This window comes from Aplidium turbinatum, chromosome 4 (assembly GCF_918807975.1).
Source record: "Aplidium turbinatum chromosome 4, kaAplTurb1.1, whole genome shotgun sequence".
Lineage (NCBI taxonomy): Eukaryota > Metazoa > Chordata > Ascidiacea > Aplousobranchia > Polyclinidae > Aplidium > Aplidium turbinatum.
Genome location: NC_137475.1, coordinates 16,708,398 through 16,780,486, shown reverse-complemented (window position 1 = coordinate 16,780,486; position 72,089 = coordinate 16,708,398). Strand labels below are relative to the sequence as shown.

At 38.2% G+C, this 72,089-nt stretch overlaps 2 long non-coding RNA genes and 1 other non-coding gene across 4 annotated transcripts; all 3 read left to right on the top strand.

The window, feature by feature from the left end:
* The first annotated feature begins 20,518 nt into the window (after nucleotides 1-20,518).
* LOC145769430 (uncharacterized) lies at nucleotides 20,519-37,860 on the top strand. 2 transcript variants are annotated; one of them, XR_014289010.1, is made up of 5 exons: nucleotides 20,519-20,649; nucleotides 35,477-35,592; nucleotides 35,783-35,872; nucleotides 36,121-36,210; nucleotides 36,554-37,860. It is a non-coding gene; the product is annotated as an uncharacterized LOC145769430 (long non-coding RNA). The 2 variants fall into 2 exon arrangements; XR_014289009.1 differs by lacking the exon at nucleotides 20,519-20,649 and having other exon boundaries at nucleotides 35,389-35,592.
* Nucleotides 37,861-42,267: 4,407 nt separating this feature from the next.
* On the top strand, nucleotides 42,268-42,370 carry LOC145769774 (U6 spliceosomal RNA). The gene has a single exon (XR_014289087.1). It is a non-coding gene; the product is annotated as a U6 spliceosomal RNA (small nuclear RNA).
* A 9,276-nt stretch (nucleotides 42,371-51,646) lies between these two features.
* LOC145769573 (uncharacterized) lies at nucleotides 51,647-55,214 on the top strand. The gene is made up of 4 exons (XR_014289019.1): nucleotides 51,647-51,735; nucleotides 52,217-52,296; nucleotides 53,625-53,714; nucleotides 54,835-55,214. It is a non-coding gene; the product is annotated as an uncharacterized LOC145769573 (long non-coding RNA).
* Nucleotides 55,215-72,089: the final 16,875 nt, after the last annotated feature.

Sequence of the window (72,089 nt, the reverse complement as noted above, 5' to 3'; positions counted from 1 at the left end):
GGATAATATTACGTTAGTTTTCAATTTTCTTGGCGTGGGTCGGCAGATTTGTTTTCGTTATTCCCTATTGCCTTTGGTAGGCAATATTAGTTTTGATTTTTCTTGCCGTGGGTCAGCAGTATTCGTTCTTGGTTTTTATTGCCTGTGGTTTTTCAGGCAACATTAGATTAGTTTTCTATTTCTTTGCCGTGGGTCCACAAATTAGTTTTCTTTAATTCTTGTTGCCTGTGTTAGGCAATAATTAGTTTCTCGTGCCCTAAAGTCGGCACACTAGTTTTCGGGTTTCTTTTGCCTATTGGTAGGCAAATTATTTCTAGTGTCTTTGCTGACAATCTGTCCACTGTTTTGCAAATTGCATATCAAGAAACTGTCCCTGGATAGGTGATTTTTAGGCTTCCCATTCCTTTGTTGCTTTTATCTTTTGTGGACTTTCATCAATATTTGTGGATCATTTCTTACCTTTTTTACATTGAAACTTTCAGCAGTAAGCAAAGATGTCTCAAACAACAGAAACTCCAATTGAGCAGGAAAATCCATCTTCTGAGGAAACCCAGAACCTTCCATCGGTTTCAGCGTCAGGTTCGCCGGAAACTCATGTCGAGGAATTCTCTCTGGACAAAGCGACGCGAGAAGACAAAAGGTTAGCTTCTTGGTTTGTTTTGTGCCAGAAAGCTGCGAAAGCTAAGAGTCTCGTAGAATTTAAAAACGATGAAGAGTCGTTTCAGCGAGTTTATGACCGGCTGTTACCAATGATGGAGGCTCACTTAAAAACTTTTAAATACGCAAATGATGAGTTTTGCGAACTAGAGGCGATGAAGCAGGCTTGGATTCAAAGGAAATTAGACATTAGCGTAGCTCAAGCAGAACTAAGCGCCGAACCCGAGCCGCATGTCGAACGTTCAGCTTTGCGAGAAACGCCAGCGGCTAGTGTGGTGTATAGTCGCCGATCAAAGAGGTCTAGCCGTTCTCGCTCTTCGTGTAGCACATCTGCCAGTGAAAGGCAGAGAACGGAGGCGGCACTAGCCAAGAAGCTGGCCGAACTTAAGTTGAAAGGTATAGAAGAAGACCAAAGATTGCGGGCCCAAGAATCTCAAATGCGAGCCGATAGGGAACGATTCGAAGCCAAATTGGCTGTCGAGACAGCAAAAGCGCAGTTAGAAGTTTTGGACCAGTCTGAAGAATGCAGAAGATCCACGTCTCTAGCCAGCTTATGCGAGGACCAAGTGGATTCTGGCACGCCGAAGGTGCCGGACTGCCAGCCTGGTCTTGTGCTACCTGGTAGAGCGGGTGCCAGCACGCATGTAGGTCAGGTGGATCTCGGTACAGGAAAGGTGCCGGAATTCCAGCCTGACCGTGCTGTGACTGAGGTAAATAAAACTGTTAGCTTTCAGCCCTCGGACTCTGAAATTTTGCCTTGCATTGTAAAAGCTGTTGGCGAGGGCATGTGCATGCCTAAGCCAGAGCACATGACATTTTCAGGCGAGCCAATTGAGCATTGGACATTTATTCGCCATTTCGAGACCCACTTGGAGAGTCGAGCTCACACTGATGGAATGCGAATGACTCTACTATTGCAGCAGTGCCGAGGTAAAGCCAAGCACTTGATCGAGCATTGTTCGATTATCGACTCCATTGGAGGATACGCAGAAGCGAGGAAACTTCTGCACGACAATTATGGCGTGCCCCATATTGTCGCTAGGTCTTTCGTTACAAGGCTCATGGGAAGGCCTGATATAAAGAGCGAAGACGCGTTGGGCATGCGCGATTATTCTCAACTCTTACGTCAGTGTTCACTGGTGCTAGGGAAGCTCGAAAACTTGGGCGACCTTAACACAGTGGATACCATGGTAATGCTGGCTGCCAAGTTGCCGATGGAAACGCAGAGGGGCTGGAGGCGCCGCACTGCAAACATTATGCTGCAGTCAGGGAGGCAAGCTACATTTAACGACTTTGTAGGGTTTGTGGAAGAAGAATCGAGAGTATTAAACGCTTTTGGAGGTTTACTGTGCAGGTCGGTGAAACGAGATCAAAGGGTCCCAGCCAGCCCCCGATATACCCAGAAGAGCTCTTGTTCTGCCGTTGAAGCGACGGTTGCTTCATGGCCGAGGATGGCATGCTACCTTTGCAACGGACCGCATCCAATAGGTAGATGCAATGAATTTCTGAAAAAGTCAATTTCTAATCGCAGGGACTTTATCAGATACAAAGGAAGGTGTTACAACTGTTTCAGCGACAAACACGTTGTCAGGTTCTGTGATAGACCACCGGCCTGCACTGTAAAGGGTTGTGGACGTCGCCACAACACTCTGCTGCACGAAGAAATGAGACCTACTGGCTCGAGGCAGCAGATTGACCTTTCACGAGGTCCCAGTAACAATGATCAAACCATAGGAAATAGCAACAATGGCAGGCCAGCCACCATTGCTAAGTGTGAAACGCTGTCTGAGGGACGGAAGAATTTCTTTTTCTGCGTTATCCCGGTCAAGGTTTATAACGGAAATAAATGCTTGACCGTTAACGCATTTCTAGACACAGGAAGTGACACCACGTTTTGCACCACGTCACTGGTCAAGAGATTGGGTTTAAGAGGTCAGCCAGACAGAATACAATTGACAACTGTAGGTCAAATGCCGAGATCGGTCGATTGTCGAAAATTAGATTTTAGAATTCGGCCACTAGATGACACTAATGAGCTGGATATAAGAGAAGCGGTGTCGCTGGACGATTTGGCGTTCAGAAACAATCGTCTTTTAACAGATTCAGATATAGAAGCATGGCCTCACCTGAAGGGTATTCAGTTCCCTCACCTGGATACTGAAGAGGTTTCATTACTAATAGGCACTGACGTTCCATATGCTCATAGGCATCTGGATTCGAGGTATGGAGGGAGAAGAGATCCCTGTGCATTAAAGACTCCTTTAGGATGGAGCGTGATTGGACCCGGAATCAAGCGGGAAAACTCAAAGCAGGCAATGGTTAATCTAATAAGCCAATATCAGGTACAGAACTTTCCGATAATCTTCAGGGACGTAAATTTCCCTACTTCAGTGAAGGACAGAAAGGTCCGTGATAATGAACGCGCAGATGCGGCACGATACCTCCCTCATGACCCAGTGCTCGACCAAAATAAGTCAGACGCAGAACAAATTGTTTCCGATGGTGTGGCCCAACATAGAGGAATGCCATTAGACAATGTATTGATGCAAGGGCCATTGTACCAGCCTGATGTAGACGAATGGAGGGAGCGGTTCCCTCAACTCTTTGAATTGCAGAGTTCCACTTTGCAACATTGTTTAAAGCCATTGCAGTTAGGTAGGGTGAGCATAGACCGACTGCATTACTTTTCTGACACTTCCAGTCAAAATTACGGCGCGATTTCGTATCCGCACATTGTTAATGATAACTTTACAGACATCTTGAGGGTAGAAGGACGCTTGGAGAATACAGCGAGTCCTTGCAATGTCAAACATCCAATCATTCTTTCGTATTCAAGTCAATCTAAAATTTCGTTTATTTTGAAGCAGAGTCTCCATGTTGGTCATGCAGGAATAGCACACACTTGGACGTCTTTGCATGAGCGGTTTTACTTCTTCAAGGATTCCGCCGCTGTGCGGAAGATCGTTAGCAGCTATGTGACAACAGGAGAACAGAAGATGGCTGATCTACCTGCTGCTCGTCTACGCTCTGATGAACCTCCTTTCAGTTCTGTCGGAATCGACTACTTTGGACCCTTCATGGTTAAGCAGGGAAGGAGCATGGTAAAAAGGTATGGATGCATTTTCACTTGCTTAACTATGAGGGTTGTCCACTTAGAGATTGCCTATGACATGTCTACTGACACATTTCTTAATGCTTTTGGACGGTTCGCTGCCAGACGGGGAAATCCTAAAGAAGTGTTGAGTAATAATGGCACCAATTTTGTGGGTGCATATCGCGTATTAAAGGATTGTTTGAGATCTTTACAGGACCCCAGCATTGAACAATACTTTCGACGAAAAGCAATGAGGTGGAATTTCAATCCACCAGGGGCGTCTCACTTCGGAGGCGTTTGGGAACGAATGATCCGCTTGGTTCGACGGATTCTCGACTTTATGCTCTCCAAGTTCGGCACACTGACGGACGACACGCTGAACACCTTCATGATTGAAGTGGAGAACATCCTGAACTCACGACCGCTGGTTCCAGTAAACTACAATTCGACGGATCAACAACCACTGACACCAAATCATTTATTACGACACAATTAGGAGAGTGATCCTCCATTGCTTTCCGTGAAGGCAAACGAAAAAGACTGCTATGCGCGACGACAATGGCGAAGAGTTCATTTCCTAGCCGATGAGTTCTGGCGAAGGTGGAAAAAGGAGTATTTACCGACAATCGCTTTGAGACAAAAATGGCCGGACAGAAAATGCAACTTCGAGACGAATGACGTCGTCTTAATTGTTGACGATAATTTTCCACGACGACGTTGGACTATGGGAAGAATCATTCATACATATCCAGATAAGCACGGAGTAGTTCGACAAGTAGATGTTCGAGTCGGTACCAGCATCCTGAGAAGGCCGATTGCAAAGCTGTGTCTTATCTGCAAGCCAGCCGAGGCCTCAAATGATACTGCAATCAACGCAAATTCTGTATAGATCGAAGCAGTGCAAGAACTGCATTTTCATGTGCTTCTACGAAGCAATTGCCTGGATTCGAGGGCAAATAATAGACGCTTTGCTGAATTTATGAACACTCTGCTGATCCGTTGCTGCGGGGAACCCGATGTACCGGAAGTCAATTATGGATTGTATTTTATCGCGGTATCTAAGCATTGTCGTTCCTGCATGCGATGCGGAGACAACAATGCGTAGATACATAATGTTTTGTAATGTTTCGTATTTGTGTTTTATGGCTCGCTTCGGTATTGCAGCCGTAGAGTTTTTGCCTTTAACCTTTGTAATTGCGAAAATATCTTGTTTCACGTTAAAAATAGGCTTGCATAGTTTTCCTATTTTTGGAGGGAGTGTAAGATATTTATATAGAAATATATATAGAAATCCCTGTGATAGAAATTTACCGGGCTTTTTAATAAACAATACATTGTTATTGTACGGGAACCCGGAGATTCTGGACAGAATGAGAACAGCAAAAGACAGAATGGTGTGGAAACATATGTGGAGGCTATCTGCCAGCAGTGGCATGACCGGCTGATGATGATGATGTTATTGTACATTTTTAATTGTTTTGGCAGCCATCTTGGATTGCCATATTGAATTTATAGGCTATCAGATAATTTAACAATTCTGAGAATGGTTTCATTGACTTCACAAGGTATAAAAACCTAGATATAGGGGAAGACGGGGCAAAGCGGGACACTTTTCGTAAAAACGTAATTTCAGCAACAGTGATGGTTGGATTTAGTTAATTTCTTTTTTAATCGAAAGCCTTAGTTGGTCAGCATATTTGGTTCGAAGATCAAGCGGAATCTTTCTACTGTTATAGTACAAATCAAAAAAGAATTTTTTTTTAAATGTCCCGCTTTGCCCCAGCCGTGGGACAAAGCGGGACACTTCATTTTTGCATGATTTGGTACTGTTTAGCCGCTTCTCTCAAAGACAACTTCTTGCTTTTCACATCTTCTATTGCATTCTTAATATTGATAGCCTATCCATTTACCTATGTCAGTTTTTCTCTTATAGCGACGAACCATTGTCAGAATTAAATTGTGTAGGTCTACCGGTACAATATAAATGAATGCTGATAAATATTTTACAATCTTGAAGGCTAAAAGAGGTAGGCTATAAACAAAAATTCAATTTACAGAAGAACCACAGATACAATCTAGACTCTCATGTAGCCCTAATGCACTGTCCCACTTTGCCCTAATACAGCTGTCCCACTTTGCCCCAAAGTATAGCCTTTAGAAAATAACATCTCTGCTGAAACCTGTAAAGTTTTAGGTACGGTAAAAGTTGCTTTTGTTACCAACAAATACTGTCTCAATGTCTAAAATAAAAACAAAGCTACCAACAAATTCGCTTATGCTAACGAATGCGGTAGCTACTTTTCCATCTCTTTCTTATAACAAACCATGCCAAAACACATTTTACTTCCTCACGACACGCGTTGTGCTCTGTCAGTCGCCATTTTTTCACACCAAATACAGTTTATAGTTGGCTAACTAGTGCTTCCGGTTAGAGGGAACCAAAGAATACAAAACGTGAAAAATCGCGATGTCCCGCATTGCCTCGTCTTCCCCTAGACACCAAAACTACACGTTTTGGTCGTATGATAACCTAGTTATGGTCAATTTACTGTTATTTTAATATGGTTTGGCGGCCATCTTGGTTTGCCATATTGAATTTATAGGCTATCAGATAATTCAACAATTCTGAGAATAGTCTCATTGACTTCACAGGGTATAAAAACCTAGATATAGACACCAAAACTACATGTTTTGGTCATATGATGACCTAGTTATGGTCAATTTACTATGTTATTTTAATGGTTTAGCGGCCATCTTGGATTGCCATATTGAATTTATAAGCTATCAGATGATTTAACAATTCTGAGAATGGTTTCATTGACTTTACAGGGTATAAAAACCTAGATATAGACACCAAAACTACATGCTTTGGTCATAGGATGACCGAGTTATGGTCAATTTACTGTTATTTTAATGGTTTGGCGGCCATCTTGGATGGCCATATTGAATTTATAGGCTATCAGATAATTCAACAATTCTGAGGATAACCTCATTGACTTCACAGGGTATAAAAACCTAGATATAGACACCAAAACTACATGTTTTGGTCTTATGATGACCGAGTAATGGTCAATTTACTGTTTTGTTCTATGGTTTGGCGGCCATCTTGGAAGCTATCTTGAAAATAACCACTTTCCGGAAGTTGGATTCCTTAAGATATTGAATATGTTAGTACTGACACTCAATACTAATCAAATCAGTTGAAAAACCATTGGTAACTTATTGTAACCAAAAAAGTAACACCAACAACAAATAAGCGACTACAATAAGAAAAAAACAAGCAAAAAATTAATACATGACGTCATTAATAACATAATTTTGTGTCATTTTTATCTTGTGTATTTTGTAGTGGCAGTCAGTCCAAATGTAAAAAAATAACTTGCATTGCGCTAATAGCATCAGGCCTGGATAGCGGATGCTCAATTGCTCATGGTTACTCGTTAATAACTACCAGTATACTTGCTTTACACCTAGCCTACTGCAAAGGCTTTAAGAAAAACAGCTTACAGGTAACTTTTCACCTGTCTTTTCAAACAAGTATTCTTTAAATATGCTCTACGTAACATTTACTAAATGCAATTGCTGCGAGCCTTCGTATCCCTTTCTTTAGATATCCCTAAGTGATACCCAGGTCATGATTCGTCAATAAGCGACACCTTGAGTAAAATCTATTGACAGAGTAAAACAATTTTACTAAGTATATGATTTATAAATGAAAGAAAATATCAATAAAGTAGATACGATGAACTCACTTTTAAAGTTAACTATTTGGCAAACTACGCACCATTTTAAATATGCCGTTGCCAGGATGTTACAACTTAACTTTCAACTAAACTACGAAATCCATCGTTTTTACATTGATTCGGCAACTGCATACATGAAATCAATGTTAAAATGACGGATTTAGCTAGCTAGGATAGGCGTAATATCATTATACAGTTCAGTGCAGAGAATGAAACTTGGAATGATACGCGATTGATGTGTAACATCCAGATTCATATGTGATAGCTCGAGAGATGTTACAGATATTTCCCAAAGCATAAATTAACTTTGAAAATCATCAAAGCGCATACATTGAGTAATGCTGCAAATACAGAAAGCTAACACATGAAACAATTTTGTGGCAAAATTGCAAACTTTGAGAAAGACTGTGAAATTCTTGTTGTTGAAACAGTGTTGGAAAACGCAGAACGGTTATCTGCTGAACGATAATCAACTTTTTAAAGATTAGTTCAATAAACGTTGAGTTTTTTATGTAAAACGAACAAAGAACATGTATAGCCGGATAATAGCCGAGAAAGCCTTGCTTCATCTTGAAACATCAGCAAAAACACCAAGCATTTCACCATAACATGGAGTAGTAGACAGCGACACAAGCGGAGTATAGAGCTGAGAGAATGAAACGTGTTCTCGCTACTGCATAGTGCCAAACACGGGGTTGTAGCGGCAAATGCTAGGACCACGCTCGTCATAGTCCGCTTTGGTGTGGCAAACTTTGTAGAACTCGGCCTGAAATAATTTCATTAAAATATTAAAGCAATGAATGTAAAACAATTGACAATTACAAGACTGTTTTAAGCTCTTGAAGTTTGGCATCTTTACACTTTAGTTCTTAGCAGACAACTGTCCCTTCACAAAAGGCTGAGACCATAGCGACCTATGTGCAAGAGGTCGGCATTTCAACATCGGCCAGCTGCAGTACCGTTGGGTCACATAGTCGTAGAAAATTCATAATTTAATTCCGGTGTAAAACAAAACTCAGTAGCATCATTAATCAGTCATTGGATAGAATATTGATATCATGATCCTTCTTTTCTGGCATTGCGTAGGCATCAAGTTGATAGCTATGCACAATTGCACATAGTCCACCGAAAGACAAGGAAGCCTTTGCGCTATCTACACGTACATTATCATCTTACAATGACGCGACCGCGTGCTCTCGATGAGTGTCAAACTAATGACATTTCAGCCCCACAGAAGTTATAAGGAAATAATGCAAGAGATTTTAAGGCTACGAAGATGTGCAACTTTGCTTACTGCATAACGGTCCGACCAACACAATAAATTCAATAATAAACTATAATCCTGATCCCTCACTGTCGAAGCCAGCATAGATCCACCGAACCAGACCGCATATCGCTGCATGCTGTGAGACACAACTTGAACTTCCATCGGCTTGGGCTGAAATAAAAGCTCTTGGTAAATAATTAAATATGAACATTTAAATTTTTATGAGATGCTTCACATCGATGCGAGTGATCTGGACATTCTGTAAACGTTTATATTACAAGGTTTACGACTTCATAAACTATAGAGAAGCCTTATGATAGAATTTATCTGGCAAGAAGTTTCTCTCAAAAACCTTTTTATTGTGAAAAAATCTCGTTTTATACGCGCAAACTGAGTCACCAACAAGTCCGATAATAAACTAACACGACGTAAACGCAAAAAGGATTAGTCTGAGAAATCCCAACACCCACACATCGATTCAATGTTCCGGTCAATTTGTGTCAAGTGCAATCAAATACGGACAGGATTTGGTCGATTTCCACTCCAATATACACAAGCGGTGTTTGGCCCCCTCAGCGCTCTGCAAATGTGAGCTGGAAGAACAAATTACTGAACTTGTTATACTTGACTCTACCATCTACACTGCACGCACTAAATGGAGTCTAAGAATAGCAGTACTGGGCGAAGCTACACGTATTTAGCTTTTCACTACCTGTCTGAGCAGGGCCTGATTAAGGCTCACGGGGGCCCGAGGCACAGCTAAGTTTAGGGGCCCCTATTGGCAATCGCTTTCGATGCAATGCCATGTACTCTCTGCGAATAATGAAATATGGGTTAACAAATAGTTCAAGCAAAACTATAACTTCATAAATATTAATTGAGCCAATTTACCTACAACTTTCTAACAGTATGAACACTCTTATACTTGTTACAAAAATTATGGGATGAAAAATCTCTCTAACAGATTGGAAATTGAGCGCATTTCATACTGGAAACATTAGCAAAATATACACTTGAATTTGAACTAGCAGAGCTTATTAATGGTTCCTTGAAACTTATCAAAGTATTGGCTTTTTTATATAATTATGATGGAAGGTTGGCATATTAAAATTCTATAGCAAGTATAATTATGGTTGTCTGGTTTGGCACTAAACATCACTTAAATCACTAACACCAGTAGGCAGTAACACCTTGTAGTACTGTAACACAAACAAGCTAACCAATTAAAAACGAAAAGCAGTAGTCATCAAAGAAATAAAAAACAATGTTTTTCACATCACACAATAATTGTGCCAGGCCCCATTACGTAAACTGTTCAGTCATCATAACTCTTGTTGACTTCATTACTATTTACTGTTTTTGAAATGTGAGCTGGTTGACAGCAGGATTCCAGGATTGTACAAGAAAAAATACAAAGTTTTTATAAAAATATTATGGCAGGCTATTCCAGAAATTATTAATAACCTATGTAACTAAAACTAGTTCCATTTCATTGTGGTACCAGTAATAGAATGTTAAAAAACACACCTCTGTGCAACGTTTTACATGTTTTGCTTTTAACTGAATAGCCTACCATCAGTAGAAAATTGACATAGCTACTGGCACAGAAATAACTTTTGATTCAATTTTTATTTTTTATTCTCATTCCTCCTGCATGGGAAAGCGAATTGTATCGCTATATACTGAGATGTGTGAATCATACAAAACATGGCCTACCTTATGGTGCTGAAATCAAAGATCCAGAAAGAACAATACTGTACTGAATATGCGGCATATTCATTAGTGATTTATCGCTTATTGGCATAATGCCCATAAGCGATAAATCACAAACAACAGGTATAAGGACTTCTTAGGCCAATTGGTTCAGAAGCATTCAGGCTGCATGCCATGTGATGAAGAAGAAATTTCATAACAGTGAAATCATCTCAGTTGTAATCACTATCACTAAATCACTATCCGGCATGGCTGACATAGCATTGCATATGTGTGCAACTGTGCATACAGCTTTACATTAACATACAATACCATTTCTGACCATGAAATCTGCAGAGACTAGGGGAGCAAACTTAGGATGAATGTATTGCTATTATTCACGACATTAAGAAATACCAACTTCATATAAGAAATACCAACTTCAAAATATAAAAACATTTTATGCAAAATTGACCTTAACACGCAAATTTAAACATTTTATCGGGCCCCCTGAACAAAAAAAAACTGAAAATTTTGTTGTTCTAAAAAAGGACATACCCATGAGGGGGCCCAATCAAAATACAAAACTAATATAAAAAACACTATTTTATGCAAAATTGACCTGAGCACGCAAATTTAAACATTTTGTCGGGCCCCCCTAAACTCAAAAAATTGAAAATTCTGTAATTTTAAAAAAGGGCATAACCTAGGCCAGTGCTACTCAAACTTTTTTATGCCGTGTACCAGCTGAGCACTTTCCATCACTTGGCGTCCCAGGCAATTTGCGAAAAAAAGACAAGAGCAAAGTCATTATTAATTTTGCAACAAATACACAAAAAAACAAGTAAAAAAAAACACTTTTATTAATGGTCTTTCGAATTTTGATGCGAAGTATGCGCTTGCTTATTTGCAACCAGCTTATCCAATAGCGGTTCAATGGAAGACAATGCTACTCGAAGAGGAGCATGGATATCCAACGCGTTTCTGTGTTGTCCCTTTAATAGTCTGGGAGCGAAATGCCATTTTCCCCCTTAACCTTGCATTGCTGTATTAAGTTTTTTTTACTGTTGATTGTGGTAGCCAAGGGTCTCTATTTTCAGAAACTGCTTGATGACATGTTGTCACCTTTGAGCAATTTGAGAAATTCAAGATGGCGTCCAAGATGGCCGCCATTACCTATAAATGACTATAACTCCCTACCCATTCACCTTAGGAAGGTGATTTTTGTCTCTATATCTAGTTTGTAAGGGTTGAGCTATCCATTAGAACTATGAGCATTAGTATATTAGAGCATTAGTATTATGTTAATGTCGTATTACATACTGGTAATTTCCAAGATGGCCGCCATTACCTATAAATAACCATAACTCCTTGTAAATCCCATGTAAATATCATACAGTGTATTCTAATAGACGGGCGCTAATAATTCACTATTGTCTTTTCTGGTATAGACTATAGTATAGTATGACGATCACCAATAGTGAAATATGAATAGAGAACAGTGCTTTTTCGTGTCCAAATTTGGATCTTCTTCTTCGTTTGAACCTTCTTCGCCACTTCAAGGGTCGAGGGGCTCTGCCTTTTACCACCCTTGGGCAGTGGCGGCGATGCGGTCTAGATGTTTGGGCAGGTGTCGAGCAGCCATTTAGTTGATTCGTCATCCAGTTCACGCAGACCACGCACACCATTTGGCGCATGGTAGATGGCGCAGTTACAGATGGTGTAGTCTGAGGTTTGTTCCTCCATGCCACACTCACATATCGCGCATGGAGCCATCCCCCATTTGTGCATGTTGGAGTGGAGTAGTCAGACGCCGGTACGCAGGCGGTTGAGCCGCACCCAGGCCTTCCTTGGCAAATGCATTCCGGTTGGGTGGGGACTGGTGTCGGAAATGAAACTTTGAAGTCTTGAGGAGTTCTTCTTCCACTCCAAGCTCCATTGGTGGTCCGCCCAGGTAGTTGAATAAGACTGAACCGTTGAAAGACACTGGTCCTGTCAGGATTCAAAACTTTATCAAGCATAGCAAAATCTACGGAGACAGGTATCATGTAGCTGAAGTAGCTGGTAGCTGAAGCTGAAAGAGTATTAATGGTAGCCGAAGAGGCACTTCGCGGCATCATTCAAGCTAGACCATTGTATTGCAGTGGTGACCTCATGCAAATTTTGGAAACCGAAGCCAGCAAGAGTCAACTCAAACTACCAAACTTTGGGTCGATGTCTTGATCAAACCTGTCCTGCTCACCATGATGTTCGTATACGGGCTGAGCGCGAAAGCGACTGGCCACTTCATTTGGCAACCTACAAGCAAATGTTACCATACTTCTTTGCTGCGGGGCATGTGAACTATGCGAGATATGGGTTGTGCTACCTTCGTGAGATGGAACGGCTACCACAAGAGGTGTTGTCACACTTTATGAAGAGTGAGCATGTTATGCACCATTCTGCTGGCTTATGGAATGGCATCTGGAGCGATATGATGATTGAAACGACCTTCATGCGGTATGGGCATGCTTCTGGGGGATAGTTGGCATTACGCTTAAGCCAGAAACGCTGAAGGTATATGGGCCCTTAGTTTGCATGCACGCAGCAGGTTGGAATCTGATCTGGATGACATGATGGATGAGGACACTCAGAGTAAGGTGGTGACAACACACAAAGAAGAGGAAAAAGCCAGGATTGCTAAAGACAAGAAAGACCGAGATGGAATCAAACAAAAACTCGACACTTGCATTAATCCTTTAGATTCTGTGGCACACCCCAGTGGTATAGTCAATGTAGTTAGCGGCCAGATTGGTTCAAGTAAAGTCAATGTTCACAATACTGTTACAATCGGGACTGAACAAATGACAGTTTTCGAAAGTCGGTTACCGCAGGGACTTTGTGAATCCATCACGAAAAAGGTTGTTACTATAGATCATGCAAGGAAGCATGTGAAGGTCGGGGCTGTGAAAGTATTTGATATACGCAAGGGTGATTGGCTTACAGGTTATTGGGTGGGACATTAAGGATGTGCTTGGTCATGAACTTGCGCCAGTTCCAACGTCTATGTTTGATGATATTGGAGATATGAGGATTGCGAAGTCTAAATCTACTTGAAGAAAATTCTCCAAGTTGAGGTGTCTGATAGAGTTGCTGGTGGTGCTAATGTTAGTGTTCTCGATGGCTCAGCAATACTTTGGGTAGTTTCTTGGCCTACTGATGGGTCTGTGAAAGACTATATAGCAAACTTTAAATATGCTATAAGAAAAAGGTTACGGGTCGAGAACGTGTATCTGATATTTGACAGATATTATGATTACAGCACGAAGAGTGTTACGAGAGAATCTAGGGCGACTGATGTCAGTAGGGCTCATCATTTGCAAGTCAACAGTCATCATCATCATAATCCATCGTCGGTTTGTTCCCCACTAGTGGGGGTGGCCGATTGTTTCCGCGCAGCAATTGTTTTAATCCCTTTTCTCCATTTCACCCTGTCCCTTGCATCTTCCTCCTTCAGTCCGACTTTTTTAAATTCATCCTTCACTTGTTGTTTCCACGTTCTTCTTGGACGACCGCGTTTCCTCTTCTCATCCACCTTTAGATCTAGTGCCTTTCTAAGAAAACTTCCTTCCTCCCTCCTTATCACATGTCCATACCATCTTACTCCATTTGCCCTTGCCATTTGGTCTATGGTCTCTCTCATCTCAAGCATATCCAACAATTCTTCAGTCCTTTTTTCCTTTCTCGTTTTCACCCCACACATTGCTCTCACCATTGACCTTTCCGTTCTTCTCAGGATTGCCAGTTCACTCTCTCTCAATACCCATGTCTTGCTACCATATAGCATTGCAGGCCGCACACAGCTCCGATATACTTTTCCTTTCATCCTTAGTGAAAATTTTCTGCCATACAACATTTCCCCACATTCCCTGAACTTTGCCCAGCCCAATCTTACCCTTGTTGTCACCGCTGCTTCACATCCACCACTTCCATTTATCCGATCACCCAGATAACAGAAGTCTGTCACCATTTCGATGCTATGGCAGAACTCATCATCATGGCCTTCCACTTCATTCCTTCCTTTACTGCATTTCCCACAAACAAAACACTTCGCCAATCTTGTTGCGGCTCTCTTGACATTAGCACATCTTGCATGTACCCACTTTCCACATTCCTTGCATTGCATTGAATTTCTCATCACTCTCTTGCCACATATTCCACAGGGATCTACTTTGCTCTCAACAACTGTTCCTTCTGCTCCACTCACCATCACTTTCGTTTTTTCAAGATTCACCTTCATACCCTTGCTTTCAAATGCTTCTTTTCATTTCTCAAACTTTCTCTCCAGTCCCTCCATACTATTACTTGTCAAGACCAGGTCGTCTGCATACAAAATTTCACTCAATAAGCCCTCCCTCACTCCTTCAGTTACAACGTCAACCACAATAGCAAGAGTCAGAGGTGTCAGTCAGAGGTGACAAAACTGTTCCTTGGTGTACACCAACCTTCACAAAAAACTCGTTTGAATAATTTGATCCAACTCTCACTTTTGTTCTTGCATCCTCATACATAGACATCACAGCTCTCACTAATACCTCAACAGCTCAACAGTAAACTTCCTAACCTCTACTAACCTCTTCCAAAAACAAGAAGCAACTAATGCAACTGATAGTTGAGGATTTTGTCCAGGATAAGAAGTTTCATGAGGACAACACACAGCATAATAAGTTAGTGGTAACAGGAGCAGATCCGGTGCCAATCGAAATTAGTGAAGGTGGAGTTGTCATCTCACGGGCAGATCTGTCAACTTCACACGAAGAAGCAGATAACATCATTGTCCAACAGGTCTTGAGTTGTTCCGCGCGAAATGAGAAAGCAAAATCTGTTGTTGCTGATGACACTGACGTCTTTGTACCGTTGCTGCATTATCATCACATGGCAAATCTCAAGAATGTTTTATTGATGGAGTCCCTCATCAAAGGAAGGGCGGTGCTTGATATAGGAAAAATTGTGCAGAAGCATTGTCAGATAGTCGAAGGAATACTCCCGGCACATGCACTTTCTGGCTGTGACACCATCGCCTCCTATTTTAAAATTGGAAAGGCTACTGCATTCAAAACACTTCGACCGGGGCCTATAAATAGTGAAAACCCTCCAAGATTGAATAGTGTAGGCCAGGGGTCACCAAACTTTTTTCTCTGAGGGCCAGATTGCTGCGAGATTAACAGCTGCGGGCCGGATGCAAATTGCGAAAAGATATACAACTACTTAGAATCTCCATTGACTTGAATTGAGCACAATAAATAACAAAGTCTAGATTATTACAACGAAGATAATACTCTTTCAGAACAGCAACAATTTCGTTACATATCAGGCAACTAGCTGTAACATTATTGGCTTTCACAAAAAAATAATGTTCTTCCCATTTTTCTTTAAACACCCGACACTCAGAATCTACTTTTCTTTTTTTAGTACTCACTTTAAAGAGTAAAGTATGCAACACAACCTAAAAGTTAATTATTTAGCACTGGTACTGTCCAAATCCTTCTGTTTATGATGTCTAGTCTAGCTGGTATGATTTGCCTAATTTAGGCATTTAGGCAGCCTAAACAGAGATATCGCACTGATGAAACATTGGTGTTTGGAACAACAAAGTTTGTGATGTCATAACTCATAAGAAGAAACAATATGGAAAAATCATTAGCAGGTTATGTGTAGCTCAACAGCAACGTCAGTCCTTTACGAAAAGTTTGATAACTTTTTTCCTTAACAGTTGTTGTAGTGCAGCTGTTATTTCCGCAGCACGTGGCGGGCCGGATGAAATCAGTCCGCGGGCCGTAGTTTGGTGACCCCTGGTGTAGGCTATAGAAGATATTTTAGTGTTACGGCGGCCATCGTGAAAATTACCATTATGTAATCCAATATTAACATAATACATAGTTCTAATGGATAGCTCAAGCCTTAAAGCAGCTGGCGGCCATGGCCACTAAGTAGTGCTTGAATGACCGCCGGTGCTACCTTCTTAGTCGGCCAAGTTTGGCGGCCGGTTTCTTCTAGCCAATTATTTAATTTTGCAATCGAATGAGCGTGGATTAACTGTCGAAAATATGTAGTATCAAAAAGTGACGCAGAATTAGGGCAGCGCGTTATAATCACCACTGTTGTATTGTGAGGGAACATTTGCTATTATGGAATATATCCAGCTGCGACCACCAGCTGTAGCCTACACGCGCATTTGGCCAACGCGCATTCATAAATTGTGCGCGAGTAATGGCGTTAATTACTGTGACGCGAAACCGCAAGTCCCAGGTTTGCGATTTTTTGCATGATTATAAAGCAGTACGACAAACATAACTGAACAAAAACAAGACGAATTTTCCCCTTGTTAAATGATCTGGAATAAAAATTTTAAAAAAACTTTCGCTCATTTGCCTGTTTGATTAAGTCTTGTTTGTACTGTATTTCCCTACGTTTATTTTAACAAAGTGTTAATCCGAAGTGCTAAATTACATAAGCTGGCAATATTGTCGTTTTTATGTCGATGCAATGTTGTCGGACATTGAATCGTTGTTAAAAAGAAGAACTAGGTTAGTTGACATCCGAGGGGAAAACACGTGTCTTCATAGTTGAGAAATGTTCCCACTGTGAGTTAGTGACTTCACACCCTCACTGGTGACATCATAACGGTATAAATGGTCAGATTTCATGAAAGGCGGTATTCGGTAATGCAATTGAAACAATTTACTGAGCAGCTGAAACAATTTAGTGTCGTTAGATGGTCCCGCAATACCGGATTACAATCCCGATTAAAGCAGTTATTGCGTGGTACAACGATTCTATTGCAGGACGTCGCCGAGACTTCAACAACGCTAAGTGATCATTTTAGCATTGTTGCAAGTTTAATTCTATTTACTTGTGCTATCGTTATTTGTATTTTGGCCTCCAAGCGCGCAGATTTGGCCGCCGAGAAGGAGCTCCTGATAGGCCACGATGGCTCCAGGAAAAAAAACGAGTTTTAAGGTCTGTAGCTTGACCCCTACAACCTAGGTAGGCTTAGAGACAGAAATCACCTTCCTAATGCGAATGGGTAGAGAGTTATGGTCATTTATAGGTAATGGCGGCCATATTGGATGCCATCTTGGAAATTACCAGTATGTAATACGATATTAACGTAATACTTAGTTCTAATGCAGGGGTGTGCAACCTTTGTTACAGGAGGGCCAGATATAAATAATTGGGTGAAACCGCGGGCCGCACGTTTATTTAACATATGATTTCTAGTAGTTGCAGGCACAAAAGAGTAGTTTTTCTTGTTATTCATGTTATTCGTATGGCGTTATTAGGGGTTATCTCTTTGCAGAAATAAAAAGTTAGGACGCGTAAATTTCTGAAGAAAACTGCTATTCAAATTTATTGTCACACTGTCTTTAAACGAGCTCAGTGAGAAGTTTGCAGCTGGCTTCTTTTCCTAACGGCTTTTTCCAAATTTACTTTAATGGAAGTGATCGCAATTCGAAGTCCATTTTCCAAGTGTTGGTCTGTCAGAACCGATCAATAGGGAGATTTCATGACGCCCGTTTTAGAAAAAAATGTTTGCACAAATACGTTGAGCCAAAAAGTGCCATTTTTGAAGCCATGGATTTTTGAAATGTGGAAAGTCATCTTAGTTGAAATGTTTTCGGTAAAAATCGCCAAGATTCATTTTTAAATACTTTGCTTTCAAATCCTTTTTCTCTTGAAGATCAATCAGTTCAAGTTGGATATCAGCTGGTGCTTTGTCAATGTCCGTGTTGAATGGCGAAGAGAATATATCAAACAAATGTTCATGAAATTTGAAGTCCTTGAAACGAGCCAAAAATTCATACAACAATTTTTCAAATTTAGTTTTCTTCTCCGGATGCATTCCATAGTCTTTCAAAGTTGGAAAGTGGAAAAGATGTCCTGTCTGTATGTGAGCTTTCCAAAGTCGTACTTTGTTCATAATGCCTTTTATGTGACCATACATTTTTAGAAATAATTGATTAAACTACCATTCAACGTTTTATAGGCAGAGAAAACTTTTTCTCGAACCGTAGAAAATTTCATGATCAGATCACCGCTTCAATGCGTGATGGAAAGCTACAGATAAATCTGCATCTGGCATTACAGAGTGCAAAAAACAGTGTTGCAGAACGCGTTTTCGAATATTAAATTCGCATCAGTGCAACTACGTTAATAACAACGGTTAACTTTAAACTCAATACAATACATTACAAACATTATAAGGACATATTCTCAGTGTTCAATTGAATATTAATAAATCCAAAGACATCAGAATAGAAAATTAAATACAATGGATTGGCGGTGGCCGGTGGGAGACTTCTAAAATGGTTAACAGAAGGTGCGAAATCTACAATATTCCACTCCACAATGAATTGTTCAAACGTACCAGATTAAACTAAATTACCGTATAAACATGTTTTGCGGGCCGCACACAATTCAAAATTGGCACATCTTCGCGGGCCACATAATTTTTCTTCGCGGGCCACATTTGGCCCGCGGGCCGCACGTTGCACACCCCTGTTCTAATGGATAGGTTGACCCCTACAACCTAGGTATAGAGACAAAAATCACCTTCCTAATGCGAATGGGTAGGGAGTTATGGTCATTTATAGGTAATGGCGGCCATCTTGGACGCCATCTTAGAAATTACCATTACTTAATACAATATTAACGTAATACTTGGTTTTAATGGATAGCTTGACCCCTACAACCTAGGTATAGAGACAGAAATCACCTTTACAGGTGACTGGATAGGGAGTTATGGTCATTTATAGGTAATGGCGGCCATCTTGGACGCCATCTTGAATTTCTCAAATTGCTCAAATGTGACAACATGTCATCAAGCAGTTTCTAAAAATAGAGACCCTTGGCTACCAAAATCAACAGTAAAAAAAACTTAATACAACAACGCAAGGTCAATTATCTTCGCTCCCGGACTATAAACAGCTCATGGTGGAAAAGCCGGCTTCACATAGATATGTAGAAGGGAATGGAAGCAGTGTTTTAAACTTTTAATAGCCATGGTATACAGTCTCGGTTATTCTGCTTTCAATAACTCTGAATACTCGGATATTCTGCTTCATTTAATTCAATAATTCAATGAAGCCAAATTTTAAATACGATGGATCATATTTTCGAACAAATGTTGGAACGACTTCTTTTTACAGTCAACACCTCAGTCACCTCAGTGCTTCCAGCATTACTTTTGTTTGAATCAGAATCATCATGTAGGTCTGAAACTGATTGTCTCTGCTTCATATATTTGTCCATAGGACCACGCTTTGCCATTTGTAAAACTTAGCTGAAACTATACTTTTTATAGGCTAATAGGGCTAACAGCTAACTCACTTTTTAAAAAAGAACAAGGTTTATAGCTTCAACAAATCTATGTAAAAACATGCTCAACTCACTACAATCATCTGATATTTTGAAGTCAGAGTGTGGCCGATCGATTGAGCCTCTCACTTCTCTACTCGTTACTGGACGCTACTGGACGTTACTGGACGCTCGTTACTGGACGCTCGCATTCCCTGTCTGCGAGGCAATTGGACAAAGGACGCCTCAAGTCGCTTTTCCTAATGGCTAAGAAGAGCAAGAAGTCGAAAAAAAGGAATCAACAACCTTCGTCGTCCTTGGCCGTACAAAGGAACAACGGTAGTAGCGCAAATTGTTGTTCTTGTAATTTCTTGTTTAAGGTAACTTTCAGTGGATACGCCTCCTAGCTCTTATCGTCTTTCTCGAGGTTTGCTATATGCATTAAATTACAGTTTATACTGGTCCGCAAAGACGTTAAACTAGCGCAATGAAATTCCACGTCGATATTGTTAACGCAAGTTTCTCCACGTGTTAATTTTATTCGTAGGCCTTTATCCATTGTTAGTTCAACCGTTTCGCCACTGTCCAAATTGTTTGCTCCACGTTGGCAGTGATTGACGTTGTTTTTGCAATGCCATCGCTGTCAACGTGGAACCTTTTTCGCTATAAATACCAGTGCATTTGTAGTGTTGTTCATTCGCAATTCAAAAGTTGTACTGAAGAGAGCTAAATGCTCGAAATCCGGATATACAACAAATTCATGTTGTGTATGAATTGGAATTAAAAGCGAATTGAAGTTCATCTGGTCCTTTGTCTCCATTCATAGAATTTGAGCATACGCTGACGACTGGACGCTGCAGGTATAGTCAAGCACGTGGACACAGTGAATGGGTAGGGAGTTATGGTCATTTATAGGTAATGGCGGCCATCTTGAATTTCTCAAATTGCTCAAAGGTGACAACATGTCATCAAGCAGTTTCTGAAAATAGAGACCCTTGGCTACCACAATCAACAGTAAAAAAAACTTAATACAGCAATGCAAGGTTAAAGGGGAAAATGGCATTTCGCTCCCAGACTACTACGAAAGGACCAAAGCCACCAAAGCAATTTTGTTTACACGCTTTTTATACATTGCTTGGTTAAGCGTTGCTTTTCGTGGGGTGTACGAAGTTTCAGAAAAAAAATGTTTGCTAACAGTTTTGTCACGAGAACAAAAGTTGAAGAGCACTGTGCAAAAAGTTTCCAGTGAAGCTTTGAGCATTCTTTCTGTAGCTTTCATCATCATCATTATCTTCCTTCCTCGTATTGAGGGTTGGATACAATGCGCCATTGTTCTCCACCAGGAGCTGTTCGTACTGCATTTTCATAACTTAATTTTGTCCATTTAGTGATGTTTGTTGTCCAAATCATTCGTGGTCTGCCTTTGTTTCTTTTACCATTTATCTTCCCTTCTATTACTGATCTTTATAACGAGTTTTACCATATGGTGTGTCCGAAATACTTCAATTTTTTTGTTTTGACTATTTGTAAGAGAATTTTGCTTGAAATGAATTTGGATAATAGGCCTACTTCATCGTTAGTGATCTTTAGTTTCCATGAAATTTTTAACATTTGCCTATATGACCAGAGCTCGAAAGCATCGATCCGTTTTTCCATTTTTTGTGACACTGTCCAAGTTTCATAGTTGTATAAAAGGGTTGATTAGATATAGTATTTTAATATCCTTGGACGAATTGATAAATTTAAACTTTGATTGACTATAACTTTTTTCATTTTTCCAAATATAGTTCTTGCAATTTCGATCCGTTTTAGAATTTCATGTTGGTTGGTTGGTTTTGAATCTTTGTCCTCAGACTGACAAAGCCTTGATTCGTTATTCCTGGTAGTTTCGCATACTTGTAGAGGCTCTTGACGTAGGGCCGGTGTAGCAGTCCAAGAGTTACGGCATGCCAAAAGTTACAAGAGTTGCCAAATATTTCATTTAAATTTTATTTAATTTTGTTTTGAAAAATAATTAAATTTTTAACCTCTTAAAAGGTCAGATTAATAATTATAAGTGTATTGTAATGTTAACTGAAAAGCTTGCATTAGTTTGAGAGCAATGAATTCATTACACTTAATTAAAATAATTTTCGCTTTTCTATCGATTGTGAAAACGCCGGGCACCGCTGGTAACTTTTTGACTGACAGTAACTTCCAGACTGCAACGCCGCAGAAGCAGTCCAAAAGTTACTGCTATTGTAAGTGGGTGTGCTTTTTCGAAATTCTTTTGGGAAAACTTGTAAATGGACTGAAACTTCACTTGGTCAGCTTCGGTAGAAAGTTTGTCTTGTTGAACCATAGGCATACGAAGCCGAGCAACGTTATCAAGTTTAACATCTTAAAGATTATTATATTTACTGTCACGATTTCTTTCTATCTCTTACCAGGAAAAAGACTTGGAAAGGTTCAATGACGTAGTTTAATGGGTTAAACCGAAAAGCAGTCAATTAAATTCACGGATAGTTCTATTAGTGAAATGATATATATGAAAACGCTTGAAGGACTCCAACGAATGGTTCACCACTTCCAGCAATTAATCAAAGTAACAGTAAACAGCAATAGATTCCAACGCTTGCGGCTTTTGATCGAGTCTAACGTGATCCACTCACAGCTTCTCATACGATTCTAATTTCAATCAGAAATTATATTAGCATCAACTTTGCTTTACTCGTATTCAATACTTCAACTCTCGATCAACAATAATCTTTGCGTCTATTAACAACTGCTACTACTACAACACTGATCTCTCATCACCAACTCATCATAATAATCAACTCATCATAATAATCAACTCATCGTAATACAACTCATCATAATAATCAACTCATCGTAATAAAATAATCCATCAATTCACACCACTATTTATAGCAAGTTTAAAGAAGCTTCTAGATCGTCACGTAGGAGTAGAAGGTTGTAGAAAACACGTTACATAATAAAGATTTCGCAATCACAGATCTACTGATAAACATCCTTATGACCGAAAAGCAGTCTACTAAAACTACTTCACATGTTTGCAGTAAATATTTAAAAAAGTTATGGAGAGTTAAAAAAATGATCATTTTTCAACTAACCCCGCCTTCCAACTAACCCCACTCTCTCCTACTGTGCAGTTTTTGTATTTTCCTGTTTATAGATTTAGTTAACCATTGTATTTTATTCAGATGTAGTTAAGTTGTATGTATATTATTCCTGAAGAAGACATCTTGTGATGTCGAAAACGTTCGATATTTAATTGTTGCGTAGTTTTGTGTTTTTTGTAAATATATTAATCTTTAATATGTTAAACTTGATAACGTTGCTCGGCTTCGTATGCCTATGGTTCACTTGGTCAGTAGATTAAACCCTCTGCAAGTAGGCCTATGCGAAAGATGAATCCCAAGGATAAATATTCTCACTACGAAACCATAATTCTAGACTTTAAGTTTCGTGCCACGTGTTTTTGATGGGAATCCAACGGAAATTCATTGGAATCACAAAGTGTTCAACACTTTCGTAAAAGCTAAAGCCTTCCCCGCGTGTGAGACTGTGATAGTGATAGCCTACTCACTGAAGGTTGATGGCGTTTTGACTACCAGTTGGCCTACATGTAGCCTAAGTTACTTTATACTTCTTCAAAACGGTAGTTATGAAAAAACAGACCAAAAATAGGCTCAGTGCTTCATTCACTAGAAAACTTTGGTTTTAACTTTCATGAAATAGGCCTACATAAAATATAGTCAAAGACTATGTTTGTCAACTACAACTCAAGACCAGCGGCTAACAAGTCAGCCTTCAAATGCAAACTTTGCACGATATATTAAGGCCTGTAGGCTATAGCTTATTATTAAATGCCACCGATTCACGCATAGCCACGATTTAAACTTTGAATGTTTGGAGCGATGATCAATTAAATTAATTGTTTCAACAGCGCCATATAGCCTACAACGAGTCAATAAAACACTCATAATACTACATTGTGAATCGTAGGTTGCATTATAGCACAATCAGGATGACAGCAAAAGACTATAAGTTATAGGCTAAGTGGTCATCTAGTCCAGTGCTACTCAAACTTTTTTATGCCGTGTACCAGCTGAGCACCTTCCATCACTTGGCGTCCCAGTCAATTTTCGAAAAAAAAGACAAGAGCAAAGTCATTATTACTTTTGTAACAAATACACAAAAAAAACAAGTAAAAAAACACTTTTATTAATGGTCTTTCGAATTTTGATGCAAAGTATGCGCTTGCTTATTTGCAACCAGCTTATCCAATAGCGGTTCAATGGAAGACAATGCTACTCGAAGAGGAGCATGGATATCCAACGCGTTTCTGTGTTGTCCCTTTAAACAGCTCATGGTAGAAAAGCCGGCTTCACATATATATGTAGAAGGGAATGGAAGCAGTGTTTTAAACTTTTAATAGCCATGGTATACAGTCTCGGTATACAGGTACTACATTCTGCTTCATTCAATTCAATGATTCAACGAAGCCAAATTTTAAATACGATGGATCATATTTTCGAACAAATGTTGAACGACTTCTTTTTACAGTCAACACCTCAGTCACCTCAGTGCTTCCAGCATTACTTTCGTTTGAATCAGAATCATCATGTAGGTCTGAAACTGATTGTCTCTGCTTCATATATTTGTCCATAGGACCACGCTTTGCCATTTGTAAAACTTAGCTGAAACTATACTTTTTATAGGCTAATATGGGCTAACAGCTAACTCACTTTCTAAAAAAGAACAAGGTTTATAGCTTCAACAAATCTATGTAAAAACATGCTCAACTCACTACAATCATCTGATATTTTGAAGTCAGAGTGTGGCCGATCGATTGGGCCTATCACTTCTCTACTCGTTACTGGACGCTGCAGGTATAGTCAAGCACGTGGACACAGCACAAACACACAAAAAGGGTGATCATCTCGCATCGACCATTGCGATACTTTGTTGAAATAATGGATAACAATTACGAAACAACACTTCTTTGTGACGTAACTGGAAGTTTAGCGGGCCCCGTAGCAGCGGGCCACCAAACAGTCTATAGCTGGGAAAGCAGATTGAACATTATCGTTGCCTAAAAATTATTATATAGACGTTCTGATCAACATAAAACAAATTACTCAATTAACAATTTCTCTTAACTGACCGCGTACCAGCAGCCAAGTGCTCGCGTACCGGCACCGGTACGCGTACCGGCGTTTGAGTAGCACTGATCTAGTCTATCACCCTCCCATGCAAATTTATTTGCCAACGCACGTAAGGCACGGACAGTGGCGTACGCAGGATTTTCTCAAGGGGGGGGGGAGGTTGACGACCAGCGGGCGAAGCCCGACGGCGTTTTCGTCTAAGACGACACTCAGCGGCGGGGGTCTGGGGGGCCTCCCCCAGAAAATTTTGAAAAATTACTTTGAATTTGGTGCATTCTGAAAGAATTTTCAACAAAAATGTGGGTATAAATATTCCTGTAAAATGGTGCTGTCAGGTGGCATAGCGAAAGGATAAGATCATGTTTTCTTCGTGATTTTTCGGAAATAAAGCTAAGTCTCTATGTTTTTTTGTTGCTAATTCCTGGCTGAGATGTTTGAATGTTTGGTATTGGCAAAACTCGCTCTTTTAATGCAGTTTTGTATAAAATTAGGCAAGTTTGTTTTAGACTGAAAGCATCATTTTCAATATTGTGACGTCACACTCATGCCAAAGGGGGGGTTGTAACCCCCCCTGGCTACGCCACTGGCCATTGATATTCCAGACGTCTTCATGATATGCCAGTATGGTTTTAGTTTAGACTTTATCCATTTCTTTCTCATTATAATAGGCTTACAGAACACTATGCTACATTGGCATAGCCTACCTGGGGTGGGGTAGGTGGATTGGGCCGCCCATGTGGGCTATTTCGTATTGGCTTAGTCTATAGAACGACATTGTTAATTGCTTTGACAGTGCAATCCAAAACATATTAAATGCTTTAATCTACGTCGTTAACTACTAAAACATTTTTAAGGAGGGGGGGGGGGGGCAAATTGCCATGGCCCAATGCTCCCCCCCCCCCTGCATACGCTAGTGGGCACGGACACAACTTCAAATGGTATAATACAAACAAATCAGGTTAAAATGATAGCCTATTGCGTAAACTGTTAGATTACAAATTCAAATTTCATTCCAAAACAGCAACAATTTCTGGTACAAAACTCATCTTTTAACTTTCATCTTATTTTCGCTTCATTCCCAATTATGTTTCTGCTGTAAATCATGTTGTTAAGATGCAATGGTGGATAAGTCTTCAAGTTCAACATGTTTCCAATGTTGAAATCTTTATACAAATCTGCTGCAAGCGTCAAATCTGAAAACCCTGTTTTAGTAACTTCTGGACTGGCAGTAACTTTCAGACCGCGTATACGTGGTCCAGAAGTTACGGTAACTTTCAGACCGCAGTAACTCCTGGACCGTTACACCGGTTACCGAGATTGGCAGTGTGAAGTTTTCCGATTGTTGAAGTCTTGTTGCCTGGGAACTACTCCATTCACTAGGTACCGCTGAATGGAGAGCAGTCCTAAAATGCGGCTACAGTCAAGTTCATAAAAACGTTTGAACTATCTCTTGTGACCAGCTCATTAGACCGTCAAACAACATACCGGAGCCTATAAAACCACAATTATGAGTGTAAGCTAATGGCCTACCTACATGGAATACGATTTTTTTTGTGAAAGTGGTTGCTTGACTTGAAGACTTACCAGGTCACTTCGCAGCCCCGTATTTCACAGGACAGTTCTTTTTTGTATTATACTCACAACAAAATAAACCAACTAATTCATCCATCCAGAAGGAATGTTTAAACTGGTTTATATTGAGCATTGTTGTTTGCGCTTCATCTAGTGATTTTCTCGAATGTAAACTGTAAAAAGTATTCGATGTTGACTGAATCTTTTCCGTCAGTGCAATAGCAAAATACTCACAAAGGGGATTTTACAAAACTTTGTTTACGTTCACTAAGTTGACTGTTGTATTCAACTTCAAGGGCAATAAGTTAGAACACATTCTTTCTAATTAGCTTGATCGAAAGATAAAATTACCACAGAGATGACATAGCCTAAGGTAACATTGATTGGAGGGTTACAAAGTGAATATCAGTGAGTAAAATATCACGGTAGCCTATCTACAACAAAATAGGATCCAATTAGCGTGGGGCTATTTTAAAGCAAATTTCAGGAAAAACAAGATTTTCTTTCAAGAAAAATCTTGATAGAAATTGTTGGAAAACAAAGAATACGCCATGCGTTTGCTTTAAGGTGCGTCTACACGACGACTGTTTTCTTGCTTAAGCTAGCCAAACTTCTTGTTTCTTTAAGTTACTCGCAGTTTGTGCCGCTTACTTTTAAGAAAATGGGCGAGTAAGCGAGCCGTTGAGAAAAAATACGCTCCAGAGCGAAAAACTGGGCGCTTAAGTGAGTTCTCTTGCTTAGAAATGTTTTTCCCGCCAAAATCTCAGGTCTCCTCTCAGCTCATTAGTCATTATCCAGACAGGGCAGGGCGGTATCGTTAAAGGATTTTGTTAAGTTTTGATTCCAACCCGTTCTTATTAATGTTGCGGGCTGAACTGGCGGTGACCGTTCTCGAAACAGCCCATAGATAGCACAATATTATCCAATTTCAAATCCAAAACAGGATCTCAGCAGAAAACCATTGCCATTGCACACCGGGTAATAAAAATAGCGGAGGAATGATCTTGCTGGTTGTTACCAGTCACCCACGCTGACACGAAATTCTGTTTCCAACATTTCAACCTCACTGAGGTGTCTGAATGCTTCAATAAGCAGTAAATTGCGGGTTTGCATCCTTCGCTTTTTGCAGCATTTTTTACACAACTTCTGGGAAGCCATGACTGAAAGACTGCAACAACTTCAAATGCCAGCTTACACCAACTAGAGAACAGTCAGTTGCTTGGTCTACTCTGCTGTACTTTAGCGCGAACTGCTATGCTTTTGGCGCGAACTTTTTAAAACGTGACGTCATTGAGGATTAGCTACTCACGTGACCGCGATTCAAGCGAGCACAATCTTCGTCGAGATTGCCAGTGTAGACGAAACGAGCTTAATCACTAGCTTAAGCAAGAATTTCTAAGCAAAAACACTTTCTCGTGTAGACGCACCTTAATGCGTTTCAAAATTCTTGTGGGTTTCGTTCTTTCGTTCAATAGAAGATCCAAGTGTAACACTTAGTCACGTGCTCTCCTCAACCGAAAAAAATATGTAGGCCAATTAAGTTGTCTCGTTTTTTTTTTGCAAAATTTTCTCGCTCGCTCAATCACATTTTCTTGACATTGATCTGATCAGGAGCATCGGAATTGTGTGCTTACAGCAGTACCTGTACATATAGAGACTGCAAACTTATGTGCCTATCAAAAACAATCTGATACTGTGAAGTAAATCACATTGCTCACACAACTACACTGCATTTAGCAATACATTAACCTACTCCTGTTAACAAAAGTATGAGGTGAATTTGTGCTTTGTGTAACCTCTAGTGTTTCCAATCTGGGTTTACCGAAACTAGGCCTTTTTCTCTATTTTTCGCTTTCTGAAACCCGGGTTTTAAATTCAGGAAACCCTGTCAACTGCAAGCCATTTGCATAGTTTTCCAGCTGAGAGTTTCCGTTAAAGGAAAAAAAAATTGATCCGTGTTTCCAATTTAAATTTGAATTCATAACTGATATTTCTTGAAAGTTTACGCGGCAAGCGGCGCGGCTCGGCTTTGTCATTTCAACCTTCCACGTGGCGCGGCACGCTGCGAAAAAGTCAAAAGCGGCCGCGTACGCGTCGCGGCGCGGTTTGCATCACTAGTCTGGTGAGCAACTGTTGAAATTTTGATCGTAAATTTACGTAGTTTGACAGTGAAAGTGTTTTCAAACCTGCAAATTGCATTAGATACGCCTGATGAAATTAATGTGTAGATTGATAAAGATTGCATAAGGGTGAGGTGAATACTAAATCGTTTCAGTTCAGTTTTAGTTTGTTTTTATTCCTGACAACCACGATAAACTATGTGCCAAACATGGCAAAGGTCTAGAAAACGTAATACAAAAAAGTGAATGTGATTTTGTTGGCACGTTAGACATACAAGATTTCATTACAATAAGTATCAAAATGCCCGGAAAATGATAGCTCACCAAACTCATTCTTTGGGTTTAACAAAAGAAACAAATCCTAAATCAAGTATCCTATTTTAAAGTCAGCAAAGAGGCCTGTGCCGCATTGTGATGAAATTTCTGTGCCAAATCCTCCAACAGAGATGCAAAGTTTCTCAGAATCTGAAAGAAGTGCAGTTGATGGAGAGCACTATCAGAAAGAAAAAACGATGACTTTTTGAAGCTGTTTTCACCAACTCAGCTAAATAATGTCACAAAAGAACTCAATCTCTAAAAAGAAGCTGTACAACTGTTGGCGTCAAGATTAAAGGAAAACAATTTTTTTGAAAGTGGTACAATTTTGCATGGTACCGCAACAGAGAGACAGAATTTTTAAAATATTCAGTAAAGAAGTTGCTCTGGTTTCTTGTAAGGATGTTCACTGTTCAGGGTTTAATTGAAACATTTGGGATATCATATTCAGCAAAAGATTGGAATCTGTTTATAGATTCTAAGACAAGCATGAAAGGTGTGTTGCTGTGCAATGGGCCATTTGTGCCATCAGTACATTTGTGCAGAGAACATAAAAATGCTGTTTTAAATGATAAAGTACTATGAACACAACTGGTTGATATGTGCTGATTTAAAATCTGTAGCTATCATATTTGGACTTCAAGGTGGCTACGTTAAATTCCCCTGAGTTTCTGCCGAGATCTAAGAATATGAAGGCACATCCTCTTGTTGTTCCAGCAAACGGTCTCTTACCACAATTGCATATTAAGCTGGGGTGCACTAAAAACTTTGTGAAAAGTATGGACAAAGGCGAAGAAGGATTTAGGTACCTGCAAGGAAAATTTTCGTCTTTATTAAAAGCTAAACTGCAAACAGGTATTTTCATTGGACCTCAAATCAGATAATCTTGAAGGATAAAAATTTCGAAAAAAAGTTGTGTGTAACGGAATTGCAAGCGTGGAAAAGGTTAAAATCTGTTATTTAGAAGTTCTTTGGAAATTACAGAGCCTTCAATTACAAACAACTTGTTGCAGACATGCTCAATGCTTTTCAAAAGCTTAGGTCTAGGTTCTAATTTTTGCACTACCTTGCAGATAACTGTGGGAAGTTTAGTGAGAAGCAAAGTGAACGTTTTCACCAGAAGATAATGGTGATGGAGGAACGCTATCAGGATCATTGGAATGTCAACATGATTGCTAACTACTGCTGGTGCATTAAGAGAGAGGACTGTACTAAACACACAAGAAAATCAGGAATAGGCGCATTTTCAGTGAAATAGAAACAAAGTTGATGAACTACTATGCTTTTAATAAATGCTTTTTAATTGGGTTGCATCACACATTTTATTTTTGCCGTATTTCATGCCTTTTTGTCTGGTCATGAGAAGACAAAGATATACAACGATCATTATGTGCAAATTTTGAGCTTTATCGAGTCTAGATTATTGTGTACTTTGCGACATTTTAGATCAGCGTGGTCCAGCTACAGGCCCGCGAGCCGCATGCGGCCCGCGGATAGAATTTTTGCGCCCGCGAGCTTTCACAGTATTGATTTAATTTGTATTTATGTTACAGAAAGTAATTTCAATCAGAACAAGTATAGCATTTGGATAAAAAGTGTCAAAAATTAAATTCAAAGTTGTAGACAGCAGGGCCTATACTGTTTCAAACTATCAGGTCTCGTCAGTAGGCTACAACTGGGCTTCTTAAAGGCTGATATGTATACCTAGTGTTCCGGACGTTTTTGTTTCCTTTAAACATTTTCCTTAAAGTTAAAACTGATGGTGCAAAAGCTATGACTGGTCATAACAAAGGATTAGTTGGTTTGCTTAAGAAAAATGGTGTGGATTGTATTACACTACATTGTATCATCCACCAGGAAGTATTCTGTGGAAAAATGTTACTAACGAGTGATGTCATGAAGACAGTTGTCGACATAATAAATTTAGTTAGAGGCGACAACAACGCGCACAGATACAGGCGTTTCATTACGTTTCTAGAAGGGTTAAATGCAGAATTCAGTGAATTACCACTTTATACAAATGTCAGGTGGCTTAGTGCTGGAAAAATACTGCAACATTTCTTTGGCCTTCGGAAGGAAATAGGCTACTATCATTTCTTCAAACAGAATAATTGGATAAAACACAAATGTACCAAACTCAGTTATGCGACAGAAACTTCCTGTGCAATCTTGCTTTCCTTACAGACATGACAATGCACTTGAATGTGTTAAACCTAAATTTGCAGGGGCGAAAGCAAACTATTTCACATTTAGTTGGACCTGAAAGATTGGTTGGGGGCTCGATGGCAGCTACTGCTGGCTACTGCAGACACTCAACTGCATTATAAAATAAATTACAATCAGTTTATGGACAGAGTTATCTCTGAACTGACCGAACGGTATAAAAGTAGCTTGAATTCCGATTCGGCAAAGTATAAAAAACTTGCTCGAATTTTCAAGACCGGCTCAGTTCCTGAAATGGTCAAAAATTATCCAGAGCTGAATAGACAATCGATGAGTTATAAAATTGATTCATTCAGAAAGACAACAGGAGCAAAATCTCTGTACGATGCTAAAAGAGCTTACCAGGCATTGTCCGAGTTGGAAAAACCTTTCTATTCTCAAATACTCCAGCTAATTAAGATCCTCTTAGCTTGCCCGGTAAACTCTGTTGCTTGTAAGAGGTCGTTTTCCAATCTTCGTAGATTGAAAACCTGCCTGAGAAATACTTTGGGACAGGAAAGGTTGACTGCTAGCATTGTTTGCAACATTCACCAAAATATTCTTAATGACATCAGCATAAATGACATTGCTAATGAGTTTTCAATGCGCACTACCGTAAGACGCAGTATGTTCGGTTGTAACAAATTTTTGTGATGTGTTTGAAAGTTATTATGTTTGTCATAAATTTGCAGATGTTCTTCTGTAGCTTCGATTGTTTTCAGTCTCCTGACTAATGACTTTGTCTTATAGTGCACTACATGTGGAGAGGACAAGAAGAAAAGTAGGCTATAACTTCTGTTGTTTTTTTTTTGGAAAAACTAAGTATTCATTGGAAGGTCATAGGTTCAAATCCCGCTGGAGGTACCAATTTTTCTTTGCTTGTTTCTTAATCTTACAGCAGTCATTCACAAGAGCACTGGTAGCACTTTTATCTCCATGATTTCTTATCTATATGCTGTTAGCAGCTAATTTACCGAGGTCCGGTGATTGCCACTAAAATTGTGTATAAAAATATGCATCCCCCCAATATTCAAAATCGTCTAAAATTTGATAAAATGTTGATTTATCCCCCCCAATCCTCAACTAACTTCGGCACCACTGAGTTGGACACATTGAAGCTTTCCTGAGGAAACTGCGCCTTTTTGCTATATGCTTGAAAAATAACGATCTTACACACTTTGATTCTTTGCATGCACTTGTGGTAGATGATTATGAAGTGGAATGCTCCCGTTTTGTGAAAGATATTAAGGATTTATCTTGTGGATTTGAGAATAGATTAAGAGGTTTTGACAGATTAAAACTTAATCTCCATTGGTATAACAATCCTATGGATGTTAATGTGGAAACACAGCTGCTAGAACTTCAGCTCGAACTCTGCGAGCTTCAGTGCAACCAATTCTTGCTGTCAAGAAAAAATGAAACCTCAGAGTGCTTCTGGAAATTAGTCAGCAAGGATAGATTTCCCAAACTGAAAAATTTTGCATTAAAAACGCACTCAAGGTTTGGAAGCACATACATGTGTGAGAGTACATTTTCTAGAATGAAGCAAGTCAAGTCTAAAAACAGAAATCGAATGATAGACGAAACACTGGAAGATAGTTTCCGACTTGCTACCACTTCCATTGAAATTGATGTAGAAACGATAGTATCAGAGAAACCTCGACCACAGGCATTTCACTGATAGAGATTTGCAATAAATTTCTATTTGCTATTGTTTAACAATTTCGATTACGCACTCACTATCATTTTTTGGAAATGGCCCGCAAGTTGTCACGTTTTTGTAAAGTGGCCCGTAAGTCAAAAGTAGTTGGACCACGCTGTTTTAGATTAATTACCAAAATCTATATATCATTCGTGTAGCATATATCTCAGAAACCTGATGTAATGGGGGAAAATGACGACAGATTCGGAATCAGCACCCTATAATTAGCCAAAATAAGAAAGACAATCAGCTGTGGCCGAAAGACTATCAGCTGTGGTGTAAATTTTTCTATTGGCGATAGGCTACTTGCATTTGGAAGTGTCAATACAATTGTTTATGAACTAGTTGATGGCCTGCATTCTGTAACATAGTTATCAGTCAAATGTCTAGCTGTCTTGTCTAACAGAGTAATGCGCTAATCTCTTGCACATTAATAGATCATTGTTTATAGCTCAAGTTTAAAATTTCAGAATGATGTCATCATGACTTTTATGACGCCATCTTGACGTCATTGTCAAAAATAAATCTAAGGTTTCTTTCTGTAATATTAGACTAATTGAGAAATTTCAAAAAATGTGTAAGGTTACCTGAAATAAGCAAAATGCCTTTTCATCACTAGCGGCACTAAGTGCTGCTTCTTAATCCCTCCACCTTCTCAAAATCATGCCAAACATCCAAAAGTTGATTTTCATTTGTGACTATCAGTAAGGCATTAGATAAAAGTGTTTTCAATTGAAATAACGAGTTCCCCCGTCAGGATCATGGCTTACCAGGTCAAAAATGAAAGTATTTAAGCCTCTTGAGGCAGGGTATCCCATCATCTGAGAGAAAACTAGTTGTCCCTTTCCAATTTTGCATAGTCAGAATCATGGAAAACAAAGGAAGAAACTAAAAAAATTGAAATTTTTTTATTTTTGAACAGGTCTAGCCTACCAACTAAGGTACCTGCAGCTAATAAGGCCCGCTAATTTTCAAACCTCAATATTTTTGTAAATACTGCATAATTTTGAACGAAACTTGGAATGAGGATACTTTGGGTCTATCTAAACAACATATCTGTGAAACAAGTTTCTAAGTAAAAGGGGTTGTAAAATATTAAAACAATCTCATGCGGGCCTTATTAGATGCACGTGTTGTGAATAAGGCCCGGTTTGAATTAGCACCAAAAGTGATGGAAAAGGTGTATTTTCACAATAACAACACCACAAAACAACTTCTAATCGACAACACAGGCACATAACTACCGGTAATAATTAAATAACCTACACAGAGACAATTATTCCCTCCCCCGCTCCATGCGCCATTTTTTAAAAAGCGACATGGTGTTTTTAGATATGGTAAGGATGATAAAGTATTTTGATTCTGAAATTATGATATTTCCATTGCAATAACAAATTGGATTAATGGTGTAACAAAAATTGTTTAGGTCACTCAAGTCTTTAACCCTCACTTTCTTAACCAGGGGTGCACAACGTTACCCCAGAAGCCCATGGGCCTCATTACCAAGATTAGCCTAGTCTGATCATCATTATCAGTCTTGCTTTAATTAGAAAAAAAGTTCAAATTTATTGGTTTTACTGCATCAGCATGCACATATCTTTCACATAAAATGCAAAAAAACGAAAGTCAAAGCGGTTTGTTAACTGCAAAACAGTCTAAAATATGTGAAAATTAATAAAACCACTCAATTTCAGTCCCCCCAAACTTCAACTTTTGGTAACTCAAAAAGTTCTCAACTTTAGGCTGTGAAACTTTACCAGTTAGTCTCAATTCACCATAGCAGCAATCAGAGCTTCCAATTTTGTTTAAAAGATTTGTAACAACGGAGATCCAGGGAGTGGGCCTTATTACTGGCCGGGCCTTATTAGCTGCAGGTGCCTTAATAATTGTGAAATTTTAGTTGGATTATAATTTGTCGTAAAATTCATTTAGGAAAGATTGATCACATTTGACGATTGTTCGTTTGCACCTCTAAAGACCAACCTTCCCTTATATAGCCTACCTCGGATCGAAACTTTGGAGCCCTTGTCAAATATTTGAATATGAAATAATGATGTAGCAAAGGCTTTCTTGGAAAATTAGGCTACAAACACAGTTGCAATTTTTCAGAGAAATTATTTGTCTTTTTTTTTTATTGAGCTAAGTTTATTGAGTCAAGTGATGTTGCTTGGTCTTATGAATGGATGAAAAAACTAACATCACAACTTGCAAGCACATGAGTTATGAAATATAAGATTTTATACTTTTACAGAATGTGTTATGATACTGTAAAAGAGTAGCTTCGCGCTGATTGAAAAGGTCGCTTACGCCATAGTAGGCTATTATTGTTAAGATTGTAAAATGTAAAAACGAAACTTGAAACCATAGTTCCTTTACGAAAGTAATACCAGACTTAATTGCGACGTTTGGGAAAAAGCACTTCTATGCTTTGCTATTGTGAAACATATCTTGTCATTTCATTGAAAGAGAAATCACCGAATCAATCTGGTGCTTCCAAAAATTTACAAAAAGGGAAGCTATGGTGCAACAATGGGTATGAGGCTTTATGATTGGTTGCCATAGAGTATATAGACTGCTACTTCGACACAATTCTTTGTGCTTTTAGAATTTGAAGAATTTCTTAAAAACAAGACAAGAGAAATAAAATTTGTCGATTATGGATTATCAAGATAAAGCGAATAATGACAACCATTCTGACCAGTGCAACTCAAACAATCACAGGTAAGGTTTTCGCATGTGTTTTTGTAACGACTCCGCTGTTCAAACGCAAAACGTTTGCTTCAGATCGGCTTTATAATTGCCTTTCAAAAAGTTATGATTTTAATTGTGTTAGTGCAAAAACCAAACGTGTTGATGCACAAAAAACATTTTTATATTTTTCTAAACTACAACAGCCTCACTTGTCCTGCAGATATGACGGACATTCATCGGGGTACGCAGGAGGTGGTACCCAAGCTGACAGGGATAACCACTCTGATCAGCTGAATTTAAATAACGAGAGGTTAGTTGGACGATTCGGTTTATTATCTATTTATAACAGAGTTTATAATATGAACACATAAAATTAATAGATTGCTGACTTAAGAAGAAATTTTTAACCTTACATATACCACAACCATTGGAACATAGGATTGGATGGCAATTCCTTAAATGTCAGGACTTTAGCTTTAACAATTGAACTAATTACTCTGGCATTCTGATAAAAAAGAACAAAAAAAAACAGTCGGGTAATAGCAATTTTTTCTGTAGATATACTGGGCAGTCGTCAAAATATCAAGGAGTTGGTTCTCAAGCTGACAGGGATAATCGAGCCAATCAGCTGAATGTGAACAACGAGAGGTTTGTAATTTATTTGAAATCTTGATCAAAAAGTTGTTTGAAGACAATTTTGGAAAAATTAAAAAAGATTTAAGGCCCTTGCTTTCAAAAGTAATAAAGTAGTTTTTCATAACATGCTTATGGACAAAATTTCAAGCTGACAAAATGATTGAAATTTTCTTTAACCACTGCACTTAAAAATTTTAAACTATCATATTTTTAACAAAAAATACTTCATTTTTCAGTTTTCACAGTCAAAATTGGTATCTTTAAACTATTTAGAACTTACACAATCCGTAGGTCTATTTATTGTAGGCCTGCTTGAATTTAAACCAAGCTTTTACTGTTTTTTTATTTATTGCAGGTATCAACCTAAGAATTGAACATTTAGCCACCATTCAAATCACAGTGGAAGAAAACAAATTAACTGTATCAATTAACGTCTTTGGATATTGATAGAAAGCAAAAATCCTGTAAACTTTTTGTATTTTCAATGTCGCTTCAGCCATAATGGCAAAATGCTTAACAAGGCTGAATGTAAAATACAGCTTTAACAAAAAGTTTTTCCAACTTTTCTTGAAAATAATGTTACTTATGAAAATTATTTAATTTTTGCCTACAGTTGTTGCTTAAAGTGGATCCTTTGAAACAAAAAATACTTTCAACCAAGACTTTAATATTTTAATGCAACCCTGGATCGTTTTTAAATATATTTGTGGATTTTTTTTCCTATTTTGGAGTGGCGTTTAAAACGTTGTTATGAACAGACATTGTTATAAAAACTATATTTCCTTTCCAAATTCATGACTTGGTTGTCAAATTTTTGAATAGTTGTCCCATAAACAGAGTGAAGACTGATCGTTGACAACAACAGTGTTTAGCTCAACTTTTTTGAATTTACCATATTCTTGTTTTCGGGTTAGGTTTATTTTTAAATGGTGTTTGAATAAAAAAACGTTATTTCAACGATCTGGTTGGTTGGTTTGAATCTATCCTCGGACTGACAAAGCCTTTGATTGTAGTTTCGCATACTTGTAAAGGCTTTGAACCACTGACCAGGCCTGGTGACAAAGTTTAATAGAGTGGAGTTTCCGATTGTTTTAGTCTAAATTCATCCATCCACCAGGTGCGCTAAATGTAGAGCAGTCCTGAAATGCGTTGCTCAAGTACACACCCCAAGGGCTGCACCAGCGCTGCTTGATCTTGGGGCTTCTTGTGTAAAAAATCGGGCACTTAACTACCGAGCTAACGAAGCGACAAGCGATCAAATTTGAACATTTTTAGACGATTTATTGTGAATTTTTTGTCGATGCGGCATTCCAAATGTAAATTAAGTTGATTTTTCGAAACATAATATTTTAAGGAGTTTTCTTCAATTTAATGTGTCATTGTTACGCTACGTTTATAAGTAGGCTCTTTCTTTTGGGTATTTTTATTCTGGTCGTCAATTTTTTTCTTCAAATTCTAAAATTTTGTTGGTTAAGTGTGCAATGTAGGGTTGGGACCCCGGAAAATCCCGATCCCGGGATTTTAGCCATTTTTCTGATCCCGAACCCGGGATTAATTTTATTAAAATGTCGGGATTTCAAGAAAACATCTACAAAAGCTGATGTAGCGCCATATCGCTTGACGCTTATATTATTTTCGATTTAAAGCAGCTTTGCAATGTCAGCTGGTTGTCTTGAACACTCCACATTAATGTGATAATAATACCAACTATGGCAAAACAATGCACTACACAATCGCTTCAGTCGTAGCATTAGTGCAACTGAGTATCGTAAATCGTAGCGTACGAAAGACGATTGTGCCATTGTGGTGTTAGTAGTTTCTGCCAGTTCTTCCCAAGCATTTTACAAAGGAGAAATTAAAATTTAGCTCAGAATGGTGAATTTTGAAGATGTACAGTAATTTCAAAGAGAAAATCTTAGGTGTGGCAAAACTTTTTGTATTGTAAATCTACGGAGAAAGCAAAATCTAACTTGTGTCAAGCCGTTTTGAAAGCTTCAGGGTCCAGTACAAAGGGACTAATAACTAAATTCGGAAATTAGCAAGAACTTGAAAAAAAGCTTTAGGTTTCGAATCGACAAACGTCGGAATGCCGGACTGGTTCACCTTTTTGGATACCTCAAGAAACCTTCCCACATTGATCAATCGCAGGATCAGCTTGGTCATAAAATGAAACGTCAGAAAATTGCTACCCAGGCCACGAACGTTCTCCAAAGATTGTTCCCAAGCCCAACTGTTGAATTGGATCGAGTGTCTACTGAACACCATGAAGAGGTCATTACAGAAAATAGTAGCCATAACACTGAAATAACTTTAGCTCAAGAGCTGTATTCTTTCGTACCAGAAGATGAAAGTGAAGAAGCACAAAACTGTCATGCCGGCGCTAGAGTAGGCTAATGCAAAAAGAAATGCTGCTATATGAAGCAAGCAAAAAAAGGCGACAAAACCTGAACGATTTATATGCATTATACAGCATTGTAAAATATTAAGCCAACATCTGTTGAGGCTGAACGTGCATTTTCAGCTCTTGGATATTTTGCCAGCAAAATCAGAAATCGTCCAATGATGCTCTCGATGCTTTCATGTTTTTGCGTCAGTATTACAATAAATAAATGTGGTTTGTGTAGCTTGCATGTGTATTTTCCTACTTTGCTAATCCCGACAAATCCCGGGATTAAGGAATAAAAATCTAGGGAAATCCCGATCCCGGGATTTCAAATTTGATCCCGAAATCTCACCCCATGAATGCAATTCACCATCCACAAATATTGCACGCAATATTTGGACGGTCTTTCCTGTTGAGTGCGAAGACGTTTTTCATGTAGCCTAAGTTACGTGAAGATTGCATCTCGTGACAATTTTCAATAGATAAATGTCATTTGAATGGGCCTACTCGTCGTGGTGGTTCGACTCTCTAAAATGTGCGCTTGAACAACGCTTTTCGAGGACTACTCTTTATTCAGCGTCACCTATGAATAACTCACAAAAACCCTTCGACAATAGGAAAACTTTCCTCTGCTAATTTTGGCAACTGGGACTGCGTCAGTGGTTCAATGCCTGTACAATTTTGGTTCTCAACCGGGGTCCGCGAAGCGATTTCAGCCTGTCCGTGAAAGTTTCCGAGTTTGCAGCATAATTGATAAATTTAAAAATTGGTTGTGCTTTATTTGTGTATTACCGTGATACGCAAACTAGAAACTACGTCGCAACGCAATGGTTTGTAGCTTGAAATTTCATAGGAAATCGCACAAAGAAAACGTTTTTTGACTAAAAAAAAACATCTAAATGAGTTAAATCTTTTAATAAGGCTATGTTCAACTTAATTCTTTTGAGACCACGGATTGTTGATTAATCCTTAACGTACTGTAGACTGCTGACTAACGTTTTCATTTCTATCAGCACTCACAGTTTTGCCATGACTGTGATTATAACAAAATATTGATTATACAAATGAAAACAGAGAGAAATTCTTTATAACGGTGGAAAAAATTCTATTATTTTTTTATACAATTTATAGAAAACATTAAACCAGCATGATATAGATTTAATTTTTGATCTTGTATGCCATAAGTGCATCGTGAGATTAGCAAATGCTTATGCGTGTCCCTTCGAAACGTATGAAACATTTGATTTCATTAGGAGATATAGCCTACCAAAATTTCAGATCAGTTTTTTAGAGATCCGCCACCGCTTCGAGGCACCAAAAGGGGTTCGCCATAACAAAAAGGTTGAGAACCACTGCTCCAGAAGTATGTGAAACTGCCAGGAATAAATTATTATCAAAGGCTTTGTCCGTACAAGGATGGGGAATTGAAACCAAACCAAAGTTTACTTTAAAGCAGAAAAAAGTACAATACAACAAAAATGATAAAAATCTCAGCAAACCTTGTGATTATCAAATAAAACAGAATTTTAAAATACCCGTGTCTTGTTTGAAACACCCCCAAGTGAAAGTAGTCAGTATTCGTTATATCTCTAATAAAACTTATAAGTATTCATATGAGTATATTATAAGTAGCCTATTTATGTGTGTTACCGGTATCTAATAAGATTCTATTTGAATAAGAACCTTCTGATGATCTTCCTTTTAGGTGACACAGGCTGTCAAGGGTTTAGAGCAGAGGTGGGCAAACTACGGCCCGCGGGCCGCATGCGGCTCGTAACAACTTTCTGTGCGGCCCGCGAAAGCCTGAAGCAAATATATAATAAAATAATCCTAAAACTGTTTGAAAATTTTAATTACTACAATGGTGACTTAATTAAAGTTTTTCTTCATATATTTCCTCGTGATAGAGATAAATTATCGTCTTTTTGTTGCATTGTGGTAGTTTGTTTCCCTGGTCACATTGTGATCTTGCATGAATGCATGGCTATTATTAGTGTCAAAGCAGCCATTGCTAAACAGCCGGTTCCGTCACTATCGAAATTTCTGACTTCCGCCTGTCGCATCATGAGACTTTCTTTTTTGTTGTAGTCTTGGATCAAGGCCAAGACTCTTGGTGTTGGTAGAGAGAAAAGCGGCGATTGCGACAGTTTTTCTGATTATGTTAATTCGCTCACAGATGTATTCTGTTTAATTCGCTCACAGTGCGTCTGGCAAAGTGTTATCTTGATGTGGGTTGTATTCAAATAAATAATTGAGACAAACATTTTTTATATCTTTTTTGTAATACATGTAGCCTACTGTATATAAAATCTCCGTTTCGTTTGTCACTTTAAAAATAAATAAAACTCTTGTTTTGACTACTTTATATTTGATGTTTTGATTTATAATCTTAATTATTTTATAGGCTACTGCAGCCCTCGAACAAACTCAGATTCTGAATGCGGCCCTCGAGATAAAAAGTTTGCCCACCCCTGGTTTAGAGAGTAATAACTATATTTGATTTATATCTCTAAAAAATATTTATTACACAAGCCCAGGCAATTTTTACTTCATGACGCTTTCTGCATTGTTCGATTCTTATAGCATTGACATTTTATATTTCTTTCAAGCACACAATGAAGCCAAATTGTTGCGATCTCGAAATGAAAGAAGATAAAAGAACACTCTGTAAAAATAAAAAAAACTTTGTTCTAAAAGTGTTTTAACGTAAAACTAAATGTTAGCGAGCTGTCCAAACAAGCGATTGAAAGTGCTGTTGCCTACTGAAAATTAGGCCAGCCACCAGCGAATGGCATGCCTGCTATTCAAACAAGTTATTGAATGTTGGTCTCGATCCACTAGTTTTGTTTCAAGCAGTCCTACTATAAGTACACAACAAAAGCATACCTTCAAAGTAAGCAAAAAAATTAGAAATTTCGATACCAGCTACTAATTTTTTTACTTTTTTGTCTGTCCAGGTAACCATCGTCTGTCACAGGTAATTTCATGGCTATAATCGTTATATAACAAAAATACGTGTCCACTAGACTCGATTTGAACAATAACCATTAATAGTTTGCGTTGGTAATGCAAAACAGAGGGTATGAATCAAGCAATGACATTGCTCTTCATGATGAGCCAACGCATCAAGAGTGTTCCCCTCAAGACCATTAGCACTATTGATAACCCGCCAAAGTCGATCAACATAGCAACTGTCTTTTTGTCTTGTTTTATTTATTTATTTTTTACTCATATAAATTGTTAAAAGAAAAATTTCGCTAACCTTTTATAACGAGGCGAGCGGTTTCATTAGAATATTCATCGCCAAGCAAGAGTGGTGTTGTCACTTCGCTTCACAAAAGATATCTTGCAATTAACAATTTCAGTAAACAAGGAAATGTTTGACACATCGCAATATAGGCAACAATAGTGACCGGCAAACATATCAGCGAAAAATAGGCTCCAATAACAAGGAGAAAGAAACCAGGCACCATGAAACAAACGCTTGTGGAAACTACCGAAAAATTGTAATTCTATCGTAATTCATGAACAGTCTTTCCCCTAAAAAAGCAATGAGTTGGTTTTTCATCCTTTTTGTGAGAGTCTATAAAACCGTCTTTCTTTTATTATAGACAACTGTCACTTGCGATGCTTATCAGCGCGGCAAGAATTTGTTGATTAACAACATTTTGCAGTACTTGCTTCGGCAGTACATGCTTCGGCAATACTAAAATTGGAACGATCCAGAGAAGATTAGCATGGTCCCTGCGCAAGGATGACACGTAAAATCGTGAAGCGTTCCATATTTCTTAAAAAAAAAAAAAAACATTTTGCAGAACTAAGCTAAATATTTTCATAATTTCACAATCAGAAAAAGTTTTTAAATTTATATATAATATTTTGCCAATTTATTATAAATTGAGTTGGCACACCGATCTATTTTGCCAACAAAAACTTGCATAAAGAGAACACTGCTCGTGAAACACAATAACGATGAAACGCACACTAGTGTTTACATGACATTTGCAAACTTAAAATAAGCAACCCTATGCTCACAGACATTTTCGAAATTCGAAAACAGACATTTTAATCAACCTCTGGGACAGTGTGGCTGGACATCGCATTGGAATAACTTTAAGCAACCCCCACCTAGAACTATAATCTGATTGGTCGATCGTTGGAATCGTATGCAAAGCGAAAATATGCTTCCCGGAAAGTATTTTTTGCCTTCGTGCTCTTTAACTCCTCATGAAAAGTATTTTTGGTTATACTTGTACCCTGATACCTTCTGCGGGCCGCAGCGATACAGCGTGGCGAGCCGCATGCGGCCCGCGGGCCGCCAGTTGGTGACCCCTGGCCTACCATAACTAGAATGCTAAATAAGTGTTTGGCTTAAATTTATTTAAACCAGTGGTTCCCAACCGGGGGTCCGCGAAGCGATTTTAGGGGGTCCGTGAAAGTTTTCGAGTTTGCAGCATGATTGATAAATTAGGAAATTTAAAATTACAAAATTGGTTGGTTGTGCTTTATTTGTGTATTACCGTGATTTTTAAACTATAGCCTACTTCCCAACGAACTGGTACGATGTCCTTTAAAGCAGTGATTCTCAACGTGGTCTAGCTGGACCACTGGTGGTCCACCTGGAATTTCTGTTGGTCCACAGAGAATTCTATAAATCCTTGATCGTTCTTCATTAACTTCTTCAAAACTTATTTTACTGGTTGAAGAGTATCCTATTGAACTGTTCATTTGTTCAAGGCATAAGTGAAGTGCTGGCAGGCCTAATCAATACATCATAACATGTTGCTGTAATTATTGTTGTGTTGTCGGTGCACGAAGATTGCGCTTCTTCATGGTAACCTACCAAGTTTCTTTAGGGAGAGTAGAGCTATTCGCTGTTTCACTGAATGTTAATTAAATCATTTTATGAACGTCACATGGTATATCTTTTTAAACGCTAAATTAAGTAGCCTACTGTATTCTGCAGTGCTTTCAGATTAACAAAATGTCAGAAGCTCTTGTTGCTAAGAAGGCAAAACTGACAACTGAGACATTACCATTTTATTGAAACAATATGTGCATGATGTTTTGTTAGAATGAAATTTGAAATTAAAATTATGTGTATTCAAGTAATTAAGGTTGAGTGTCAACTAAGAGAGTTTGCTTAATTAGTTAATTACGTTTTATTTTATTTGAACACGCTTAATTTTACATAATTTTTACATATAATTTTATTAAGGACTAAGATTGAACACACCCTTGAGTTTTCTGACCTATGTGCAATAACAGTTTCGACTAGTGGCATTCAAATAGCGTCAACATAGCAAAGTGGTCCATCGGATATATTTTTATTAAATATGGTCCATGAGTTAAAAAAGGTTGAGAATCACTGCTTTAAAGGTTTGGTTTCTTAATTAAAAAAATATCATATAAATGAATTATTTTTTTTATAAGGTTATGTTCAACTTAATTCTTTTGAGGCAGCAGTCTATTGATCAATGCTTAACTTAGAAATGCAAATGTTAGTCAGCAGTCTATCACTACTCATAGTTTTGCAATGACAAAGATTATAACGAATTAATATTGGTTAGAAATGAAAAAAGGGAGAAATTCTTTGTAACGGTCGCAAAATTCTATTGATTTTAGATCAAATTTATAGAAAAACATCAAATCAACATATAGATTACTGATTTTTGATGCTGCGTGCATTGGCGTAGCCAGGGGGAGGGGGGGGAGAAAGGGGCCATGCCCCCCAAATTTTCAAACTTTGGATTCCGAAGTTGAGCCCTTCGTTGAAAATATAATAAAATTTATATCGTTTTCTAAGACATCTGGCTATACCCTCCAGGACTTTTTTTAGACACACAGAAAGACACCAATAAATTTTGCAAATCGTAAATCGCGTAAAGTTTACGTGATCTACGCTTCTTTTAACATCTGTGGAAGCAATTTCAGGATCGCTTACTGTAACGTACGAACACGCACACAGAGTGACGGAAATTGTATTCAACTGTCGACGAGACGACAGCGACGACGACGAACAAGCAGAAGGTGAAGCGAAGAAGAAGGTTTCTGTGACAGCACAGCAACAACACCGATTAACACACAAAACTTACGAATTAGGCCTAACGCGGAATTACAGATGACAAATTATAATGGATTCTTACCGACTATTTTGTGGAGCACGGAACAGCACAGGGAGAAACCCAACAATTGAAATTCTACCGTTGTAGATCGAAACTGAACATATCAAAAGTAAAATAGTAGGCTATTAAATTCACATAGGTGAGCTCATACTTGATCCAATGTTGTCATTACATCATCGGCACTACAATTATTACGTCATCGGCACTAAAATCACATAGCCTATCAGCAAAGGTTGCAGTAGGATATTAAGCTTACCGTGAAGTGTGATGATTACTGATTAGGCCACATAGGCCAACGACAGATGAATTTGCTGCACAGACTTAAACAATACAGTACGTTAACGCAGTAACACTTATTTTGATTCAACTAAAAAACAGCAGCACCGTTAATAGCTCGAATTAACTACCAGTCGCTAACTAGTTGCTGTGAAGTTAAGTAGTTTGCTAACTAACTAATTTGCTGTAAAGTAAAGTAAATGCTAAACTGATCTTTTTCTTTACATGCACTCAGTGCTTCCACTTTTACAAAGCTAGATTACCATTACTTGTATTACCACATTTGTCCTTAGATTACCACATTTTTTACTGTGATTTTCTTCCCGATTTTAACCATATTTCGACTTTTACATTAACAAAATGGCTATTTTTACCCATTTGTTGCCACGGTTACAATCAGGTGTTGCCAGAGTTAGGATTAAAGTTAGGAAGGGTTAAGGTAAGAGTTAGACTTAGGAATAAGGTTAGGGTTTTAATCTTTACCCAGAACTAAAAAAAAATCCAAAATGCAAGTTTTTGTTTTCAACAGCTTTAAACTTTTCTCAAATTACGAAAGAATTCCTTATCTGGCAACAGTGGCGTAGTTGGAGAATCTGCCGCCCGGGGCGGATTCAGATTTTGCCGCCCCTTCAAGAAAAAGCATGTGAAAATGAAACGCGTTTTTTTTATCAGATTATAATCAAAAATCGTAGTCTGAAAGTGCCACCCCCAGACGTGCCGCCTGGGGTGGTCCGGCTCCCTAGCTACGCCACTATCTGGCAATGCTATTATTTGGCTATATTTACACTATATAGTGTAAAATAAGGTCTAAAACAACTACTCGGTTTATTAACAGTTATTAAAACGTCCAAAATAAGTAAGCAAAGTACTGTAGCCTACTTGACACCGCAGCTAGAATCTGAAAGACATCTTGACTATGAATATGATCACATGGTCACCCTATGTTCAAAGTCAAAAGTCAGGACGCATTCCAAAATCAAACCAAAAACAGTGGAACATGCTAGTCACATGCTATTATAAGTATTTTTTTGCATATCTGTAGTATTTTACGACAAATGTTCAATATTTATAATTTCCACATTTTGGCAACATTTCCACACAAAATTTTCATATTACCACTAAATTACCACAAATTTTTCATTACCACATTTTTACCACAAGCATGATAAAAAATTCCACAATGTGGTAATTACTACAAAAGTAGAAGCGCTGCATGCACTGGACAAAACTCAAAGAACAACGAAACGTAGCAACGAACTCAAATGCAATTATGACGTAACAAGCACACTTCGAGGTAAGACAGCAGGGGTTGCCATTTAAGGAATCCAAATTTAGCTGGTAACACGTAGAAAGGGATGCTGACAAATACGACGTAACACTTACTCTGTTGGGTTTTTGTGTAGCTGAGTTTTTGTGTAGCTGAGTTTTTGGTGTTCTCTAATTTTAGCCGCAGTTTTTGCCCGTTTGTGTGTAAGAGCCACCTTTAATAAGTTAATAGCTGTTTATCTGCTAATAAATTTTATACAAATATTACCCTTAAAGTGTTTCCAGAAAGCGTTATAATCCATTATTTGAGTGTAATTTTGCATAAATTTTCCGGGGGAGCATGCCCCTGGACCCCCTAGAATACGCGTGCCTTCGGCACGCTTTAACCCCCCACCAGGATACGCCACTGCACATCAGGTGGCGATGTGTTAGATCAAACACTTTGTCGTTCTCTTCAATTCATTAAACATGTGGCCCCCCCTGCCTTAAATTTTAAGGCACATGGGTGGGAAAGGCTGTTCAATGCAAACAGTGTTGGGCGCGATAACTCATTTTTCAGTTAAGCGATAACGATAAACGAAAAATGCCTAAAGCGATAAACAATAAATCAAAAAAAAGTTAAGCGATAACGATAAAATTATCGCCGATAATGTCCGATAACGATAATTTTTTTTTTCTTGATTAGCGCTGCCCCATCCCATGCAGCACGAACTGTTTTCATCAACATGACGAAAAATCGAACATAATATACTAAAGGGACAAAACTTTTTGTAAGTTATGCATGAATAGAATCTCAACAGCGCAGCGGCAGTGCGTATCGAATCTTCAACCTCTTGATCTAGAATCAAACCACTGAAGTAACCGCTGTGCTTATAATTATACGTTCTGATACCAGTTGGATGCTTTTATCAATTGAGTTACATTGCTGCTTACGTGCAGTAGGCAAAATAATTAAATCAAATGAAAATACCATAAAAAATTCCAAATTTGTATTTTGCTTTCTGCTTAAAGGGCTGTTTACAGCAAAGTCAGCAATAATGAAAAAATTCCAAAAAACGCAAAATGCTTGAAAATTTATCAGTAATCTTAAGCGTTATTGGTACGGTAGTAAAAATGTGCATACTGTGAAATACATCAAGCTTGTCAAATTAGTCGTGTTTGTTTTAGAGCAATAACATAATTATTGTAACTTACTGTTAATTTCAGATAATTTTTTTGTTTTCTTTGTGAACACTATCATTAAAGCAATGGCAGAACGCTGAGTTGTTGAGATAAGAATTACAATATAGGCACTGTATTAGTGGGAATAAAAATATTTGATTGAGGTAGGCTATGTCGCATAGGTAAATGAGAAAGGTTATAGGTCTACTGTATTTAGCATAATTTTACCACGCAACTCGACGCGCCTATTGTCATGCAAAAACTACTACAAGATGCAAAAAATGTGATGTCGGTCTGCATGTCAAATGCTTCAAGCAATATCATATTCCGCAATGACTTGTTTCAGTGATGTTGTGTTACTTTGAATTGTTGCATGCATTTCATTGCATTGCAATTTGCAACTCTAAAAATTATTGTGTTGTCAGGGCCGTCGCTGCAGGGGGGCGTTCCCCCTCCCCTGACAACGATCTGTGTACACACACTTCAGGCACTGAAGAAGAACTGGTTTCAATTTTAATTTCATTAACTAGGTGGCTAGTAAAAATATTACTTTTCATGGTCTTTCCACTTGTGTGTTGATCCGAAATAAAATTTATCGGCGATTATCGGCGATAATCAAATATTGCCTTTGGCGATAACGATAAACGATAACTAAAAAAATATTTGAGCGATAACGATAACCGATAAAAATTTATCGCCGATAATTATCGCCGGTAAATTATCGCCGATAATGCCCATCACTGAATGCATGTCACATCACACGCAGACATTTAGAATGTCAAAAGAGTCACAAAAATTTATGTCGTTCTTTATTGCCATATTTGCAAAAATTTTGATTTACTATACATGTAGATTGCATGATAGAATTAAGCTAAGGGACCTTATCACGGAAAACGGCGATTGCTACGGTACCAACTTATGTTCGTGTCAGTGGCGCCGCCAGACCTTCAACATTGGGGGGGCAAAATATTGACAGTGCAAGACAGTAGCATAGTCAAAAATTTTGAAAGGGGGGATGTTGACAGCCGGCGGGCGAAGCCCGATGGCGTGTTCGCTGAAGGCGACACTTAGCGGCGGGGGGTCTGGGGGGCCTCCCCCAGAAAATTTTGAAAAATCACTTTCAGTTTGGTGCATTCTGAGAGCATTTTCAACAAAATTGTGGGTATGAATATTTCTGTAAAATGGTGCTGTCCGGTGGCATAGCAAAAGGATAAGATCATGTTTTCTTCGGCATTTTTCGAAAATAAAGCTAAGTCTCTATGTTTTCTTGTTGCTAATTCCAGACTGAGATATTTGAATGTTTGGTACTGGCAAAACTCGCTCTTTTAATGCAGTTTCGTTTAAAATTAGGCAAACTTTGCTTTAGAGACATAGGTTGATTGCTTTTTTTTGCGAGATTAATACAGTTTTATTAGGTCAATTTTCTCCTTGGTTGATTCAAAAAACGATCTTATTCCGTTAAGTCACTAACTTTTATGCTCTGAAGTCAACCCAAAGTTTAGAAAATGTAACGTCATAGAGGTCATACATCTTGATGAGTGTCAAACAAAAAGCTTTGAGACAATGAAGTTACTTTAGGCTATTTCTGATATATTCAAGTTTTGTATAACGAATAGCTGTTCAGATGTTAATCTAGATCGAACAGGCGATCTCAGCAGTTGCAGATGGCTTGCATCCTTGCACAGTTTGACGAGAAACTACATCATAGGCTACAACTTTTCTTGTAAACAATGTATTAACATCCGTAAATTCAATTTGAAAGGTTGAAACCCCCGAACCCCCTTCCCTTGGCTACGCCACTGGTGCAAGACAGTGGTATATTATTTAATTTCTCTTGTTTTCTACCAGGGCTGGAAAAAATTTTTAACTTTCCGGGAATCTGTTTTTTAGAGAAAAAATTTCCCGCGGCTTACAATCACGATAATGAGAACCTTATATTTTACTAATCTCCGGAGCTGACGTAAACCTTAAAAGTCATGTCGACATATTCTTGATGCCCCCCTTATTGAAAATTGTTCTTTGTAATACCGCTTTGAAGGAGGATTACGACTATGAACAAAAGAATAAATTTTAAACTTCATTTTGAATTGAAAAGACATGACGTAATGTCTTCCAACCTTAGTTATATGTTTTTTCATTACGTAACGTCTTGTAGAAATAAATTGAAAATCAGTATGATCACTCAAAATGAAAGCAATGGGACTACGAATCCTCACTAAACCAATCAATCAATGGTCTTGTTGCACTGAAGATGACAACCTTATATTTCACTGATCCCCGGAGCTGACGTAAACCAGGCATAGATCTGTTGACTGAATGCAAACCCTTTGAAGGTTGGGGGGGGGGGAGCTGTCAATTCAACTTTTTTGTATCAACAGTTGTATCTCTAAAACTACTGAGGCTGCGACTACGAGATTTCTTGACTTTTCCTAACTTTTATTCACCTCTATTGAGCTGAAATTTTGAGCGAATAAAGGGTATAAATTGAAAGATATAAGTCATTTCTCAGCACATCCTTTGAAATATTTCATATTCTATTGTGAAACATTTTCCCACCAGCTGGATGAAAGTAGCCTAATTAATTTGGCCCATGTCTCGTTAATCCTAACTGTTTCACAGCGTGAAGGGCATTGGCTGTATGTAAAACAATGTAAAAAAAATTAATCACAACATTACTATGCACGTTCTTCATTACTCTACCAAAAAATAATGTGTAAACTCACGCTACAAATTACACTCATAAGTGACTTCAACATTTCAACGTATATGAGCAGTTCTAAAATTCACATAGTTTTAATTTTCGGATATGCTCAGCGTGAATAATTTTACAAAGTGAATCCCAAATTTTAAAACCATGCCAAAATAACAGAGATATCACTCCTAAAGCATAAGAAGAATTGACAGCCCCCCCCCAAACTGAGCAAGACTCCAGGAGCCCAACCTTCTAAGGGTTAAAAGTCATGTCGACTTATTCTTGATGCCCCCCTTATCGAAAATTGTTCTTTGTAGTACCGCTTCGAAGGTGGATTACGACTATGAACAAAAGAATAAATTTTAAACTTCATATTTGTATTGAAAATACATGACGTAATGTCTTCCAACCTTATCACATTTTTTTCATTACGTAATATTTACCACCTCCAAACCACTTTTGACGATCGAATTTGTTAATTTATTATTCGGTAAAATGTTTAGAAGATGTCACGTCATTACGCTGATTTGAGATATAATTTCATTCATGACGTCGTATGGATGAAAAACTTTTACAAGTTTTATACTCTGCTGAGATTAAAGAAGAAACATAAATGATAAATATTGGAGAAATTGAGTCTCCTTTACAACTTAAGAATCGGACAACTCAAAACTGCTGAAACAAAACGTTTTGTTTAAGTGAAAGAATCACTGCAAGCAACCAATGCCAAAATGCGCGCGGAAGAAGTCATGGGAGTGTGAGGGATCAAAATTTTAACAGGTTGTTATTTTTCTACATCAATGTGACGTTAGTTAAAACTTTAAAAAGTCTATATCTTTGCTTCTGTAGAAAATCTTTTATTCTACTGTACAATTCAGTCATCAAGGTTTTCCATACTTTTTTTAAAGAGAGAGCTTTTACCCCCCCCCCCCCCCCCTTGCAACTTGAGTTGACTTACTTGAGGTTGGGATCCAAATATTAAAAAAAAAATATTAATATGTATTAATAAAAAAAAAAAATTAAAAAGATGATGCCCAAAACATTGGGGGGGCAGCTGCCCCGCCTGCCCCCCCCCTGCCGGCGCCACTGGTTCGTGTATTTTTGCAGCTCTGTTATTGAGAGAAAGTTGTTAAAGTGTTACTTGTTCAGTCGATAAGTTGTTGTTCAGCCAGAAGAGCTGAAAAGTGGAAGCTTGAACGAGCCCTCTCGGAGCCCTCTACATCAATCTTTTTCATATTTTGGGGATCTGAGCTCCCTCGAGCCCCCCGCCCCCAGGAATGCAACCCTGCTCACAACTCCATTAAAACTAATGACTAATGCTGTAATATGTAGTGACAATTTTTGTAAGTTGAACGCTTGAATTCAATTGCGGTGTGATAATTCAAAAGAAATTTTTATAAATTACACAGCCTACATTGTTACATCAGTCTGAGCTTACTGTATTTTTAAAGTAGGGAAATACCCTAAGGAAGGATGATAGCTTTGCATATGGTGTGATGGACCAAAAATAAATAGAAAAAAGTCGCCAGAGCGTTCTCATTGGTCCACTGTCCTCCGCGAACTGTGGTTACTTTAATTTGTCAACACAGTGAGAACAAAAAACATTTTTGGAGAACCTTCGAAGCATTCAGAAGGTAAAGTAACCTATACTTAGTGCGATTTTAGGTTGATCAAACTATTTTTTTAGTTGTAGAGACTACTAAATACAGAAACAGTTTTTTTTATTCAAGGAACAATACTAACGAAGTTACTCGGTCTATTACTGTGGTCAATTTTTACTTGTTAGATAAACTTTTGCTTCTTTTTTTTCGATTTTCTTACAAGTATGGTTTTATTGTCAAGCTTGAATTTACAACTGACGTCAACTAAGACTTTATACAAGCAATTTTTATAGTCTAGTTATCCCTGTGGAAACTTGGTTTTGGTTTGGTTTTGAATCTTTACTCTCGGAGTGACAAAGCCTTGATAAGCTTACGATTTTTACTCGGCTATTGTGCAAAAACGTAGCTTATTTGTAGGACTGTACTTTAAAAAAAAAACAAGTAGCCTAAGTGCAAATTATGCTGGTTGTAGAATCCGACTGAACTTTCAATATTGCTAGTTTTTTGTTTTCAGTTGAAAAGTAAAACTATGGATCCTCAAACAAAAGCGGACAACGATAACCACGCTGATCAGTGCAACCCAAACAATGACAAGTCAGTTTTCAAAACTAGTGATATAGTGTTTGTAACAATTATCGAAGGTTAACCGTTAGAAAACAATAATTTAAGACAAAAGTCTGTTTCTCTGCAAAGGAACTGTGTGACCATGTAAAGGTCGAATGAAGCAATTACTCAATTGTAATGAGTTTACTTCGATGGTTGCAGTATTTCGTCTCTGTAAGGAACTGGTTAAGCTGACATTTATTTTGACACAAAAAAGGTTGTCAGCTCGACTTCCAACAGATACACATAGATATATTTAACTAAAGCTCCATTTAATAAGTATTATCTCACCGCTTTGGCAGTTTGAGCATTTTGGCAAGATGGCAAGTACCCAAATGTTATTCCTTGCGTACCACAAATGGAAAAGTCACCAATCACACAGTCACAGACTAATGTGCTTACTGCACTGAGGAGACCTTAAGGCAGAAACAGTGGCGTCCTGTCTCCAGTAATCTCTTTTTATATATCTTAAATTTGAAGAACTATATCTTAAAAAATACTACTGTTCTTATTTGCGAACTGCGTTATTATTTTCAGCTCAGTGTGGCAAATAATAATTTTTTCCATAGTGCTTTGATGTATTTTTGAACTTATTTATTGCATCGGTGGCTGACTTGAAGTAACCTAATTTGTTGATGTAAATTTACGGTAGGCTAATTTGCTACGCGCTATGAAAGGAGCAGCATTCATGAAAGCACACTTAAATCTCTGCTGCAAGTAAACTTAGACTGCGGCTATCGTGAGATGCACAGAGTAATCTCTGAAAGCAAGGAATGGCTGAAAATATTGTTTCTGGTAATACATACGGTATTAAATGACTTGACAGATGTGCTGACGTTTAAACCGTAAAAAGTCGTTTTTAATTTTGCTTATTTTTTAGTGCAATCGGATAGTCATCCTGGGTGTACTAACGAGGAGTAAATTTAGCACTAAAATTGTTGATCCACTGTTTCTTATAGGCCTACATTGCTCAATATTAAAAAGATTTTGTAAAATATTTGTAACTAAATGAAACACTGTAATGTTTTGATTTTTGTAAAACTAAAAATGTGCCTGAAAAAAGTAATAGTAAGACGAAGCAGCATGTTAATTGTTTATAAAACAAATTATAATTAAATTTAAAATTGAATTTAGACAGAAATGCAAGTAACCCAATCTTCATGACCATGCATTTAAGTGCCTTGCCAAAATGCTCTTGAGAGGTATCAAAAAAGGTTTATGCGGCCAAAACTACATGCTCTACCATAATTAAGTTTCTATCTCTGAACATAGTTGTACTAACCATTGGAAACAAAATATTGGCAAGATTTTCTCTCCAGATACGACGGACATTCATCGGGGTACGGAGGAGATGGTTCCCAAGCTGACAGGGATAACCACTCTGATCAGCTAAATCCAAATAACGAGAGGTTAGTTGGGTGATTCGATTTATACCAGAATTTGTATGATGAAATTATGGATGGATGGTCATTTATTTCTGTTTGGATGTGAAACAAAACCTACAGAAAAAAAGTTACATACATAGTGTGCGTCCAAAATGAGAGTGCGAAAGACCGTAGCCCTATGAAGGCGTAGGTGGTCGTCGAGTCTACAATCTCTCATTCAAACAGATATAGCCTACGAAAGCATCATCATCATCATCATCATCCGTTCAGTCGTTTACGACTCTCGGTCACTCTATACGTCATCTTTCTCCACATCTCTCGATCCCACGCAGCCTCCTTCAATTCATGCACTCCCATGCCACTGTCATTTACAATCGTGTCAAGCCATCTTGTTTTCGGGCGCCCCCTTCCTCTTCCTCCGCTCACCAAACCAAGCATGACGTCTTTTTCCATTGATTTGCTTCTCATTATGTGGCCAAAATATGAAAGTTTCTGCCTGACGATTCTAGCTTCTAGGGATATGTCCGGTTTAATTTGTTCAAGAATTTTCTCGTTTGTTATTTTGGCTGTCCAAGGAACACGCAGTAACCTTCTCCAACACCACAATTCAAATGCGTCAATCTTTCTTCTGTCTGTTTTGTTCATTGTCCATGTTTCGCATCAAGTGTTGCGTTTATAAAATGGAAAATAACACAATGAAGAAGAAAAAAGAAAGGAGAAAAGAAAAAAAATGAATACGTACGCAAGAAATGCAAAAAAAGAAATAACGAAAAATAATATAATGAAATTGGAGATAGCCTAAAATCTGATTGTGGTTGTCGCTTCTACAGCCAAAGTGTTTTTTGCAGGTTTTGCTGAACAGTTTATAGTCTTTTTACATGTGTTTTTTTATATTTGGTGGTAAATTGTCCCATCCTTGATCTGCATACATTTAAGCTTTTTTGAAATATATAATTGGGTATTTGCTTGTTGAGTGTAAAGCGATTTGGAACTTGACCGTTGGGTGTTATACGAATGTATGCTTGATACAAAATATATAACATAAAGACTCAAACGTTTTCGACACGTACGTGTGTCCTCATCAGAAATTAAATCTGCAATATACATAAAATAACTGTAACGACACAGTGCAAATCTTTTACAGATATCAAGGAAAAAACTGATGACCGCAACAAAAGACTTCATTAATGTATTTGCATGTTTTATGTGATGATTTCTAACATTGAAAGATGAAAAATAACTTTTCATTATAATTTTTTTCTTACACTACTTGAAATTCACAATTAACGGATTTTGATTTTTGTTTAAATGCCAGATTTGTAATTTATAAAAACTATTTTATTTAGCCTGGGAAAATTTGTGGGTTCAATGTTAAAATTACATCGTTTTTACGGCGTAAATTGAGCGTGCAACATGGTACTTTTTCGTATTGCTAATAGTTTTTCCTATTGAAAAGTGATGTTTACTAAGAAAGCGATCATGACAATTAGACCTTGCACAATATACTTGATACAGTAAGAAAGACTATTTGCTTGGTTGCAATGTTAAATCTAGAACTATTTTCATAGAAAAAGTATATTGAGTTAAGGTGAGGACCGAGGACGAAATTAATTAGACAGTGACATTCATGTATAGCCACAGAAGGGTGTTGGGGTACACAATCTCTTTGTGAAGTCATGTAACTTAACGATAATAAAAACTAACGAACAAAAATGCCAATAGCATATGGCGGATGGAAAGATGGCAGGCGAAGGAATTCAGTTTGTTTTCATTGTGTTTTAACAAAAGCGTTAAACATGTCAAGATAGTTTTTTTTAATTTATTCCAGAGTCAGATGAAAGAAAGTTGTCTTAACATGAGGTTGACATTTTGCCCTATCATTTGGACATATGAGCTTTCAGAAAGTGAATACTGTACTGAAAAGTTTGGGTGCTCATCAGGATTATTATCTTCAGTATATCGTCTGTCCCGTTAGCTAAGTGGTTACGGCGCCTAACTAAAGATCAAGCCGCGTGGGTCGACTCACCAGAGGTGTGCGCTTGAGCAGCGCATTCAGAACTGCTCTCCATTCAGCGGTACCAAGTGGATAGAATAATTCTCCGGCAACAACAAGCAGAAATTTCACTCTGTCAAATATCGGTGACCAGACCTGCGCCAGTGGTTCAGAGCTTCTGCATTAGTATGCGAAACTACCAGGATTAAGCTTTCCCAGTCCGAGGATAAAGATCTAATCCAGCGGTTCTCAACCAGTGGGCCATGGCTCACTGGTGGGCCATAAAAGCATTTTAAGGTGGGCCACAGACATATATAAAAAATTGAAAGATTTATTGAAACATTTTGTTTCATTTTTATCACTACAGTCAATTTTACACTAGTGTGTTTCTTCAGTTACAATGAATGATGCTGCTGTTTTTAGCTACAAAGTGGCAATCATCATTCTAATTATTGCAACGTACAGTTTTACATCAACTCAGTTTTTACAACACTTTGTGATGTAATAGACTAGTTTGTGGTTACAATTAAGCTATCTTTATAAGCGGTCGCCTTGTTGAACTGCTGCAGATCCGCTTTTTAGTACATGCAGCATTTTCTTTTGTAAATTATTTTGGGGAGGGATTGACAATACATGAAGCTTTAAGTTTGATGAAAATTACATTCAGTATGTACATCAGTTAGTTATCATTCATTGAGGCCATTAAAACTGAAACTTCACCTGAAAAAAGTTCATCCAAATTACAAGGATAAAGATGTGATCTTTTTTTTAACGAAAAGAAGATAATGTGAAGCGTCAGCGCCTGGATTCAACAAGGGGATTCCTGCAACTGTCCAAAGGCAATGTTCTGCTGCTTTTTGTTTATAAACCTTTTTGTATTTTTTTTTCTTACATAAAAATTGAATGGGCCACAGAACTTTTGTGCAAACAAAAATGGGCCACGAAAGAAAAAAGGTTGAGAACCACTGATCTAATCAATCTTTCCTAGCAGTATTCTGATAAATACAAAAGTGAAAGTTGAAACATACGAGTTTTTTATTACTTTACTGACGTTTTACGAATCATCAGAGTGAATAACAAACAAAATACAATTTTATAAGTTATTTTATAGCCTATAGCCTACTCGGTGCCGGATTTACCACTATAGATCTGAAAGGCTGAAGCTTAGGGCCTCAAAATTTAAGATGTACCACGTGTACTTAAAAACATTTAAACATAGGCTATAGATTTGTAGAAACGTTCATCTGAAATAAACATGAAATTTTCTAGAAACCAGTGTCAACAACGAAGGTATTCATAAACAGGTCGTAGTACAAATTAAATTGCTGGTGTGTTTATTTTTTACGAAAGGAAATATAACAATTTCAAAGTTATATTTTTAATCAGCTATTGATTTTGCACACCTTTGGTCTACTGGTTGTGGACAAATTTGCGCCATTATTATAATTTTGAATTCTTCCGAGTTTTGAAAAGGACGTCTTTCCTGAGCAGCTGGTGACCATTCAGTCAAGAAATAATCCAATAATTGATTCTACATTTGGGAAGGCTATCTGCACTGTTTTGCGTATATATAATTTGATAGAGGAAAACAATAAGCCTATCGAAGAGCACGTTTGTCTCATAGGCGACAGCGACCTATATATATAATTTGATCAAATATAGTTATTACTATCTGAAGCCTTTACAAATTGTTTCACCTAACGGATCATCAGAAGGTCTGAAAAAACATGCAACCAGTAAAGAATCGATAATTCTGAAAAGATATTAAATATTACAACTGTAATTTAATCTGCCAAAAAAAACCTCTAAACCTGTACTTCCTGAGAAGATATTAAATATTACAACTGTAATTTAATCTGCAAAAAAAAACTCTAAACCTGAATTCCTGAAAAGATATTAAATATTACAACCGTAATCCAATCTGCAGAAAAAAACTTCAGAATTACTAAGGACAACCTCCATCCGCCACGACAAAGTTTCAATCAATTTGTCCCAATGGAAACCAAGCAACATGATGGCAACATCTATGACATCACAAAGAAGCAAAATGCTGGTGTGATGATCGGCGCAACCTGTAGTAATCTGAACAAAATGAATAAAAATTGTTTTTAAACCTGTAATTTGATACCGTATATATAATTTGATAGAGGAAAACAATAAGCCTATCGAAGAGCACGTTTGTCTCATAGGCGACTGACTTTCATCAAATTGTCACATCAAGAAAGGCGATGCTTTGGTAGCTTTTGACTTTAGTAAATTGGATGGAGTCTGATATACGGTAGCCTTGTGCTTAATTGATGATAAAATTAACCTACTGCATGTTTTTTTAGTATAACGAAAGTTTCATCTAAGTTAGATATCGAAGCGAAAATATACGGATGATAAAAAGTATTGAGAACTAATTTTTCGATGTGTTTCAAGCTATTTTGTGTCAGACAAGTGATGGCCATCAAGAGTTGCCTTGTCGAACTGTGCAAGTGACTGTTGCAGTGGTTAGTGGAACAACTATGAGTGACGGTGCAAGCGATTAACGGGTTAAAAAAGTATCACAATAGTTCCGAATTCCGACCATGACTACATGGAGATGCGGCCTGATTTGTCACGTTTTGCAAATTTTGATTACTGCTCTTGTCTGACTGAAGTTTTCTAAGGTTTTTTTACTTTCTGGTGACTCGATGATATAAATAAATATAAAAGCTTTTTGTTGCGTTGGGGAAACAGTAGAAAAAGAGAAAAGGTGATTAAAAAACATCCAATCAGACTGTTCACGAGTGGTTTAACAGTTTGACTAAAATTTTATGAACCAAATTGTCTGTGTTTTTCAACGCTTAATGATGTTAAAATCCAATTTGTCACCTGGAGAAGACAACAAAGAAAACGTTAAAATATTATTCTTAGAAGATTTCATTCAAACAGTTACCAAAAGTTGGCAAAATCTGGAAAATTCTGCAGAAAGTGACAAATTAGGCCGTATGTCTGGGTAGCCATATTCTGACCAAGGAAACATTCCAAAAGAATCAGAGAAGATACGCAGTGTTAAAGTAGATACGCACTTGGTGATTGACCATGGCCTACACATCAAGTTCAAAACAAGTTTGTGTGTAAGGCGTTACATTTTTGTTTGAAAATTTTGCATTTTAGCGTTTAAGCTTACGTTAATTAAGGAAGCTGGATACAGTTGAAATGGAATGAGATTTTGGAGTTTGACACATGACATACCTCATGTCTGTTTAGTTTTACGCATTTGAAATCGGTAAGAAAGTTCAGGTTATTTCTGCGTATTAGCCTATTTTGCAACATCACCTTTTTCATCTCTTTATTGCTGTTTCGAGTGTGGGGAAGTCCCCAGCAGCAGAGCAATAGGTTGCAGGGGTTCTCGGTTTTATTTGTTATTGAAAAGTTTATATTTTAAAATAACCCAATGCAGGGGTTAACAGTTTTTATTTAATTTGTAAATCTTTATTAGCCCCTGAATAACAGCAGATACGCTGCTGGCGTAACAAAGCTTCGATGGCACAGAGGTAACGCAATGAGTCTCAAGGAATTGTTTTTATTTGTGAGTTCGAATTGCAGAATTTAGAACATCAATTTTTGAACTAGCGTTTTTTAGAATGAATAGATTTTTGAATTTGAAAAGTAAGAATTATCGTAATTATTATACTAGCCTATATCTGTGTGAAACTTGTTTGTGCGGAGGTATATAAAGCACTTTCAAAATAAAAGAAAAGACAAGCAATTACGTAATTTAAATTTGGCGAATTACAACAATATGTTTGCGATTGAAGAATAGCAAAAGTGAAATCATGTTAAGATCTCGTCATGGAGGTGAATTGCGGAGATATTAAATGGTTGTTATTTCACAGCACCAACTTAAAACTGAAGCTATTTCTTTAAAAGTTATTGTTGATGAAATCACACGAATTTACGTCATAATGCAACGTATTGCTAATACAACGGAGAAAATTGAGCCATCAATCGCTATAGAACAGGATCACTGGTGAAAGGCTGCGGTTGGGTCATTGCGTAGAAAACGATACATCAACCACTTTTGTTCAAAACTTCCTAAGAAATGCAAATATTATGGGAGAATTAGGCTACATTCTGTAGAAAGTTAAAAACAATGGAAATTCATCATGGGTCCCTACAAGATAAACCTTTTTTTTTTATTTTGTTTTGCAGTTTTTGCAGAAGAAAAAAATGACTGATAGATGAAAAAGATGAAACCACTGCAGTGCATAAGACCAATGAACTAGGTAGTCGTGTTTCTGAACAGATGGAATTCAACTTGTTTGTTTCTGCAAGACTTTATTTAAACTTGTTTTCAACTTGCAGTTGGTCGGTCGTGCGATTGAAACTTATTACTTTGACAAAGGGTATGATGTGGTTGCTATTTTTGAATAAAATTTAAATTAATCAAATCATTTGAAGATGAGGGAACATAACTTGCACAAAACCTGCTAAAAATTGCAACGAAATCTTAAAATCATTGAAAAAGTTAAGTTTGATCAAACATTTTAGCTTGTTAATAGCAAAAGTAGGCGTTTAAATGTTTTAAAATTAAAGTTAAATTTCAATGTCCATTGTTTTGTTATGGAATCAAAGACAATATCGACTCCTGAAAGCGAAAAGGTTGTGGAGTGAAAATCGGATGTTTTCCATCCGAATTCACAATCTATGAAAACCACAACATAAGTGTCACTAACAAGCGTCACAGAAGTTCTCTCTATCTCTTATAGGCTACACGTAAAGAGACTTTGGAGAGATTGATGACGTATTTTATTGGGATATCAAACTTTAAACAGTCAATTAAATGTCGAATAGTTCTACATTTGAGATTGTAGATTGCTTCCAGAAATCCTTGAAGGACTAAACAAATGGTTTAGTAGCGAGGCTGAGGGCTGTCAAATGGAATAATAAGTACTGCATTGTTTGTATATCAATTTTTCTTTTCAAGAGCATGTGAGAGACTTTATTGTTTGCTGAAATGATAGAATTGAACAAGCCCATGATTTCAGAAACAACATATTTTAGGAGTTGCCTCTTAAACTAAGGGATCACGATTGGATTTCGGGGAGGAAGGCGAGGTGGTGAATACTGGAAAAGGTTTATTCAATTGTTACGATAACTTAATGTAGCCTAATTGACTAGCGCGCTGGTTCGGCTCGCAGGGTATGGGCTTTGGTAACTCATTTTCAAGAACTGCAATCCACGGTACCTATAGTATATTATAACGGTACCGAGTATATTATAAAATAATAATTTACAGACTAACACATAGATAGATAGTTGTTTATTGGCCGCTGCGAAAAAGATGTACAACAAATCAAAACACAATGTACAGTAAAACTGTTGAAAAGATTAAAATAAAAAAACGAATATAAATGATGATAGCATTTTTTTATTTATTTAACATGTAAATTTGCGTTTTTTTTGGGCTAGTTGTGCTAATAGTAATCTTCTGTAATTTTTTCGTTTCGATCCAGTTGTGCTGATGAATCCTATAGGAAGAAAACCGGTTCCACAACATAAATTATATTATATTAAAAAAATTTTTGAAATACTATTGTGAGTGTTAACCTGGTCAAATGGTTTAAGGTTTAGACTTGAAAAAAAACTATTGATTTATTTTCTTAATGATGATAGCATCACAGCAGCGGGAGGCTGCAAAGTGACCGTTCAAGGTCTTCAAGTCATGCAGCCACCCTTAATTCATCAATGATAATTATAATTGGATAATTGAGACAAACAAATAATAATAAATAAATAACGGTGAAGCTGTCCAAGATGATAAGAAATTTAAAAACAAAATAGTTTAGGTGGGCCAACCTAGTCTTTGTTACAGTTGCAAGTCTGATTAGTAGGTTAATTTAGCATTTGCCCAATATGAGTCAATAATTTTCTTTTTGTACATTCTTTTATGAAGGAGGATTTGCGAATTTCAACTGATATATTATTCCAAATTTTTGCACCAGAGAATTTTATAGAGCGTTGTAGTTTAGTGGTTGTGTAATATGTATCGATAATAATAGTAATCTAGGTTGGTCGAGTTCGGAGTAGTAAAGTTGTGAGTTTCGTAGCATTTTTTAAAGTAGTTTTGAAAAGTGCCGGGTAGTAAATTAAAACTAAACTGGTACATAAATTTAGCAATTTCAAAGTTGTACAGATCTTTTAACTTTAGGACTTTAAGATATTGAGTTGATTATAAAAGGGTGTGACATTGTCAGCCTATTTGCCTTTCGCAACAGCATTGACTACCTTATTTTGCAAAACACCAAGCTTTCCAATATGTGTTTTGTATGACGATCCCCAAATAGTCAGTCCGTAGCCTATGTTTGGTAAGGATGCACCAGAGAATAGTACAGCTGAAGCATAGCTTTGGTTGATAAACAATGTTTCAATTTAGAGAGTATGCCAACAGATTTGGAGAGTTTGGAAGATAGAGCATCAATATGAGGAAGAAAAGAGAGATTCTTGTCAATGAAAATATCAAGATATTTAGCAGTGTCAACGTTTTTTAGTTGGGTATTGCCGTAAAATACTACTACATTAATTGATATTTGGTTAGTCTTGGGTGCAATTATTAAAAAGTTAGACTTAGAAGCATTTATAGAAGCAATAGCCTAATTTGACAACCGAACATTGATTTTACCCTGTCAATCTCGAAAGCGGAGTTTGCGTGAGTGGTTCAAAGCCTCTAACAAGTAGCTACAAAAACTACAAGCTAGAACATAAGCATTTTTGTTTTATTGGTAATCTATATTTTATAAAATAAAAGGATGCTATAAGACAGAGGTCACCAACTATTTTTGCATGCGGGCCACTTTGGCACTAAGGAGAGCTGTGGCGGGCCGCACTAATAACATTTTAGGTGGGTTGACTCTTATGCAAGAAAAGAACGCATGTCGTACCCAGTATCCAGCCTTACATGTTGTTAATATTTATCTTAGAATACTGCAGCAACAAAATTAGTCGAACAACGCTACTGCCAAGCCAAGCTCCTTTAACAACACTTTTGACTTTTTTAACAATGCCTAATAAACGAGGCCACTTGTTTTGCGCACTTATAGCGAGACGAGCGAATATTCATCGCCAAGCAAGATTGGTGTTGTCACTTCGCTTCACAAAAGACATCTTGCAATTAACAGTTTCAGTAAACAAGGAAATGTTTAACACATCGCAATACAGGCAACAATAGTGATCTGCAAACATATCAGCGAAAAATAGGCTCCAATAACAGGGAGAAAGAAACCAGGCACCATGAAACAAACGCTTGTGGAAATCACCAAAAAAACGTTTCGATCGTAACTCATCGACAGCGTTCCCTCTAAAAAAAACAATGAGTTTGTTTTTCATCCTTTTTGTGAGAGTCTACAAAACCGTCTTTCTGTGATTTTTATTAGACAACTGTCACTTGCGGTGCTTATCAGCATGGCAAGAATTGTTGATTAACAACATTTTTGCAGTACTAAGCTTAATATTTTTCAATTGCCCGGAAGCATAATAACTGCACTTTGTACGCGTTTTAATCAACCACTAGGACAATGTGGCTGGACATCGCATTAGAATAACTTTAAGTGACCTCTACCTAGAACTACAATCTGATTGGTCAGTCGGTGGAATCGTATGCAAAGCGAAAATATGCTTCCCGAAAATATTTTTTGCCTTCATGCACTTTAACTCCTCAAGTAAAGTATTTTTGGTTATACTTGTACGGCTGTACGCTGATACCTTCCGCGGGCGTGGCGGGCCACGAAATTTTTTTCCCACAAACTTTCTGTCTCATTTGCATATTTTTGTAAGTGTAGCCATTACTGGTTACCGCGCGGCGCGCGTAACTGTTTTTACCGATTTTCGCCCTCACAGCAGTCGATTTTCGCCCTCCAGGTCCAAATCTAAAAATTGAACTTAAAAATTTACGTAGCCTGGAGACACACCTAGTCTAGTCAAGTTTAAAAAAGTTGAGAAAAGAAATTGATTGTGGTCACTAGTCTCAGAGTAAGATTTTTCGAACTGATTAAGAATTAACCCTAACCCATCAGCCCTAACCTTACTTTTTTTGAAAAGCTTTTGTTCACCACAAAAAGTAAAAAAATTGACTTCGATGGGCGTCGAACCGATGTCCTCACGATTATAAGGCGAAAGACGAAACCACTGAACCAAACGCGCCAACGAAAAATATCTGCATTCACACGGTATAAATACAAACTCTGTGCAAGGTAGCAAAAAGTTCGTGGAAAAAAAATTTCGCGGGCGGACCGTCAATTGGTGACCCCTGCTATAAGATATCCACAATACAGTAACCTAAAGGCGCCTATTTATCTTCAACACACTTCCACGTAAAAATGTCTCTAGTTGCCTACAGTAGTTTCATTTTCAGACTTATTCCCTGTTTTGTTGTTCCTGTAGCAATCTGTAACATTTATTTTTTACAAAAACTAGCAGGTAATCTTTTAAATATGCAACTCGTCATGATTGGAAAATTAAGGTAGCTGTGATATGTGCGTGGGTAACATGTTTGTCACGCTTAGAGTTTTGTCTTCCTAATGTCATGCATGAATATAATATTGCCACATTTACATGGTGTTGCAATATCTTTCGGTCTGCTATACACTAATTTAAAATGGCTGTGTGATATTGTGGAAATTGAAATCTAGCTCCCAAACATTCTAATTTTTAATATCATTAAAAACCAAATATCAAATAAAGTTTGATTTCACTTATGATTTGTATTGTATAAGAGAAATCTTTGTATGCTTCAAAACAAGCTACAAGAGATAAATTGCGTTTTACACTGCCAACTATAATTTAGTAGCCTGAGAAAATCATACACCACATTGCGTGCTTTTCAGCCATTTAGGGAACGTTCAAATATTGCGTAACGCCTTCGAGGGGGAGGGGGGGGTTTATGCAAAGCGTTACGTTAGCGTCACATCGGGGGGGAGGGGGTTCAAGCAAAACGTTACGTAACGCTTTCGAGTACGGAATGGTAGTTTTTTGTGCTGAATTCGTAGTGAAAAAGCGTTACATGGGGGAGGGGGGGATTGAAAAAAGCGTTACGTTGGCGTTACATGGGGGAGGGGGGGGTCAAAAATTCGGAAAAAAAGCGTTACGTAATATTTGAACGTTCCCTTACTCAACGCAGCCTACAGCTCTACATGATCAGCAGTTTGCTCCATCGCGACCCACTTACAGATCACTGCAGTGACGTAGCTAGAGGGACAATTTTAGGGGAGCAGAAACAATTGTTGGGGAGGGGGAATATTACTTTGAAATAAAGTTTCTGTTTAAAAATATAGTTACTGAATTCACCAGCCAAACATTCGTGAAACGTCATTGAACATGTAATACAATATCATTAAAGCGTTGTAATAGTAAAAAAATCCTTTTTTTTTTTTTTGCTGGGTAAGACACAATTTTGGTAGGGCGATTGCCCCTTTAAGCTCCCATGTGACTACTTCCCTGCACCTATGGCACTTGAGAAATACAATACGGATTTGGGCATGTTGGGCGGTTTTTGCCAAAAAGCCAATTGCCTTCAACCAGACTGGGTTGAGACATGATCAATCATGCAGGTGACGTACCAGGGTTGCATGCCAGCAAACAGAATATTTTGGAGCACACTCCAGGTGTAGTTCATCTAGTTTTCCGAACAAGAATCAAGCCAGGTTGGGAAGCTGTGCAGTTAGAGTATAGCCTAAGCAACGCGAAATGGTGTCTTGATTCGAGTAGCAAGGGCTTGTGCTATGTTTTGCATGTAGCGATAGTTGAGATCCTAAAGTTTGATAGTTGAGTCAAATGTATGATGACTTCCTTTGAGCGAAGGACTTCATTGTTGTTGAGACTTAGCATGGTATGACTCAATAGCAAAACATGAACACAAATTTGTAACAGGTGGTGTTAAATAATACCTGAGTCCAATTTAAAGCGGCAAATAAATTTTTATTATGTTCAATGCTGAAACAAAGAAATGCCTACAAAGTGTGCGAGTCACAAATCAATTAGCAAGCAATTTCAAACGCTGCACATTTCTAATTGACAAATCGTGTTTTTCCAGATACTGAGGCAGAGAAATCCAACGTTACTGAACATAGAAGTAATGCAAAACAACAAAGAAAAGAAACGTAGCTCTTTTTTGAACTGTTGAAAAACTACTTGTGGTTTCCTGAAAGCTACCCCTCTTTTTATTTGTCTTACAAAAATAATTTATATTTAGACGGTACCACTGGCACAAGTACAGGAAATTATTCAATTCTGAACAACTTGCTCAATGAAAAAGTTCTGCTAAACCTTAAGTTACTTTTAAAACTGCCTCAATACAAAGTTGTCATGAGTGTATGACTGTATGTTGAAAACATTTACTGATAAAATTCCTAGGTCAGTAAGTTGCCTGATGCTTTGTTCAGAAAGTAGCTGCGGCAACCGTGTCATTTTAAAAGCTTTTTAACTATTGCTGGCGAAGTCAGGTGCAGTAGACCTACAAATACTGTAGGGCTATAATAGCGGTAAATATCAAAAGACTTGATGTTCGTGTTTTGGTCAGGAACGAACTATAAATCACAACACTTTTTCGTATATTAAGTTTGAAAAAATATTTATTTAAAACTGCTTATCTTTTTTTTTTTCTTTTTTGCAAAATCTTTATCATCTTATAAATTTTTGAACAGAGAGAGGTTCATTATAGAAATGTAACCATTTTATTTTAGATGTTGATCCACAAAAGATTGCAATCTGATTCTCGAAAGCTCATAGTTCATTTCGATAGCTTCGCAAGTTATTACACTTTGTTTTGGGAATGAAATGATTTTTATGGAAATTGGTATAATTTTTAAATAATAATCGTTTATCTTGGTACTACGACAGTTTATTGAACGACAGTTTATCGAACGACTATTGATCGAACGACAGTTAATCGAACGACAGTTAATCGAACGACAATTAATCGAACGACAATTAATCGAACGACGGTTAATCGAAACGACTGTTTATCGAAACCAGTGGCGTATATTCAGGGTGTTCAAGGTGTTCACTGAACACCCCAAGAAATCCAGAAAAAAAGAAGATTTCCATCGGTTGGGGATGTTCTTTACTTTTATGATATTCTAACATCTTGCTGCATGCTGATTGTTTTCTTTTCAATTGCAAAACTCGTCTCCTTCTAATTTTAATACTCCAACGTTTGAGGTCATTGCCTTTAATTTTTTTCGGTCATTACCTTTAAGCTGGGTGTGCACTGACAGCTTGGCGAGTGCTATTTAAAATAAACAATTAAGAAAAATGACGTCACAAGGCAGCGAAAACAGCAATGGTTTTAGTTCAGCCAGGCTGTTCAGTGTTCACTCGCTGATCTGAACACCTTGGCGCGTCATTGGGGGAATCTCAGGCAATAGCAAGTTTTAGCTTGTGGATTAGAGTTTGAGGTGATCAGAGTTGGAAACAAGATAAGATAAAATGTTTTTTATGCACCAAGTGCCAGTAAATTAGGACTAGCTTGTCTGAATCTGCAACAAAGGACATAACGTTCCACACAAGGACAGGAAAGACTGAGCTCGCTCAGCTTGCTTTCAATAGAGAAGGAACTTTTGCTAAAACTGAAGCAAAAGCAAGCTTTCTACGACGATGTAATTCAAAACTTTATTGCACAAACAAGAAGAATCAAATTATGCTATAGATGAATTTTCCTTCTTTAGTCGAGGTGTTAAACATTTTCGTTTTTAATAAGTAGTACGGCGGATAAAAGTACAGCCGACCAACATAGCAATCGACTTTCTTTTCTTGTTTATTATCGAGTTGCTTTGCTATTGTTTTTTGTTTTAACTTTCATCTATTTGTTTTTGATTCGCTTGTACATTTCTCAAGGTGTTGCGACCGTGCCTAATCCTTGCATGAAGTAAATCATTTCCATCTCGAGCAAGCTTTAACTTTCGCGTTTTTTCAGACTCCTGCTGTGTTATGGCACGTAATATTGTTCGTTTTGATGGTCGGAAATAAAAACTGAACTGAAGTATGTGACTTTAGCAATGCAACTTAATGTTTGATATTATTAGGTCTTTCATTCAATAGGCGCTGTCAAATAAGTATCTATTTTGTATTCTTCTCCATTCCGACAACACTATTTTTGTCAGTTCTGTTCATGTTCAGAATTTGTGCTGAAAATGCTCTCAGAACGCACCAAATTCAATGTTAATTTTAAAAATTTTCTGGGGAGGCCCCCCAGACCCCCCGCTGTTGCTTTGCCGTCACTGAGCACCCTGTCAAAGTGGTCACGGTACGCCACTGATCGAAACGACTGTTCATCGAACGAAAATTAATCGAATGACTAACCCTAACCCTAGATAAAATTTGTTTCGGGAGATTCGTCGTCCGATAAACTGTCGTTTCGATAAACAGTCGGTCGATGAACTGTCATTTCGATGAATTGTCATTAGATGAACTGTCGTTCGATTAACTGTCGTTCGATTAACCGTCGTTCGATAAATTGTCTTCCGATAAATTGTCGCGACACGGCTTATCTTATCCCTTGATGGCAAACCAACGGAAGGCAATAACTTTTCAACAAAGTATTTCAACAAAAAAGTAAGATTGCTTTGAAAAGCTTTGAACATACGATTTGTATTCTTCATAAAGTCTTTCGCAATTATGCAACAACCATGTCATGAGTAGGTTTGGTACGACATAGAAAAGCCAGCATTGTTGCATTCAAACTATCCATATGCCACAGAGTTATTTCAGGAGAGACAAAACATAAATTTGTGATCAAGCTGACGCATTTACCTACGAGTCACTGTGCTATACGTGACACCTTGACAAAAATAAGTGGTGATACACTGATGGAGTTATGCACTCTCGGGTTATAACGCGATCCGCTAAACTTGATCTGTTCTCGATCCACTCATTACTCTCAATCGACCACAAAAGGGAGTTGACCGCTTTAAACTTCCATAAAAAATACAGTTTGGCTACAACACTGGCCTGTAAATGTAGCGCAAAGGAACAAACTGTTGGTCATGTCTTGTTTTAGTGACCTGCGTATGGACCTTTCAAGGTACGAAACGTAATGCATGGTTCATGGTATGTTACTGTATAACAGGCCTGCTGGATAAAGTACCCCTATCAGGCTTGCCATCACTTCCATAAATGTGTCAATAGTCCGCCCCACTAGCTCAGTTGGTTAGCGCGTGACTTCTGAAACGAAGAAGCTTCAAGATCAAGAGGCGCTAGTTCGACTCTCGAAGTGTACGCTTGAGCAACGCACGTTAAGGGCCGCTCTTCATTCAACGGCACCTAATGGATGGAATAATTTCCCGGCAACAACAATTCAACAATCGGAAACTTCACTCTGTCAATCTTGGCCTGCGTCAGTGATTCAAAGCCTCTACAAGTTTATTGAAACTGCCAGGATTAAGCTCTGCAAGAAGCTTTCTCAGTCCCAGGATAAAGATTCTATTAATCAATCAATCAATGAGATATTTCATTCAAAGAATTTCTGCAATATACCGAAAAGATTTTTGCATGAATTACACCTTTTATTAATTTTCTAGAAGCAACACATACCTTGCATATCTAATCATACACACTGCTTCAGGCAGCTACACATTACTCAATGCAATGTTTATCAGATTGGACCAAGCCTTGATCAGCCCATATTAAGAACGCAAGTGAAGCGAAAAAATAGGAGAAAGCCCGAGAGCATACTGAGCGAAAAACAATCACCAAAATTAAAAACGTTTTTACTGTGCTTAGACGAAGAGCAGGCAACCATTTTTTATATGTATATCTTTGAACAATCTCTTGTACGAGGAAATGATGTTGTCTGTCATTGTGCCCTACATAAGTAGGTAGCCTACTAGTAGCCTACTACCACGCCAACAACAAAAAATCATACTCAGCAATCAGAACAGATCGAAATCTTCTTGAAACTGTTTGTTGGATCAACCTTTTTTAGGTTTTGTCCTTGACTGACAAAATAGCATAGCTGTATGATTGTTAAGTCTTGACAGCTTTATATAAAACAGGAGAAAAAGCGAGAAGTAAGCTGCTATTTATCAAACTACGTTTGTTTTGCACCTATCAGACATCAAATAAACGAGAAAGCTGAAAATTAAAAATCAGATGGTTTGGAAGTTTGTTTGTTTTTTTCAGCTTGTTAGAACTGCTAAACACATTTACCGTTAAGATCATGACAATTTTGAAAAGGTTGTGTCGTTGTGTCAAGTGGTCAATCATTTCGTGTACAGGTCGGACGACAGAGCAAGGCCGCATTAGGACAGAATATAGGTTATAAATTTTGTTATCAATCATCATTAAAATTAGGCAAAATCTGGAGAAGAGCTCTAGTAGTTGCGATCCCTAAGCCTCACAAGCCACCAGAGGACCCAAGGAGTTATCGTCCGATATCCCTACTCTGCGTTCCTTTCAAAATCCTCGAAAGGCTGATCTATGCCCGCGTCAACCCAATCATCGACCCGCTCCTTCCAAAAGAGCAAGCTGGGTTTCGGCGCGGAAAATCCACTGTAGATCAGGTCACACTGTTGACCCAAGACATCGTGGACTGCTTTGAGGCAAAAAAGAAGGCGGCGCTGTTTTTCTAGATCTCACAGCTGCCTACGATACTGTATGGCATCGCGGCCTTACAAGTTGCTTCGCCTGCTTCCTGACCGACATATGGTCCATATGATTATGGAACTTGTCAGGAATCGAAGCTTCACCCTCACCACCGGCAATCCACGGCGAAGCAGACTGAGACGCCTGAAAAACGGCGTCCCACAGGGATCTGTCCTGGCTCCACTTCTTTTCAACATCTACACCCACGACCTGCCAACCACGGTCTCCGCAAAATACGCTTATGCGGACGATCTGGCAATTTTCCACTCCACAAAGTCGTGGGAAAATCTAGAAGACACCTTGAGCCAGGATATGCAAACCATCTCAGCTTATCTCCAGAACTGGCGACTGAAACTCAGCGAAGCCAAAACTGTGGCGGCAGCTTTCCACCTACACAATCGGGAAGCTGATCGTGAGCTACATGTCCACAACAACGGAAAACCTCTGTCCTTCTGCCCCGAGCCAAGGTATCTTGGGGTGACACTAGACAGATCACTCATATACCACCACCATTTGGTGTCACTGCGCAAGAAACTGACATCCCGCGCTGCACTACTCAAGTGCCTGGCAGGCTCTAGCTGGGGGGCGAGGGCTGACACTTTGCGAATAGCAGCCTTAGCCCTTGTCTACTCTTCTGCAGAGTACTGTGCACCTGTCTGGTGCCGCAGTGCTCACTGCCACAACATCGACACTGCCATAAATAGCGCCCTGCGCACAGTGACCGGATGCCTGCGTCCCACACCATTGGACAATCTCCCCATTCTCGCTGGCATCCAACCTGCTGAGCTTCGTCGCGAAGAAGCCACTCTGTCCCTCGGTCGACGGGCACTGGGGCCTAACCATCTTCTCCACCACAAGATCTCTGCCTTCCCAAACGGGCACTCCCGCCGACTAAAATCAAGACACCCATTCGTGCCAGCCACTCGGCTTTTGATCAACGAAGCTGATGAACAAGACATCTCTGCGGCTACTTGGGCGGACCATAAATGGAATTCTGAATGGAGGTCAAGCAGCACCAGGCTTCATTCATTCATCGTCGACGCCGACACACGCCCCATCGGCCTGACACTACAGAGACAGGCATGATGCGCCTCAGCCGTCTCCGTACGGGCGTCGGGCTTTTCCGTTCAACAATGCACCAATGGGGAATGGCTTCTTCCTCCTCCTGTGAATGTGGTGCCGAGGAACAGACCACAGACCACATCATCAATGACTGTACCATCTCCAAGCCACCTAACGGAGTGGAAGGTCTGCGATGTCTGCGAAGGTCATGGATGATGAAACTAAAGACTGGCTGCTCTTCAGCAGCCTTCCAGTGTAGTCCGGGAACATCGTGAATCTGGGGTGGTAAAAGGATAGACCCTCGGCCCCAGAAGCTCAGACGACGACGACGACGACGAAAATTAGGCCAATACCCTTTTGTTGAAAAAAAAAATAGTGGAACAGAGAAGAAAAGAAGTTTAGAAATTTATTCACAATCAAAGAAATTAAATATCTTCTGACAGCACTGGTGTCAAACCCAAAACAATGCTTGATATGATCGACTCGGTTACAATGTCTTGTAATACAAACGAATTTATTTCCACACGAGTCAGTTCGATCATAAACAGCTAAAAATCGATTTCGATCTGCGAGCAGCAGCTAGATCATCTTCAGTTAAGCTGAAAGCAAACAGCACAAAAAATCAAATGATCTTCTTCTTCTTTCGTTTGAGACTAGATTAAATCAAATTTCAGGGCAGGTGATGGAGAGCCAGGTGAGTGCAGCCTCGTCCAGCGTTGCTATACCATGCGTTCCATTTGGTG